This window comes from Pantherophis guttatus, chromosome 12, assembly GCF_059756535.1.
Source record: "Pantherophis guttatus breed Tessera chromosome 12, ASM5975653v1, whole genome shotgun sequence".
Taxonomy (NCBI): domain Eukaryota; kingdom Metazoa; phylum Chordata; class Lepidosauria; order Squamata; family Colubridae; genus Pantherophis; species Pantherophis guttatus.
The window spans coordinates 14,949,575-15,020,269 of record NC_142074.1 but is presented as its reverse complement, the minus strand read 5'-3'; the positions used below and the strand labels follow the sequence as shown (position 1 = coordinate 15,020,269).

The following is a 70,695-nucleotide window of genomic DNA, read 5'->3' as shown; positions in this document are numbered from 1 at the left end:
TGTAGGAAGCTGCACTAAGGCTGATACTAAAGCAGAATTGTTTATAAATATGAACACTTTATTTTATAACCATAGTATTAATATATATATATACACATAATTTCTGACTGCCCCTACAAAGAAAAATAAAACATTTCTATCTCCATTTTTCTTTTTTTGTTTGTTTGTTTAGTTTGCTCAGGAATGCATTCCTATAGTTTGATTTCATCATAGCATTGTTGTGAGTTTATAATCTGCTTTCTGTCTTTTTCAGGTAGTTCTTTCAATGTGGATGCCACAGTTTAACATGGTTGGATACAGCGTTATTTCTGGCAAATGAAAATAATAGGCCCTGTTGGCATTTCTATGCTTGGAATTGAAAAGGATGAAGAGAGGAGTAGCTGCCAAAAAGAAAAAGCAGAATTTACCAGTTGCTTCAAATAAACAAACTGATATATCCACATGGGTAGCAAATGGCATCAAAAGTACCCAGGAACATAAAGACCATAAAATACCTTCCAGTGAAGAGACAGACTGCACCCAGGATCCTCTTGAAGAAGCACTGGTCTTTTTGACAAAAAGTAAGGATAAAAGCAAGGCTAAGTATTTAATGCCTTAAAACAAAGAAAACCCAAGCGTCTAAATAAGATCTGCCAGGTATCACCCTGGATCAAAAAAGGCTACTATAAGTCTGATAACGTATGTGAGTGTCATTACTGCCTTTCAGCAGGGCATTGTTTTCAACAGAACACAATTTTACTGTGCACGTCTTAGCGTAATACTCATCTGTTTTAATTAATGTTAAATAGGATGCTTCATTCAAATACAGTAAAAATGATAAAATATCTAATCTTGGATTAGATTAGCAATATGTTTATGCCTACGTGGCTGTTTCCAAATACTTGATTTGACAGCACATATGAGAATGCAAATGCATTAAAAAAATCCTTACAATAACATGTATTTATACTCTTAATTAGAATAGATGGATAGTTTTAATTCACTCAATAAAGGCCTTGCAAAAAAGGTCAATAGTTGAAATCATTGCGAGAAATCATTACGTTCTTTATTGATCATATTGGTCATAGCATATATTAACACTTTTCCAGGTAAACAACACATTTTTACAAGTGATAAAAGTTAATTTTCCAATGGAGGTTCTTTTTGTAGGAAATATTTTAGTGGGGTTTTTTAAAAACTTGTATTGAGTTAAACGTCCGGTCAATTGTGACCTTTTCTATATGTGTTATTTTTCTATTGTAAAGTGCCCAGAGTCAATAAACACTTGGGTGGCTTCAAAATTGAAAGAAATGAATAAATATGTTTGGAGGGTAAAACTTGATGGTGAAATAAGCAAGTGCGCAGATTCTCCTATGAGATGCTTGCTGCTCACAAGGATTGCACCTACTTTCGTCTCAAGTTTTGATTTTTTTTTTCTTCTAGTTAAAGATCGTACTTCCCTGAAGAATGAAGCTTTGCAGAAACACTTATTAAGTGTGGAAAAGATTGCTCAAGAAAGAGGTTTGACTCCAGAAGAAATTGATGCCTTGCTGAATATAGCACTCAGCGGCAAGTTTGGTAAAAAAAAAAAAAAAAAAAAGACAATTATATTATGTTTCTCTCCTCTTGTGTTTCTACATTTTACTTGCGCGTTTCAGTACTTAAGCCTTATGAAAAATTAATCTCTTGCAGCTGAAGTGATAAACATTCGACTGTTGAAGAACCTGATCCCCATTTCAACAATAACAGAGGATTCAATTGTTTCAGCTGTTTCATGGCTTTGTGTTGGCAAATGTTCTCGCAATACTCAGGTACCTTGGCAAGCATGTCCTGATATTTCAGATCTTAATAATATTTTCACTAGTATGGCGTGTCCTGCTGACGTCTGCAGTTCTTTTACATCTTTCTGCTTTGAACACTAATTACGTATATACTATGATCCACATTCATATCAACTAATCAACTCCTGTTTTCTTCCCATTAGGTTCTTTTCTTAAAATGGTTAATTGCAATGTATGATTTGATTGATCGTAAAGAAAAGGTTAATGCACTCTATGGGTTCTTCTTCAACTTCTTACAGGATGAAAAATTGGTAAGATAAAAATTGATGTGCTTTTTTTTTTTTGAAAAAATTCCTGGATACTGTGTAATAGGGATGTGCAGTATTTCCGCTTTAGACAGTGTCTATGTCACTCATGCCCTTGTCACTTCCCGCCTGGACTACTGCAATGCTCTCTACATGGGGCTCCCCTTGAGGTGCACACGGAGGCTCCAACTGGCGCAGAGTGCGGCTGCGCGGGTGGTTATGGGAGCGACATGGCGTTCCCATGTAACACTTCTCCTGTGCGAGCTGCACTGGCTCCCGGTGGTCTTCCGTGTGCGCTTCAAGGTCTTGGTTACCACCTTTAGAGCGTTCCATGGCTTAGGACCTGGTTACTTACGGGACCGCCTGCTGCCACCAGTAGCTTCCCATTGGCCGGTACGTTCTCATAGAGAGGGGCTCCTCTGGGTGCCGTCGGCCAAACAATGTCGACTGGTGGCCCCCAGTGGGAGAGCCTTCTCTGGGGGCACCTACTATCTGGAATGAGCTCCCCACGGAGATACGGATGATCCTGGATCTACGCACCTTCCGCCACGCTCTCAAGACCTTTTTATTCCATCAGGCTGGCCTGGCCTAATTGGTTTCCCTTTCTTTCCCTTTTTAAAATGTAAATTTTAATTCGTTCTTAATTTATTGGGGTGTTTTACATCTGTCTTTGGCCAAATTGTTTAATTCGATTTTATTCAGTTTTAAATTTTGTATTTATGTTTTTTATCCTGTGGCTGTTCACCGCCCTGAGTCCTTCGGGAGTAGGGTGGTATACAAATCAAATAAAACTAAAACTAAACTAAACTATGTTGATAGGCCAACAAAATTTTTTGCCTTGGGAGCCAAAGAACTATGTAATTCCTAACTCCTTACTTGGGTTGTAATCAAAGATATGGTCCTTAGTTGTTCAAAAAAGGAACATAATTATGTATATTTTTGCTACTGTAATTGTAGATTAGAAATTTTTTTTAAAAAAAAAACCCACAGAGGCTCAAAAATACCACCTGGGGCCACATACCACATGCAGCCATGCTGTTTGTGTCTCGCAGAGTGAGAAGGCTAAAGACATGCGTCCTTTTTCCCATTGGGAGGCTCAGCAAGGAGTGAATGGGCGTTTAAAGCATTGCAGAGGTTTAAGGCTCCCATTTCAGTTCCTGAAACTCCCAAAACCATTCACAGATTGGGCCAGCCCTGTCTGCTTTTAGAGTGCTAGCTCAGTCATGTGATTTAGTGCTTGCGGCAACCCTTAAGCTGATGTTTTTAAGGTACTGAAAGTCAAATGTTCAATATAATGCCATTAATGTATCCTAAGTTTAAAAGAAATGCTAACTCCTTATATTGTTTTGGAAAAGTGTAAAGCATAGACTACTGTGCCCAGTTATGCATTCCTTTGATATATTTTTTTTTGTAGTGCCCCTTCATCTGCCATGTGCTATATTTGCTGACCAGAAGAGAAAATGGTGAGATGAAAGTTGGAATCAGAATATGTAATGTGCTTTCAAAAGAATGTATTTTTTCCTTTTTTTCTTCCTTAAAGACTTTGAGATAATAAAGCTACTTTTAAAATTTTCATTGCTAGCCTATTCTGTTGACTTGAATTAGCCGCAAAAGGGTTGGTTTTTTTTTAGAAGAAACAACGTTCAAATCTTTAATGTCCCAGATTATAAGATTATAACACAGAGAATAAGGGAATGTAGTCAATTTTGCTTGTTTATGCTATTCTAGCCTCAGTCTAGTATTTTCATCACTTAGAACAGGGGTGTCAAACTGGCAGTCCACTGGCCTGATGTGTCAAATGCAGGCCACGCCCACCCCAGCTCCACAAAGGGAAAAAAGTTTTGAAATGTCACATGACGGCAACGTGACACTGCAAGTTTGATACCTGTGTCTTAGAATAAAAGTCTCTTTTTATATATAGTCTCATCAAGGCAGAATATAAAATCTTAAAACTCCAAATAATTAGACACTATTTATCTTTCTTCCTAGTGAAACCTTTCCGTGTGCGACGACTCTTAGATTTAAGAGCCAAGATGGTGAGTCATTTGAAACTAATGTCATGTGAAGTACAATTTATAAAATTTAAATTCACATCTGTGACGGGATAGCTTTTATACAGGGTGAAAGCTAATCAATATCCAGTATTTATTTATTTATTTATTTCTATTTTTATCTCAGTTTTCAGTTCTTAAGATGATGTTATATATATATATATATATATATATATATATATATATATATATATATATATATATATATACATACACACACACACACACACCAATACCAAATACATATACATATTTAAAAATCTAATTAAAACAATTGGTATGTTAAAGTCATTGGCATCCATTGTCTATTATTACTTGACTAGTAAATTACATTTTAAGAAATGTAATATAACACTATAGAAGGTTCTAATGTTCTAACTGCTGATTAAGACTTTGCTTGAGAAGTAATGCAATCTTTGCTTTACAAGCGACAATGTACAGTTTAATCCATAAGAGGGTGCCCACCATTTATGTCAATAGAGACTACTTTATTAGATTCCACTTCTCTTTTCACAACTATTCTTACAGATCTGGATTTAGAATAATCCTCAGATTCCTATACTTGTGAGTTATAATAAGAGGACTTTACTTTCATCCTTTTCCAGCAATTAACTTTGGACTTTGCTTTTGTTCTTATCTTTACTCAGGGATCAGAAGCTCCGTTGCAGGCTCTTCTCTTAATGTATAAAAGCTTTGCTCCAAGCATGGTGTCTTCAAATTTGTTCCAAAGCACAAAGGTGAGAGAAAGGATGACTGAATGGAAGTGGTGTGCATTTGTGTGTAGCTAGAGCCTGTAGACCAGAGAAGAAGAGTGAGCAAACTTTGAAGCAGAAGATGAAAACTCTTCCTGTACAATCCTTTCTGAAATAATCTCATAACCTAATACCAAAGAGTTGGTAAATTGAGTACCATCATATACATTACTTCAATGAAATTAGAAATAATTGAATTGGAATTTAATTCACATTGAATTGAATGGTTTTCTGCCCAGTGAAGTTTTACCCATCTAAATATTTTGGAAAGAAAAGCTTGCATATATTTTTAATTCCACGTGTGAATACACATGCACAGACATATACACAGACACACGCTGTTTAACACACACTGTTTTCATTTTGGTTAACGAGAAACTTTCAATTTCGCCTCTTCTCAGATGCGATTTAAGAATACAGAAAACCTGTGGAAAACTGCAATTGGTAACATAAAGCAACGGATTTATGGCATTTCACCTACATCACAACCAGTTTTAACATTTCAGCCCCCAAAGAAAGTAAGTTACTTTAGATTGTTTATATGCGGTTCCTAGTCTGTGATTGTGTGTCAATTTTTCATTGACATTTTTGGTTGTATTGATATTACCTTCTAGGCTATTCCTTAGATTGTTCCTATTTATAATTCACAATCAATTCTTTTATTATTTTTCAAACCATGTTCCATTACAATAGTAACTGATTTCTTGATGCTTCATCTTTTTTTTCTCTTTCTCATCTTTTAATATCTACACAAATATTTGGGGTGGGGAGGTTTCTTATTGTTTATTTTTTTCTGATTTTACTAATTCAATTTATGCAAAGGCTCTGAAATTTTCTCTCCTCTGTCTTGGTCCTTCCTTGAATTTCCATATTGAATCTAGCTCTCCCTCTCCCTCTCCCTCCCTCTCTTTCTGTAAGGATGGAGATGATCCATTAAAGAAATCATATTTAGAAAAGAGTAATTGAGTTGAGGATGAACACTATTGCATCACAATAGAATTATATGAATTGCTAGGGTTGGATTTCTGCTTTTTGTAGAAATGGAATCCCAAATTGACGATACCTGCGAGTAACAGCAATTCTGATTGCTCAGCTCAGAGTTCAAAGGCCAATTGTATCGATTTCAACAGTCATCCTGAATTCTTCCCAGTGCAGCATCTGCAGACTTTCTCCCAGCTTTTAGAGAACATCCATTGTTTAGAAGTAAGTGTCTGACATCAAAGTGAACAGAAGCTACAAGGGATGGGAGTGCAAGTGTTTGGCTTAGCCCCCTGAAGCTTGTTATTATGCTGCAATAATAAATGCCTGTCTAATCTAATGCAAATCAAATAATTCTAAAATGGATTGCAGTTTTTAAAAGACGTGAAAGTACATGCTGGTTACAATATATTGTAAAAACATGAACCTCCATTAAGGATTATTGTTACATTCCTGATCATTTCGATGTGTATTGTCTTGTTTTAGGCAAGTTTTCTTTTTAATTCAAGCCAGAGTGGGGAAAATGTTTTCTAAACAGAACTGGAAAAGTAAATACCATTAAGTTACTGTAGCAGTTAAAGCAGCTTCTGAGTGTTCATTTAAAAATGATCAAGAAACAAAGTAGCAATAGCTCGACAATGTCTAGGTGCATGTTAGTTGACAATGTCTTCTGATTGCTTTCATAGCTTCCTTCCCAAATAGGCTCAGTGTTAGGAAATCACCTGCTGCTCCACTACATTAATTGTGTCACAGACGATGTCGTTTACCAGAGGATGTACTATTGGCTTGGCCAAACCTTCAGAGAAGGTAGGGGAACTCATTCTTGTGACTGGTGCCGTCTAAGTGAAGTTAAATTACAAGTGGCCCTCAACTTACAACCATTGATTTAGTGACTGTTCGAAGTTATAACAGCAATGAGAAAAGTGACCTATGACCTTTTTTCACCCTTATGACCATGGCAGCATCCCTGTGGTTATGTGATCAGTATTCAGACGCTTGGCAACTGACTCATATTTATGACCGTTTCAGTGTCCCAGAGTCATGCGATTAGCTTTGGCCACCTGACAAGCAAAGTCGATGAGGAAGACCGATTCAACTAACAACCAAGTTACTAACTTAACAACTGTAGTGATTCATTTAACTGGCAAGAAAGATAGTAAAATGGGACAAAACTCACTCAGCAAGTGTTTCGCTTAGCAATGGAAACTTTGGGCCCAATTGTGGTTGTAAATTGAGGACTACCTGTATGCTAAAACATGTGCTGTTGCTTGTACAAATAATGACTTATTATTTCTCGGAGAAAGGATTCTATTCAAACAAATTTTTGTCTCTGTTTCTTATTTATAACGCAGAATGCCCTTGGACTAAGATTGAAAACCAGAAATATGAACTGGAATTCAAAGAATTCTTGGACACAGTTTTGGAAGCCGAATGCTTCTTGCAGGTTAGTTTAAGCCTTTCCCTACCGTCATTATCAAAAGAATATTTTTGTCTTTGGCACCACCAGGGTGTGTATTGGAATGGAAGCATCCCGTTCCAGAGGGCATAGGATGGGGCATGCAGAGACCTCAGTACAATTGAGGGCAGTTGGGAAGGTTATGATGGATATAGGAAGATATAGTGGGAGACTGGGGGTGGGCTACTTGTAGCAAAAGCAGGCCAGGGGTTTTTTATACCAGTTCTGCATTCCAGCCCCCTCTCCTTTCCCCTGATCTGGCAGCCCTTCTGTCTGTAGTAAAGCCTCCTTTATCTGTGATTTAATCAGAAATGAGAGGCTGGGTTCAGAGCAGAGGGTTCCCCTGTTGGAAATATGCCCAGGTAGGTTTTCGGTGTGGCATCAACTGAGCCTTCACAGTACCAATCAGTGTTTGTTGAGAGTGAGAGGTCCCACACTATATCCCTATTATTTAGTTTTTAATTGTTATTAATTGTTTAGTTTTAATCTGTTAATGGGTTTTAATTCGTACTGTTTTAATTCAGGCCAAAGTATATAATTCTTTTAATTAATTTTAAATTTTGTATTGTTATGTATTTTAGTTCTGGCTGTGCACCGTCCTGAGTCCACTAGGAGAAGGGCGGTATATAAATTGAATAAATAATAATAATAATAATTATGTGGGGTCCTGCAGGATTTGATACTCTCTCTCCACCCCTATTTAACATCCCCAGGAAGCCACTGGGTGAGATTATTCATCACCATGGGGTAAGGTATCATCATGAAGATACCTCACCCCATGGTGTTGAATAATCTCCATGTTAGGTATCTCCTTCCCTGGCCAATTAAGTGATGCCGTTGATGTCTTGTCCCAAAGTGGACGATTAAGAACCTGCTACCCAGGAGAAAGGAGGAGAATTTATTTGGAAGAAAATCTGGGTTTCCCTGATAATTTGTGCTTTTCAGGAGGGCTTCTCGTCTTGTGAAGAATTTTTGTACCGAAGCCTGCCCTTCTGGGATGGCTGCTGCTGTAGGTCACAAGTCCTGCAGATGATCAGTTGGATTCCCCTCAGCACCTTCTCAGGTACGTGATGCAGACCCAACCAATCTTTCCCTGTTCTGTGGTCGAGTATGGCTGGCTTCAAAATCGCTCTTTGCTTCTTCACTTTCAGAAATGAAGCCTTATCTCTGCAAGCCGTTGACACAGCTGTTTTTCACCTCATCACTTTATTTTAAGGTAAATGAAGGCCCCCCTGAATAGACGTTTTGACACAACAAACTTGATTTGTGCCATACTAAGGAAATACGCCCTCTGCTGACTATAATTTTTCCAAAACGTTAACAATTTTTAATCCAAACTGCAGGAAACAATATTGGGGTTCACCGACTAACACAGGGCTACTTATGCCAAAAGAAGCATGCAGTTTTCTCTTACATATATTTGTGCAATGAGGAAGAATCAAAGTTTGGGGCAGGGGGCAAGAGATATGGGAACACATTGCCAATAACAACAGCAAAAATATAAATCTAGTATCACTTATCTGAAAAATTCCATTTTTAAAAAAATCTACCTGCTTTTATCTTTTACTTGACCTTGCAAAAATTTCTGTTACTGTCTTTTGATTGCTGTCTGTCTGTCTATCATCTATAAAATTAGTATATCATAGCAAAGTTACTTAAGACTGAATCTACCTACCTACCTATCATCTATCTATAAAATTAGTACATCATAGCATAATTTCTTAAGATTGAATTGCAGCTATTCAATATGTGTTTTTTGTGTCCTTGTTCTTCTTCTGTAGTGTAGTGTTCTTGAAAGCCTAAGGGAACTGCTACTGAACTGGCTGAATTGGCACTTCTTGCAAACAGACATGACATCTGAGTTAACTGCAGATGTCCTGTAAGTATCATCTTTTAAAAACAGGTCCCACCTGTTTTGCACTGTGATTTCCATCTGGAAGCCGGGGGGAAAAACACTCTTATACATAGAAGTCATTTCCAACGTGAATGCTCATGTTTGTGTCTCATTCTGCTGCAGGAACACTTCTATTTCAAGCCTGGTTAATTCTATAACAGAACTCATCCACTTTGTTGGCCGGCTTTCAACCATTGCCCTGCACTTGGAGAACAACTCTGCTTTTTTAATGCACTTCATTCTGGATTTCTATGAAATAGTATGTAAGCTAGTCTTGCTGTAACTTTGTTCCAAGCATTTAGATAACGCACTTCAGTAGTATTAGGGAAGAGATTCTAATATATGTGTTGGGTGTGTTGGCTGCCTTGAGTTATTTGTAAAAATAATAAAGGCAGGAGGTAGGTAGGTAGGTAGGTAGATTAGATGGATGGATGGATGGAAGGAAGGAAGTTAAAGGATTCAATCCCTTTTGTTCATACAGAACCCATTATTTTTCCTCAGGTCAACGCTGCTCCAGTTTTAGAAAATTGCAGTCAAGGGAGCCTCAACAAAAAAAAAATAATCTGTTTAGGATAGCAGTAAAAGCAACTAAGAGATAACAACCAAACTATTACAAACAATAATGATTTGAAGACTTTACTAAATTTCAAGCAAATAAAGTATCTCAAACTTAATATATCTGGTCTAGTGAGGATTTTTTTAAAAAAATTCGCACTATTGAGTAGCACCAACTGGAATGATTTTCTCCAATAAATAGATGAGGGGGAGAAAAAAACTTCTAAAAGTTTCTGTACAGGAGAAAGTCCAAAAATAGCAGCCAATCTCGTAACCCTTATGTTTTTTTTTTTTTAAAAATCTATAGTAAATCTGTATTAAGTTCTGCATCATGACTGGAGCCCAGTGTGAATAGGTGGATGATAAGGACATGACACACTCTCATTTTTTATATGTAAATACTCTACTGAAATCCCTTCCTTATTCTAGGTATGTGACATGTTTCAGAAGTACAAGGTCCCTTTGCTTGTGATCCCTCCTGCAGGAGTTTTCTATCCAGCACTTCTCAGCATGGATTCTGTCACAGTGGACCAGCTGTGCCACATTATGTTCAGGTACTGACAGGGCCTTTCCTTTGTTTTTCTTCCCCATGCTATTTTTATCTTTCAAACCATCTGGGAGGCCATAATCTCTATAGTTCTGGGTAAAGCAATGCAGGTAATCCTCAATTTACGACCACAATTGAGCCCAGAATTTATGTTGCTAAGTGAAAAGATTGTTAAGTGAGTTTGGCCCCATTTTGCGGCTATTCTTGCCACATTTGTTAAGTGAATCACTGCAGAGGTTAAATTAGTAACACAGTTGTTAAGTGAATCTGATTCCCCATTGACTGCTTGTGGGAAAGTAGCAAAAGGGGATCATGTGACTCTGAGACTCTGCAGCCGTCATAAATATGAGTCGGTTGCCAAGTGTTCAAATTTTGATCATGTGACCATGGGGACGCTGCCACGGTCATGTGTGAAAAATGGTCATGTCACTTTTTTCAGTGCCATTGTAACTTTGAACGGTCACTAAGCAAACTGTTTAAAGTTGAGGACTTCAGTTGGGCTGAGGTTGTGGAAGACAGTGAGTTCTGTTCTGATGAAATCCATTTAGTTGTGCGAAGAGAGAATGCCATACATTAATGCGTACAATTTAGCTAATTTAAGCAAAATTCATGAACACGTAGGCTATGAATTATTCTGATTCTTCAGTAGAGGAAGAATATGCACTATCTTTATGGTTGGCTTGTGAGACTACTCTAGACATCTGGCCCTGGTATACAGGCAGTCCTCGACTTACAACTATCTGTTGTGGCATGTCGGCCGCCAGCCCCTCCAGCAACCGAATCAGTTGAGGCGGCGTGGGAGTCAGGGCTAGCATCAAGGCAACCTGAGAGCTCCAAGCGGGAAGAGGGAATGGAGTTGGCAGGGATAGAGACAAGAGGCGGAGCCTGGGCCATCCATCAGCCCTCAGATGGAGAGTCAACAGCCCCCAGGTCTGGAAGTGGCTGATGAGGAAGAGAAGGAACAACTGGGCCCAGTGCCTGACGCACGGATGCACTCAAGGCAGAGGAGAGGAGAGCAGTGGAAATCTATGGGCCAATCCTCAGGGCAGAAGAGCCACCGCTGCTAGTGAAGCCCCACCCTACCTCTGGGGATAAAAGGCAGGGGGAGGAGATGAATAGGTGTGACAGACAACTATCCATCTCCCTGCTGGACAGACTTGTTAGCCTGCTGTGCGAGAGAGAGGGAGAGACTTTTTGCCGTGGCACTCCTAATAAAGGGAACATTTATTTAACTACAGAGGGTTGGTCGTGTTTGGGAGCTGGGTCAGAACAATTGTTCATTTGACCATTCGCCATTACAATCCCACAGGCCAAGAGGTCCGGATATAGTGGGGCAATGAGAAAGACTGGATCTTCTAGGCTGGCGGGGCAGTGAGGTAGTCTGGGCCTCCTGGCCCATGGGAAGTTTCCACTCAACAGTGGGCTGTGTTGCCTCCTGGCCCATGGCAGATTTCCACATGCTTCCCTCTACCCCTGAGGAACATTTGTACAATAATTTAACAATTCCCACATTGCTTAACAACAAGTGGGAGAGCTGGGATTACAGTTGATGACTAAAGTAATGTCGTGAGCATCACACTTAATGGCCACTTCACCCAGCAACAGAGACTTCAGTCCCAATTGTGACCTTAAGTTGAGGGCTACCTATACATGTAAGACTTCTGCCTGTGAGAGAGAAAAGCAGGTTCTGCTTCAGCATTATATGAAAAAGCACTTCAGAGCTTTGAGGCCAAATGCCAATGTGCACAACTTGCATTTTAAATATTGGAGTTTAAAAGAAACTGTTGACTTAACTTGAGAATGATTCTCTGCCTATACACTTGTTATTTTATACCCAGATGTGAAGAAATATCTTCTCATTGCCTCATCTTTTCCTTCCCTAAAACATTGTGCCAAGATCTGCTTTCTTTGGCCAAGAATCCCGGTCTCTCAAATTTGATAAACAGGATGGTTATAAAAATGAATTCCCAGTTGATGGCTTATTTCTCTTAAACCTACTGTTGCCTTGGTTACTCGCTTTCATGCTTTTTCCCCAGGAAGACTGACTGAAAGGGACAGTCGTCTCAGTGATTTCATATGCGCGCGTAAGCGATCTCTGCAGCCACCCTGTGAAATTAAGAGTCAACTTTTTAATATTAAATAGCGCTTCACAAACATCACCCCCCCCCCCAGTCAAATCCGACGTGATTTGATGGACAGATAACTGTCATAAAATTACAAGAATCGTCTTGGTGAAGATTAAATCATTTGAACTCGTTTTAATTGTGTAGAACATCGTGATGTTAATTGGGGACACGACGCCCTGTTCGTTACTGGTCAGCAAAGAACTGAGTTATTGAGGTCAACTGTGAATATGGATTTGTTTTTACAAGGCTCGTGGCTCAACAAGGTTGTTTTTCAGCAGTTTTGTTTCTAGTACTTGGCGTCTGAGAAGTCACCAGTTGCTGACTACTATGTTAGGATTCTTTAGGTTAGTTTCCTCCCCTCAAAAGCTGCAGATAGTTCACCTGGAAAGAAGCATTCTGGGAGTGGTGCTGAAAATTATATTCATTATGTGGAGAAATAGATGGGGCTTAACTACTGGAGGATTTCCAGTTTCTATAGTGACTGAATGATGTACCGTTGTTCCTCCATATGAGAACGTCCTGCCTTCTGCATTAGATGCATAGCCTGTTGGGTTTCATGGTTGTCTTATAGAATCCTCGACTTATTAGTGACTGCCCAAAGTTGCGACGGCACTGAACAAAGGGATTTAGGATTATTTTTCACACTTAAGACCAGGGGTCCCCAAACTTGTCAGCTTTAAGACCTTCTGGACTTCAACTCCCAGAATTCTCCAGCAAGCACTGGCTGGAGAATTCTGGAAGTTGAAGTCCACAAGTCTTAAAGCTGACAAGTTTGGGGACCCCTGCTTAAGACCATTGCAGTATCCCCAGGTCACATGATCAAAATTCAGATGTTTGGCAACTGGTTCATATTTATGACCGGTAGCAGTGTCCTGGAGTTATCGGATCACCTTTTGTGACCTTCTAACAAGCAAAGTCCCTTAACAACCCTATTACTAACTGAACAACTTTCCATAAAGCTGGACAGGAAAGACTTCTTGATGCCTAAAATGTTGATGAATGGGGACCGGCAATGCAAGCAGCCAAGAAATCAGTTATCTTTTTAAGCTATCGTTTATGGGTTGGAATTTTAGTAGTCCTGTTTGGAGTTTTAAAAAAATAGTCAAAAGCCTCTTCTTTGTTTCTATTTTAGGTATCGAACCAATTTGATAGCTGCAAAAAAATATCTACAAGCCAAAAAGGTACAATAAAATAAGGCACAGTGCCTGCTATGTCACTGCCACAATATAGTAATTAGCTTTTCTCTATCTTACCTTTCAAATTTGTTTTCCAAAATTATTGTACCTGTTCAAAGATTTCCTTCTTTTTTTCTGACTTTGCCTGAGAAAGCAGTTTCTGTCTTTTGCCTTTTCATACCATCTGGTATTCTGTAAGTAATGCAAACGGTTGCTTTTAGCAAGGGTGAAAAAGCTATTGCAAACCTTGTCTTCCTTGATCCTTTCAGGCATCGCTGCAGATTAAGTTTAGCAGCCAGATTTGCCAAGAATACAACCAATATATAACAAGTATGGTTGGATGCCTTTGGACCTCAAACGTCTTCCACACAGATTCCCACCCTCAGGGGATTTATATGGAGCCCGGAGTGCTGGAGAAGACCTTGGTGCAGGAATACAGAAAGGCCTTGAACATAGTGTACCATCCGGCCTTGACAGGTTACGCTATACTCTTTGTGCAGCAGGTAAATGGAGGTTTTATCTTTGAGGACCATCCTCCTTATTTTGTCAAATTTTGTTTACTGAATATGCCTAAACCTTTGTTGTGTCCTTCACTAGTCTTCATTGTGTCATATTTTATTCATTGGCATAGTGTGGTTGAGCTGCAACTATGCTATAAAATCTCAAGCTTTCATGTACTTAAGGAGTTTGAGACTCTGTGTATATGTGTGTGTGTGTATATATATATATGTATGTGGATGGATAGATAGATAGACAGACAGACAGACAGACACACACACACACACACACACACATTCATACATACATACATACATACATACATACATACATACATACATACACGGAGTGGTGCGGTGGCCTAGAGGTGGAGTTCTCGCCTCACAATCAGGTGGCTGTAAGTTCGATCTTAGGTAGAGGCAGATATTTCTCTCTCTGGGCACAATGAGAAAAAACTCCACACTGGCGACAGGAAGGGCATCCAGCCATTAAACACTCTGCTAGCTCCATTCAGTTGCCCAGACTCCACCCCACAAGGGATTATGGGGGTCGTTAAAAGATTAGATGGATGGACAAACGGACAGACAGACAGACGTGTGTGTGTTTGTCTTGCCTATATATGTCTCTCTCTCTGTGTATATATATGCCTAGATATATATATATATATATATAGACGTTGCCTATATATGTCTATACACACACTCCTACAGCTGTATATCTATATAGTTATATTACATTTCTAAACTACCCATCTCCTACAAAGAGTTCGATTCAGGGTAGCTGTAGAAACTCGCTGGCAACATATTGGCCAGTTAAGGCACAACGTGTCTATTTAATTCCTTTTGTCCAGTACCCTTTTAATTTTACTTTCTGTCTTTGGGACTTGGACTTTAAAAGGGCTTTTCTTCCTGCTTTGATTACAGTCAAATATTCTATTCACAATTAGAGACTAAGCCCAATATGATACTCTGCATTCCTTTATTTCTTTAAAAAAAAAAAAAGACTTCTAGTTCTTAAGCTTAACTTTTATGACAATGCTTAAAGAAATTTAGAAGCTGTGAAGATTTCTCTGTGGAGGTGCTCTGGTTCCCTCCGAGATCCATGTTTCTTTTTCTTTTGCCTAACTAGTAAGAAACACAATTAGGGGTTAATGAATATTCATAGAAACGGGCATCACTTTTAGGCAAGCCATCAAAATCATGACCTTGTTTTCCTACCTAACAGATTAATTATGCTAATTTGTACATGCTGATCTCTCATCAATCTAGCTGATCTTAATATATATAGGACCAGCCATTAATTTAGGGAGAAAAGATGGTAGGAAAAATGTCACAGTGTTGCTTTACCTCCACTGGGGGAGCCTCACATCTCCAGGAGACAAACCAGCAGCAACGCCTTTCAAAGAGTTCAACCTAGTTCAGGGAGTACAGACCCCAGCACAATTTTTGTTTTGTTTTGCTGAACACCATTATTTTCATTCCTGCCTGTCGAAGTATGTGTTTCTAGCTCCCCATGGTATCTATAAGACATCAGGGCTCTGCAGTGAGATCTCATCTCTTAGGAGCACTATAGAAAACTAACAATTTGATCCTTCTTTCTAAGTGCTTTGGTGAAAGCAGATTTGTCATGAATGAGCATTCCCCTTCAATTGCTAAAGACATAGCAGCCCTTCGGGGGGAATCTTTGGCAATTGCTGGCTTCAATGACTGGTAGGCATGTTCAGTTTTCTGACAAGAGATAGAAACTGCCTTAGGCTGATAATGACCAATAGCGATTTAATAAATCACTATAATATGAAATAGAGATTATCCTGCAAAAGAGGTGGAAGAATAAGGTGAGGAGCACCATTGAAGACAGAAATAGCGAGAAGCTCATTGCAAGAGAGTTAAATGTCCCCAGCAATTAAGTCAATTACAATTCAGTTTATAGTGGAACGGCAATCGCTTAGCGGCAATAAGAGCTATCTGTTCTGTAAGTGGGCCTAGATTTTTTTATTTTGTTTTTTTATTTTTGATTCACTGAGTTTTCTCATGTTGAATTTAAGGAGACCCAGATATTTTCTAAAATCAGTCTAATACAGAGGTGTCAAACTCAAGGCCCAGGGGCCGGATCCGGCCCAGGGGGTGCTTAGATCTGGCCCATGGGGCCACCCTGGAAACAGCAAAGGATCAGCCCACAGCGCCTCTTCCAGTGAAAACGCATCCCTACCGAGCTCTGTTTTCACTGGCAGAGGGTTGCAGGAGGCCATCGCAGCCAAAAACAGAGTTCACAAGGGCCACGGGTAGCACTTCCAAGCTCTGTTTTCGCTGGTGGAGGGTTACAGGTGGCCATTGTAGGTGAAACGGAACTCGGGAATTCATTTTCGCTGGTAGAGCTCTCAGGCCGCCACAGGCACCCCCAACACGAGTGATGTCGAGCTGGTCACGCCCACCTGGCCCTCCAAGGTCAAACATAACCCTGATGCGGCCCTCAATGAAGTCGAGATTCACACCCCTGGTCTAATATAAGCCAACTGATATAGCACCATTATAAAATCCTAGGTTTGCATTAATGTATCCTAATTTAATGACGTGGTTTAGAGATGCCGATATACCTGATTTTATTTTTTAGAACCCCAAAAGCATCCTTATGGTACTTTTTGTCCTTCAGCAGTATCATCTTATTCTCAGAAAGGGCACATTTTTGATGTAGTTTCTAGGCCGTGTTAATAACTTTTTAAAATATCTGTTCAAGGTTCACAAAACATTTTTTTTAATTGTTCCTTTCTTTTTAGATACAGTCAGAACACAAAATTCCAGATATCAAGCTAATTCAGGTAAAAAGTCATAGCATTTTGAAAACAATTAAATTTCTTGGGAAGTTTGCTATATTGTAACCAGTTGGGCATTGGTTCTGAGAATAAGACTGTACAATGATAAATGATTCCACACGGTTAGGTGTGAGTTACAAAATATTAGAACTTCTAGGCTCATGCTTTTGTAAATTGATCTGGGAATTCAGAAGCTGCACAGAAAATGAGTGGATATTGTATGGCAAAGGAGAGGTGGCACGGGGGCCCAGAGGTGGAGGTCTCGCCTCACAATCGGGAGGCTGTGAGTTTGATCCTAGGTAGAGGCAGATTTTTCTCTTTCTGGGTGCAACGAGTTATTGTCTGCTGTGAACTCCACGTCGGTGTCAGGAAGGGCATCCAGCCAGTAAACGCTCGAGCTCCGTTCAGTCGCCCTGACTCCATCCCGATGCAAGGGATTATAGGGTCGTAAAAAAATTGTATGGCAAAGAAGAATTTGTGTACCTGGAGACGTAAACTACTCTAATGCTTTATCTGCAGGGGAGGAGATGGGATTGGTACTTGGAATATTTGTACTCCCAAGAATTACGAGGGTTGAAATTCTTCATTGAAAGTAGCATCAGGCGTGTATTTCGACCTCAAACAAAACCAGGCAACTACCAGTAAATGGGTATTGAAGATTGACTCTTGTGAATGGATTTCTTCCCACCTTCTTCTGTTGAAGCGAACCTTGGATTCTAATGGACTCCTGTTTCTGAAGAGAGAGACCCTTTCAGTGCCTCAGTACTGATATCCGTACAGATAGTTCTGGGTAACAATAATGGCATGCATACAGATTTTTGCCCAGCTGTTCTTTGTGACATTAAACCTTTCCTCTTTGGGTAAAGGGCTCTTTGGCCTTGAGAGTACAAACTTACTCTCACGAAAGAAATAGAGCATGTCTAATTCCTGTTGCTAACTTTTTGCTTTGTTTTGGAATTAAGCAACCCGATTTAATTCATTATTTGGAAACGTTCAAGCAAATTACAGCAGGATTTTCCAGCCTTTGACCATTTTTCGACAGCTAAATTATCATCTTTCACTGATAAACCACAAAGCCCTCACAATGGGTTGAACAATAGTCTAATGCAGGTTTTTCTTGTAACTTGTAGATAAATTGTAAATAATTGTATAGAATGTATTTATGCATAAAATGCTCTGTAATATAAATTAAACAGTGTTTGGCTTTGGTTTGTTACAGTGAAACCTCAATTTTATGGATTTTGGTTTTCTGAATATTGCATGTGGTGGATGAAATTCTATTGCAGTTTGTGGAATGACATCATTTGTATTAAGACTTTCTGAAAAAGATACAAATCAAAGTTTCTCGGTCTGATGTACTCCTATTTTTAATCAAGAGCTTTGTTTTTGGCTTATTTACTTTTAAACCAGCTAATGCAACAAAGTCTTCAATTTCCTCATTAAGTGTTCAATACTATTCTGAGGCTGTGTAAAATCAAAACTACATCATCAGCAAAAGTCCTCGAATTATAAGTCTCTTTAACTTTTCAATCCAATTGTTTTCTCATCCTGTCTAATGTCTGGAACTAACATAAAAAGCAAAGTGACATCCTTGCTTTGACCTCTTCTGTATTTCACATGGTTTCATTAAATCACTATTAATAACATGCACCTTCTAAGGTATGTGTACTGATTTAATCCTTTGAATAAAATTCTCCCAAAAGTCCATGTCCTTCCAAAACTGTAAACATAAAAGACCAATTCACACTGTTAAAAGTTTTTTCTGCATCCAGAAAAATCAGTGCCACTTGCGTCTCGTTATGTTGTTCCAGATACTCTTATAATATTCAATATAATTCTCACATTATCTCTTAATTGTCTTTTTGTAAGAAAAGACAATTGTCTTTTGGTATGGGAGCAGCTCTAGCAGACAAAAAAGCTCTACAGAGAATCATTAAAATTGCCCAGAATATCATCGGACTCCAGCTACCAGCCCTGGACGACATCTTCGAATCTCACTGTTTGAAACTTGCAGATGACTTCCCATCCTGCTTACAATCTTTTTGGACTGTTGCCTTCTGGCAGAAGATACGGAACAATTAGAACTCAGACCACATGGTCTTCTGAATAGTTTTTATCCCAGAGCTATAATTGCACTCAACAATGAACTAAAGGGCCACCATCAGTGAGCTGTTGGACAGCATTACTTGGTCTGTTGTGTGGATGTTTAGGTGGTTTAGGGGTGGGGAATTGTGGTGGGTGGGAGTTTGGGGATTGTTATGTGTGTGGGACCTGGTCTTTGGGTGTTAAGTGAATTTTGTTGTATGGGTATACTGTGTATACACGTACAATGACAATGAAGTTATTATTATTAAGAACTCACATTGACCATCATGAGTAAAATCCTGTAAAATCTTTAATCTATCAGCCAATATTGGTGTAAATACTTTAGTCAAATTAAATTTGGCAATAAAGCAGTATTTATTAGTCTCTTTCCAAGATTCTGGCATAGCGGATCCCTGCAAAATAGAATTCATTGCTCTCTTCAGCGGTTGCAAAGGTTAATCTTCAAAACATTTATAGTGTGAACTTTGTATTCTATCAGGTTTTGTTTTGGTATTTTATGGTGCTTTCTCTTTTTTTTCATGGCTTTTGAGATTTCAAAAGTTGTTATATTTTGTTTCATATTCATAAAATTTGTTTCTAGATTGTGAAAGCTTTGGTAAATTCTGGGTTTTTTTTTCAAATATTCATCAGTTTTTTTCCAGAGGGAAAAATTTGTATCTTTTCTACAAATTTGCATAAAAATTATGGAAGGTTTTCTGAACATTCCCATTATCTGTTAATATAGTGTCACCTTACTGAATCTTTAATATTCTTTTTTCTTTTCCTTTCTCCTGATAGACCAACCGTTGCTTCCTTCCCTCCCTTCCTCTCTGAATGGTAAAATGGCTTGTTGAATATTCCAGCTGTGCTCATTCTCGCCCACTTGTATTTGTGCTCTGCAATCCCTAATGCTATGAATAAATCAGGAATCTCTTGATTTAAGAAAGGTGCAGCTGGATCCATTTGGAGAACTGAGCAGTTTAAAGCAAAGCTTGACAGCGGGTGGTTTCCTAAAGTTTTTAATTTCTCATATCTCGCGTGAGAAGAATGCGGCTTTAAACGAATTGGTTACAGTTTCTTCCTCTCAACTTTTTCTCCAGCCAGCCCCAAATCGGACTTTGATAACAAGTCTAGTCTGACTTGTAGATCTGCCTCGACATACAATATTGTTTCTTTTTATATCTTGTGGTTCGCTTTTATCTTGAGGCAATTTGAGCTCCCTGCTCCGACAGCAATTCTTGTAAGAGCCTGACTTTCACACAGCTTGGTGTTCAAAGCGAAAGGTGGATAGTTCTCACAAATAGCAGATAAGGTAGGCGGCTTAGCTCTGGGATGTGCCTCTTCCTTTGAAGTTCCTCCATGCACAAGTTATCCTGCATATATAACATGTCAAGTTAATGTGCAGCCGTCCAAATGTTGGAGCTCCAATTACGAGAAGTCCTATCTTGGCCAATAGGAAAGGATCAGCTGCTACTATCCAGTAACAGCTGGCAGGCTCATGGTTGCCAACTCATGGGCTAGAAGCCAGCCTTCTCTCCAAGAAATTGGATTTTTCTCCGTGCTTGGAGAAGTCATAATTCTGGGCGGCGGCGAAGGCTTGAGTTGGCATTTCTAAGTTTTAAGAAAAGCTTCAAACAGTAGAGTACAAATGAATGTGTTTTAGTTGTCAAGCCTCAGTGGCTCTCAACGCACAGCTTCCCTCAAGTCATCATTTCTGAATGACAGAAACCTTCGCGGAGATCTGAGAACAAGAGTGCAATTCCAGCCCTCTGCCTGTCTTTATTGGTGCTCACCGTATTGGTTTAAATGTAATTGTGCTTCTCTATGATTGCTGTGGTTCCTCTTCTTCATTACTTACAGGTTGGAGAGGAGAATAGTTGAATGGATCACGTCAGGCAGTGGGATGCCCAAAAGACCATGGGAAAACTTTGAATAAAGAGGATGGGAGCGATTCAACTACCATTCAGGCCGATTCGGAGCAAAGTGCATGGACATGTCCAATTTCACTCCCTGTCTTGTTCAAGGGCTATAATAAAACGATTTCAAACAGGATATAATTGGAAATTTTCAATGATCTACTACCTCCGTCCCAATGAGACAGTTTGAAGAGTTGACAGCCAAGAAAGAGCAAATTCTGATTTACGTTTGAAACTCTGAATTACGTATGAATGGTCATATTTGCCTTGACCAGAGATGAACAAAAATTAAAGAATATTGGGGCTGAAGACATCTCCCCTAATTTTTTTAAAAAAATTCTCCATACTTCTCCAGATTTTTTTTTAATCTGCTTAATTTCTTTTTGATTTTTTTGACAAGTTTGGGAGAAAATCAAGGCAGAGTTGAACAAAGGAACAAAGGACCAAGCTCAAATTATCCAACTTCAGAAGCATCTCTCTGGAAAATGCCCTAATGTTGGGTAAGATGGACTGAAAAAGCAGGAGAGGACAAGGTGAATGGACTCCCATTACAACAACAATGGGTGCTCCTTAGAAGTTCTGAAGATGTTCTGTCAGGGACATCAACAGACAATCTGTTGGGTTGTGAAGAGTTGAGACTGACTTTTGGCACATAATCAATTGGGAGAATCTTCAAGGACATCAAGTTACATGTTTTAACTGCTCTTTGAACTCCAAGCATCTAATTTTGCAACCATCTTTAAATATTCTTCAATCATAAATGGATTATAGGTTGAATTAACCTTTACTTAAATAACAAGTACATTCTCCTAACAGAATTGATAGCACAACCCTTTCTAGCTGCTGGTTTTCCTCTAGGGCTAGGCTATTAATGGGGTACTATTGTTTCTGATTGGGGCTATTCCCATAAATTTCCACCAGCCAAGGACTTAAGTTTTAAATTTGGAGTTCTTTGTTTATGTTCTAGTTTTTAAAGCCTGCAATATGGATCTGCGGTGGGTTTTTTTAAAAAAAAAAAAAGTAATTTTTTTAAAAAAGTGCTTCTCAGTGTCCATATAATTTTCCAGCCAAGTTAGAAATAGAAATAGAATAAACAGAGTTGGAAGGGAACCCTGGAGGTCTTCTAGTCCAACCCCCTGCTTAGGCAGGAAACCCTACACCACTTCACACAAATGGTTATCCAACATCATCTTCAAGTTATGTGTTCAATAAGATGATCTTTGCTCTTATCACAGAATAAAAAGCAGGAGCTGGAAGCAAGTGCATCTTTTGGTGTGCTTATTCCTTTTATGTCCCTAAATGCCAGTCTAACTTAGAAGCCGATTTTTCTAATTCCCCGGGGTGACCCTCAGCTAATTCTTCTGCTATAAACGTCCATTTAATTTACCTGCCACATTTACAATCTGCCACTTTCGGGGAGCAGTAAAACCGATCCATAAATCACACCCCAAGCCAAAAAAAAAAATGAATTTCACCCAACTGATTTGGCTTGGTTAGAAGATGCAAAAAGAGCCATCAATAACCTGGGGGGGGAGGCAGTTCCAAAGCGGTGGGGGCCACCACTGGGATGGCCAGTCGCCTGGCTCACAGCCCACCAGTGGGATGGTCGTGGGGGGGAGGGAATCCACCCTCGAGGATCTTCCTGGAGGGGAAGATCTTCCTCCTCGCTGCCAGAGCCATCCTGGTACCCCAAAAGTTGCCAGGCTCCTATCTCTCCTTTCCTTTCCCCCTCCCCCAGCTAAACTCCTGATCCCTTTGATCCCCTTCCCTTGCTCCAAGCAGGACCCTCCCCATACACGTGGGGGGGGGTTCTCCCTTCCCCTCTCTTCCCTTCCCCTCCCTTCCCCATCCACGCAGCCTTCCTCCAAGCCAGGGAAGGCGGGCGGCGCATGGACTCGCCCGCAAGAGGCGCGCGTGGAACGGCACGCCTCGATTTTGCCCGCTCGGCAACCCCCGATTCCAATCGGTCCCGAGCCTGAGAAGAGGATCACGCAGCGGCAGGGGGCGATCCCCGCCCCCTCCCCTGCCGGATCGGTCCCTCCTCCTCCTCCTCTTCCTCCTCCCGCCGCTTCCTCGCCGACCGGCTCCGGGTGCAGCACGTTGGCTTTCGCGGCAGCAGCCATCGCCGCCAGGGGCCAGCGTCGAGCGATCTGCTTGCTGGATCTCCGCTTCGTCCTTCGGGGGCGGCGATGCGATCGCCTGGCCAGGCTCTGGATGCCGCTGGGGCCCCCCGGAGGAAGCCTCGATCCGGGCTGGCTGAAGAGGAGCAGCAGCTGCTGCTGCCGAGTCTTCCTTCGCCGCCGGGAAACCCCTCCAGGTAGGCCGGCTGGGGTTGGAGAAGGCGAGCATCCTTCCTTTCCCTCCATCCCTCCTCCTCATCTTCATCCCCATCACCTCTTCCCCCATCATCATCATCATCATCATCCAGCCTCTGTGCTTCCCCCCACCATCCTCTTCCTCTTCCTCCTCCTTCTCCTCCTTCCTCTGGGGGTCCTTGCCAGAAAGGGTCTCCTTTCCCTTCTGCTTGTTTCACCTCCCCAATTTCATGGCTGATTTTCCAATGAGATGTTCTACAAGCTGCTTTTTTTTTTTTTTTTACCCCAAGGGAACAGAGCACCCAGCATTTTAGCAGCAGCGGCGGCGGCGTAGGAGGGAGCCCCTTCCCCAAAACGCTGTCCCCGAGCACCCTACACCCTGCAGCCCCATCCCTAAATCTTCCCAGAGGCACCAAAAAAAAATTGATCCCAGTGACATCTCTCTGGAGATAAGAGGGTGTAGGAAAAGGGCCACAACTTTGCTCAGATGTGATGGGAAGACAGCATGAGGCAACACCCTAAAAAAGCTTGGATGCCTGGCTCTAGAGAAAGGGGAGGGGGGCAGATAAGCAGGATAGCCCACGTTTTGGGGGGGAGGAGAAGAGACCCAGATTAGCTGCTACCTTGAAAAGGTGTCCTAAAACCAATGCTGTGATCAGCTGCTCTTGAGCTGGGTGACTTTACAGGCTCCCATGCCCTTGTTCTCTGGATGTGGTCAAGGATCAGAAAATGTGGGAAGAGGAGACATTGCAAATTTCAAGGCAGGCTGGCAAGAGAAAAAAAAAACCGGCAAAGGACACCTTACGTTTTTTTTTTTACCTTTAAAATCACAATCCCGACAAGGTGCTTCCGCCTGGAGGTACTTCCCCATCACGCGGGCCAGGTCCTTAAAATAAAATAAAATAAAATAAAATAAAAACCAAATACAAGACCGTTCGACCCAAGTCGATACTGCAGTCCTAGCGATGAGTTATGAAGAGGGAATCAAGCAATTGGAGCTTGAAATTGGCCACTTTGGGAGACTGGCAAAACCAGGGGATGCGTGAATACGCATTTATTGGGGTTGAATTTCAGGGGCTTCCCGATCATTTCAATGAGGTTGATGCCGGATTTTTAACTAGGGTCTTCTTTTAATTTTGTACAAAACGGGGCATCGTCACCCTGCAGATAGAAATAGTAAGCTGGGCCAAGAAACTGGCTGAAGCCTGGGGTTGCAAACACCTCTCCAAGTTCTGGGTGCAGCTTCCAAGCTTCTCTAGAAGTTTCCTCCAAATCAAAATATTTCACAGGACAGAAGAAGGGAATTATTTAAAAGGATGGGAAACAATGTCAAAGATGTTCAGAGAATGTTATTCAAACATGAACCTTGTTTTTTTTTACTCTGGCACCATATTATTATTATCATTATTATCATTATTATCATTATTATTATTATTATTATTATTTTATTCATTAAACATGAAACTCAGTCAACTGAACATTCAAAAATGCATCACAAATACCATTGACTGGTGCTGATGGTTGATACGGGTTGCTGCCAGCATCCTAGGTATCAACCAAGTACCTTTTTAAAATATATGATGTTCTGAGTAGCGCAGGTTTTTTGCAGTTCCACTGTTGTTATTGTAGGAAGCTGCAATTTCTTGATGTGTTTTGTAAAATTCTTAGACATGGTACCAAGTGCCCTGATGACAATGGGTATCACTGTTACATGTTTCATCCATAATCGTGTAGTTTCAATGGCCAGGTCGCAATATTTCATTATTTTTTTCCAGTTCTTTTTCTTCAACTCTGGCATCTCCTGGAACAACGATGTTAATAAATTGTACACTTCGGCCCTTGACAACCATGATATCTGGCGTGTTGTGTTCCAAATGACAATCCGTCTGTACTCAAAATTTATTATTATTATTATTTGACCCTTTAGCACACCACTCCAGAATCAAGAGATTCTCAGCCTAAAACAATGTTATCCAGCCCAGCCCTGCATTAAACTTTGCTTTTTGTATAAATCCTTCTTGACTTTATTTGCAAAACCAATTTAGATTATTTGCTGAATCTGATCTGCCTTTCATAGCAGGAGAAATCTTTTGACATAGAAGGATATTTCTTTCTGGGGTGGTGACTTCGATATCTTGACACACAAAGAATTAAATGCATTGTTTGATCCATTCCACCAATTAGTATTCAAAATATTACATAGAATCCTCAGGTGCCGTTCACTAGCATCAGCTTTCCAAGCTTTAGAAAAAAAATGGCACTGAACCTCCAAATGCATAGCTGCACAATATTGTGATTGTTTCCTTTTTAATTAAAAAAAATGGACCAGAAATTATAATAACAGAAAGTGCAAAGGCTAAAGACAATTATCTTAGAACAACTGGGAGCATTAGCTAGAAAGTAGAAACATTTTCTAGGTCGTGAAATAGGATAGTAAAAGTTCAAGAGCACTTGAATTGTACACTAGTCCAGAGGTCACCAACTGGTGGTCCGTGAGAAAATTTTGGTGGTCTGCAGAAAAATTATTTGCATTTTTTATATTGCACTAAATCAGGGGTCCTCAAACTATGGCCCCTGGGCCGGATACGTGCAATTAACGTTTGTGTTGCTACAGAGAGTTTCCCACTTCAGGGTCTTTTTGTGCAGGTCAAAAGAGGGCAGAAATTCTGACGTGGGGTCTGCTTCAGCCTCCTGGTGCAGGGCTTTGGGCAAAGGCTGGAGGGAAGCGCCGCTGGTGGCGAAGAACCGGAGGGCCTTGTTCCAATGAGACTACATCACAGCCTGGAACTGGCTGACCATCTCAGCCCGCTGAGCCTCCAAGGGCCGGTACCTGGCCATGCACTCCCGCAGGTCTTCCCTCTGCTTGGAAAACCTATGCTCCTAGTCCTCAATGAGGTGCTTCTGCTGAGCCTCCTTCTCGGTCAGATCCAATTTGAACTGAGATCTTTTGCCAACTCTTTCTCGTGGTGGCTGCTTAGCTCGAACAACTGCTTCCTGTTGGGATCCTAAGGAGCCCGGGAGGGCAGGCAAGGAGTAGTGAGTAGAGGCTGGCAAGGCGCCCCTCAACGTGAGTGACAGAGTTGGCCATGCCCACCCAGTCACATGACCACCTTGCCACGCCCACTCAGCTGGTCATTGGGCAGATCATATTAGTGGTCCCCGGGATTTAAAATTATGAATTTAGTGGTCCCTGAGGTTCGAAAGGTTGGGGACCCCTGCATTAATCTACATCTTACTTTAAAGAATCCAATAAAAATAGTGTAGATGTATTAGGGCAAAAGCCCAGAATATTTCTTTAGCTAACAAAAGGCTGCCCACACAGACTAGTGTTGGAATTTCTGGATGGCATGGTATTATTCTCACCACAAACTAAATTAGCCAACTGTATTTCAGCCTGGTGTGTTATTCACGTGTAGTAAGTTGCATGGTCTAAGGTGGTTGAGCGAAAGGAGGAAATTCGGGTTATTACAGGTGGTCTAGTTGAGTGAACTCAAGGTATGATAGGTAGATGGAGTCCTTCCATTTTTCTGGTCTCCTGAGTTGTTAGCTACAGATTCAACTGAATCTCTTATTTATAAATCAATCAGACCTGCTTTGTCATCTCTCTTTAAACTTTCCTTTTTAAAACATCACTCTTCTATCCTTTGGGATAAAATTATGTTTTAATTATGGTGCAGGTTGGAATCAATTACAATAACTAGTCTCATATAGCACTTTCTGTCACTAATGTGACTTCAAAGAATCCGATAGTTCTTTAACTCATATGATTTGGTCTTGCTCTGTTATAACTTTGTTCTATTTTTTTTTACATTTATATATTAAGATAATCTTGGAGAAAATATGTTTAGGATCTCACTATAACATTTAATTACGTTCTGGATAAAATGTTGGATTTATTATCTTATGGGTTGCTTCAACTTTATCGAGTTTGTGGTACAGCAAAGACACTAATTTTATTTAAGTGGAAAGACATTTTATGTCTTCTGATTTTAAGGAATGGGTCCAAGGCAGTGGGTGGATTGCTTCCAGTTCGCCTCAGATCGGGCCAACCGGCAGTGGCAGGACGCTCCGCCCACCCACCTCTGTGCATGTGCAGAGTGTAGTGCGCACACGCAAGCATGCGCACGCCCACGAGTGAACCGGTAGCGACGGGTTTTGAAACCTGCCCCTGTTCCAAGGTTTAAGCGTGTTATGTTTTAAAAGTTTTTTAAAAGATCTTTTAAAAGTTTTTTTAAAGCCTTTATGATTAAAAAATAAAAAGATGACTTAATGTGTAGCTGTATAGTTCAGATTTAATGTTTAAGAATTAAATATATTTCACCTAGCTATTAATATTTTTATATATTTTTAGTTTTTGTTGTGTTTAGTTCCTTTAATCGCCATGTTAAGCTAAATATTTAGTTCTTTTTCTTTTCCATGTTACCATGATTTGATCTAAACTTTTTACATCTTGTGATTGTAGTACGAAAAGCCATGTTTCAAAAACAACAGTTTGAACAATCTCCCTAAACAAATTCTATTGAAGTCTTTTACTGCAAAAAGCTTCAGTGGGATTTTTTTTTAGCCGGAACTCACAGAAGTCCTGACGGTGCCTAGAAAATGCCTTGTATTTTATCTTTGTCTGTGGCACTGACAATTGGAAAAGTACAGTGCTGAAAGTGAAAAGAGATCTATTATATACAAATGCCTCTCAGATCATGCTGTGGTACCCGGAAAAGAGATGCTCCCAGCCTGAGTAGAATAATAGTAGTAATACTAGCAATTGGAACCCTGGTTTTACAAGCAGAGCCATCAAAGTTGCAAAATGCAGTGAAATTCATTCTTTTGTTCCGTGAGGCTGTTAGTTGCTCATTTAATCACCTTTTATGCTGTCTTGATCACAAAGCAGACTCTAGCCAGCATACTGCACATAGTTGGATTAATAATCATGATAATAACACCCCAGACTTAACAACTATTGATAAAAAAGATTTAAAAGATATGGATAGTGGATGTGGCAGTAAATGGAGACAGCAGAAGAGAAAGAACTGAGAAAGAGAAAAACAATACAAAGACCTGCAAATAAGAGTAGAATGTGACAAAAGATTTCTAAAATCTTGCCCAGAAAACTACAGGAAGTAGTCTCAGTTGCCACGAGTCAACACTGACTCAAGCGTGTACCTACAGCCCACATTCACACATAGACACACACACAAATGCACAATGTTGCTCTACATCCGATCACCAGGGAGAGGCACTCAAAGGTTTGCTCTGCTTGATTTGATGTTGCTTCCTAGAATCTTTCAGAATTTCAAAACTTTTCCATTCGTTTCTCCTTCTTCATCCAGTGGCTTTCTAGTCTTTGGTCTCCCACGAGCCGTCGGTTTCATCTGGTTCGAAAAAGTGGGGTGGAGAGGGGGGACCCCAGAGAGATTCTTCTCCCAGGATGTGCCCGTTCTAAGCAATTCCCTTCCCAAGGGCGAGCAAGCGATTTGGCCTTTGTAGTATCTGAGGGGAAGTTTCCCAACAGCAAGCACACGAGATAGCTTTCTTACCAAAAAATAATAAAGGGACATAATAATGATAATAGAATAGGTAGAATTAGTGGGACATAATAGTAGAGTCAGTAGAATTGGCTTGACTTGCCATTTTGCTTCTATAAGAATTGCTTTGCTAAGAATTGGAATTGCCTCTGCCATTTGCTTCTACCAGTGATCTAACTTCTGATATCTTGTTTTTTTGTACAACTCCGTGCCTGGTGGAAATCTCAAGAAGCAGGGTATGTCATGGCTTGGGAGGGTTACATCGGGCAAATACCTGTGTTGCTAAGCACCCAGCCCCTCTGTTACTAAGCACTCAACCCCCCTGTTCCTTGCTGCGTTGCCAAAGGAAGGCATGGGCCAGGGAGACCAGAATTGGGTACTAAAATGATGTCTCTGAAGGTATAAAAGGATGCCATACCTTCCCCAAGGTGTGGCCTTTCACTGCATGCTCTTTATATATAGTGGTATGGTCAACCCAGCTCTTTTTTGTACAAATAAAAGCTGATATTTTTTTTCCAAGCCTCTTCTTGGGTCTCTCTCTTTGGCATTCTGGTGACCCAAGTACATTTTGGGACCTTACAATATGCTTTGGAAGTCTAGCTCAGAGGGGTTCAGGTTTTGCCAAGTTGAGGAAACGTTTTCATGAACTAAGTCAATAATATATAGAAAAATAAATAAACTCAATAAAGTTTGCCCACAGAAGTTGTGGGAGCTTCATCACTGGAAGCTTTCAAGGAGAGACTGGACTGCCATTTGTCTCCTGCTTGGGTAGGGGGTTGGACTAGATGACCTCCAAGGTCCCTTCCATCTCTGTTAATCTGTATCTATCTGTAAGTAAAACCTGGCTCTGCCAATTGGCTTCGGGCCCTATAGGGATGTCCCATTCTGGAGGTGGCTAATAGATGAGAAGATCCCACCTCTACCGCATCTACGCACTGGCCCTTAATCTCCACATTCTCCTTTTCCAGGAGAAGTAAATTTACTGTCAGTGAGAAAAATTAACCAGTGGGACGGCTTGCCTCCAGAAGTTGAGGGTGCTCCATCACTGGAGTCCCAAAGGTGCTTTTTTTCAAGGGGCAACTGGACTTTTCTGCTTTTTTTTTGAAGACATTTTGCTTCTCATCCAAGATGCTTCTTCAGCTCTGACTGGATGGTGGGGGAATGGAAGGATTTATACTCCTTGCAGACAGCTGAAGAAGCTTCTTGGGTGAGAAGCAAAATGTCTTCAAAGAAAAACTAGAAAGTCCAGTTGCCTCTTAAAAAAGCACGTTCGGGACAACCATGATCTGGATGACTGAGGATCTCCATCGACATCCATCCCTGGACAGAGACTGGACAGCCATTTGTCTGGAAAGGTCTAGGGTCTCCTGCTTGAAGCAGGGGCTTCAACTGGAAGACCTCTAAAGTCCCTTCCAACTTTGTTATTCTACATTCTTTGCAATGTGAATTTTATTGTTTTTAACTTTTAATCCCTAAATGTTTTTTTTAGCCTTTGCTACTTTTGATATTGGAAGCTTGATTGTGAGGTGGGTGGCCTATAAATTGAACAAATAAATAAATGCATTTTGGGAATTCTGACTGGGGGCTGGGGAATTCTGGGAGTTGGAAGTCCATATACATCTTAAAACGGCCAAAGGTTGAGATGCTGCTGTAAATCCTATGGAAAGATGGAATAACACTTCTGTCCTCCATCTTCCTTCCAGTTGCCACTGCTCAGCCCGGGCTTGGTCCTCATGAGCATCTGTTCTAATGCAGCCCATGGTCATGCAGGGATGCTCATTCACCCTCCCCAGATGTCGTGAATGGCACAACGCCGGGGCGTCCCGTCGCAACAGCACCTCCTACCCTCAGTCTCAGGTAAGACCTTTAGGTAAAGGTAAAGGTTCCCCTCGCATTAATCGTTCCCGACTCTAGGGGGCGGTGCTCATCTCTGTTTCAAAGCTGAAGAGCCAGCTTTGTCCGAAGACGTCTCTGTGGCTGGCATGACTCAACGCCAAAGGCGCACGGAACGCTGTTACCTTCCCACCAAAGGTGGTTCCTATTTTTCTACTTGCATTTTTTTTTACGTGCTTTCGAACTGCTAGGTTGGCAGAAGCTGGGACAAGTAACGGGAGCTCACCCCGTTATGTGGCACTAGGGATTCGAACTGCTGAACTGCCGACCTTTCGATCGACAAACTCAGCGTCTTACCCACTGAGCCATCATGTCCCTACTGAGACACCACGTCATTTAGGTGGACCTTTATGCTCCACCTAACGGCTATCTTCTTGGCCTTACCTGTGTAAGGGATTACTCTGTGGTTTAGCACTTCACCTTCATGGATTTCATAAAGAAAATGATCCCTAACTTGCAGTCATGGAACAAGGCTCGTAATATGGGCACCACCCTGGAATTTCATTTCCTTTTTTTTTGTTGTTTCGAGTCCCTGCACATCGCACAACGACTTCTAAATAGCATTATATTCTTGTGGGGTTTTTTTTCCCTCCCCTAAGTCTCTCTCCTCATTTCTTTATCCACCTAAACGAAATCAGAGGGAAAAGGAAAAAGGATTCTGATTCAAGGTGGCATTTCCCTACAATAACATTTTAAGGACGATTCTGCCTCCGTTTCCATCTATCTCATTTTGAGAACCACAAACGGCCCAGTTTGTTTATTTGTACTCTGCCTTTATTATTTTTACAAATAATCGTGCAGCACACCTTCCTCCTCCTATTTTTCCACACAACAACCACCTCCTGTCAGGTAGGTTGGGCTGAAAGAGACGGGCAGGCCCAAACTCATCCAGCTGGCTTTCATGGCTAAGGTGGGTGTTAGATTCGATGATGGAAGAGACGGACACAGCTCTTTAGTGACCTCAGCTCTTTATTAGTAGAACAGTGCAACCCAACAACCTGCTTGTCTGGCAGTGTCCTCTTTTATAGAGGGCTGCCAGACAGCTGAACCAATGAGCTTCAGGTATTTTCCCGCCGTTTTGGCGGACCTGAGTGAAGCCTCACTCACTCCTTATATGGTCATAAAACTTCTTATAATACATAACAGTGGGACTAGAACTCACAGTCACCTGGTGATTAGTCCAAAGTCACCCTTCATGCCTAAAGCGGGATTAGAACTCACTATATCCTGGTAATTGGCCTAAGGGTCACCCAGATGACTTTCATGGCTATGGCGAGACTTGAACTCATAGTCTCTGCTTTCTAGTTCGGTGCCTTAACCACTACGTCAAAGTGGCGCCTTTCCTGCTCTAACTGGTCTTCTCTTTTCTACTCCAGCCTTACTCCATGACCAGGGTGGCTGGCAAATACTTCCTGAGATATTTGAAAAATGCAAGACTTGGAGAAGTTTCTCAATACCATTCATGATGGTTTTGTAGAAGATCATCAACAGAGAGAGGTTTAGCCCTCAGAATGGAGCAAAAGCGAGCAAAACTACATCCAGTTTTGGTCGTCACAATGTAAAAAAGATGTTGAGATTCTAGAAAGAGTGCAGAGAAGAGCAACGAAGATGATTAGGGGACCGGAGGCTAAAACATATAGAGAACAGTTGCAGGAACTGGACATGTTTAGTTTGGTGAAAAGAAGGAGTAGGGGTGACATGATAGCAGTGTTGCAATATCTCAGGGGCTCCCACAAAGAAGAGGGAGTCAAGCTATTTTCCAAAGCACCTGAAGGCAGGACAAGAAGCAATAGGTGGAAACTAATCAAGGAGAGAAGCACCTTAGAACTAAGGAGAAGTTTCCTGAAAGTTAGAACAATTAATCAGTGGAACAACTTGCCTCCAGAAATTGTGAATGCTCCAACGCTGGAAGTTTTAAAGAAGAAGTTGGATAACCATTTGTCTGAAGTGGTGTAGGGTTTCCTGCCTTAGCAGGGGGTTGGACTAGAAGACCTCCAAGGTCCCTTCCAACTCTGTTATTCTATTCTATTCCATAAAACAGAGGTGTTGAGTAGCACATCAGGCTGGTTGAGGGAAGAAGAAAGAGGCAGAGCTGGAGCAGAAGTGAGCAGGGATTTTTAATCCCGTGCTTGTAGGCGAGTTGGAGCAAGGAAATGCCCTTTGAAGCAAAAATCTGTGGGAGATCCTTGTTGATGGGAATGGAATCCTCTGGGTGAAAACAATGCATGTTTTCCTTCTTCGGTGCTAAGGATTGGGTGCCAGCCACAAATTCCTGCTCTCCCAAGAGAAAACAGAGACTTCTTAAGAATTCCAGATGCAAGTGTCAAAAGGAAAATTTGGGGTTCCAACTTGAGCCAAGGCTGCGCAAGAATAAATAAAAACGAGATTCTATTTATTCCTAAAAACAAAACAGTTTGCCTTTAAGGGCAGGCTGCAGAGAAATCGGGGTACAGCAGGCGAGTTTTATAGGGGGAGTTTGTTCAGGGTGAAGTGTCTCCATGCTGATTCTAGGGGTGTGAGTGAGTGTGAGTGTGTGTGTGTGTTTGTAGGTATGTTTATTCTTGGGAACAAGCAGTTCCTCTGGGAGGCCTAGTTTAATTAACTCTGTGTTTGCAGACCGTATGCTTTGATATGTGGATTAGATATGGGTAACTGGTTTGGGGTTTGAGGAAGTTTGCTAATTTTACTCGATTAACTTCGTTTCAGCTTGACTGTCAATTATCTAGTGGAGACACTCATTCTCATATTTTTGGTCATTATCTTCATTTTATCTTTATTAATTTTCAAGCCGGCTACTTTCCCAAACTCACTAATGTTTTTCTATCAATTTATTTATTGTTGTTAATGGTTCTTCAGTAATAAAGAGCAGGTCATCTGCAAAAGCAAAAAGGTACTAGACAAGGATGCCCGTTGTCTCCACTATATTGACTCTAGAAGTTTTAAATAGAAATATTAGAGAAGAAAAAGAGATAAAATTTTCGATGAAAATTCGAAAAGAGACACTCATTCTCAGACCATTGCGGTTTCTGGGTTTCTGGTTTAAGGGACAATGGAAATACAGAAGTGCAATTTTCAGGAGCCCCAGACGGGATAGTCCATGTAAGTTAGCAAAGTGTGGAGACAGCCCCCCACCCCCCCAAGCAATGGTGAAATCCAAATTTGTTTATTACCGGTTCTGTGGGCGTGGCTTGGTGGGCGTGGCAGGGGAAGGATACTGCAAAATCTCCATTCCCACCCCACTGCTAGGGGAAGGATATTGCAAAATCTCCATTCTCACCCCACTCTGGGACCAGCCAGAGGTAATATTTGCCGGTTTTCCGAACTGCTCAAAATTTCCGCTACCAGTTCTCCAGAACCTGTCAGAACCTGCTGGATTTCACCCCCTCTTGCCTCTTGCCTGTATGATGGGTTTCAAGAGCATGGGAATTGGAGTCTTGTTCTAGGACAGCAATCCGGTCAAAGGGAGGGGGGGTCGCGTGCCTTTAAGAGCAGGCTGGGAAAGTAGTTTTGCAGTACAAGAGGCAGTGGGCAGTGGTCCTGGGTTTGCGTAGCTACTAAAGATGGACGAATCCCATCCTTTTGCTCCTGCCTTCAATAATTCAGTCCCTGATTTCATCCCATCGCTCCCTTGAATATTGGGGGAACTACAAGGAAGGCTGAGAATAGATCAGAGGTGGGTTTCAGCAGGTTCTGACCAGTTCTGGAGAACCGGTAGCGGAAATTTTGAGTAGTTCGGAGAACCGGTAAATACCACCTCTGACTGGCCCCGCCCCCATCTCTTCTCTGCCTGCTGATCAGGAGGAAATGGAGATTTTACAGGATCCTTCCCCTGCCACGCTCACCAAGCCCCGCCCGCCATGCCATGCCCACAGAACCGGTAGTAAAAAAAAATTGAATCCCACCACTGGAATAGACGGTGGCTCTTCTACTGTGCCATTGAAAGCTTTCGCTGCATGGGCTCCACGACCAGGTGGCTGAACGTTTCTTCCAGCAGACTTTGAGACCCCTCATGTCAAGCCTGAATTTGATTGGGGCGTGGGATTGTTTGTATCTTTGGACATTCTGAGTTGCATTCAGCTTGACAGAGTTTTCACAGTTCATCATTACTTGGAGCCTGACACTCTCAACCCTTGTTGTCGAAGAGGACATCTTTCTACCGCGAACTTACCGAAGGACCTTTCCCAATTCTGTAGGGCTGCGCAAAATGTGATGTGGGCTTTTCATTCCAAGCCCATTTCTAGCAGAGACCCTGCCCCATCTACCCTCTCCCTCCCTCCCCGTGCCTGGAAGACCTCATCCCAAAGGCCATTCCAACCCCGGTTGACCGAGCTTCCTTTTGCCTGAGTAATGAAAAGTCAAGCGTGACTGTCACACGTCCATGCTTGGGGGAGTTGAAAGAGCCTCACCCGTAACATTTAAGCCTTCCTCGCCCGTAAGCAGTTCTACGTTCTCTCTTGTTGTCCCCCTCCCCCGCCCCTCCAGAGTCAAAATGGCTTGGAAGTTGCTGGAATTCCACCTAGACAAAGCCCTGATTCACGGAGAGAACGGTTGGCTGTCACTCTGCCACCACCTCCTGCAGATTCCAAGGGGGTCACAGCCTGAAGGCAGCGAGCTTAACGTCTTTGGGCCCTCCCTGCCCTGCCCTTTCTGTCACTTCTCCCTTCCCCGTTTCTTCTTCACTTTCTGGGGTGGTTTGGAGACATAGGGAGCTGGCAGCCAGGTATGGGCTTCCCCATGGAGCTCAACTTCCCCAACTTCTGAATAGGTAAGCCATGGTCCCCGAAGGATGAATGCCTGCCTTGATCTCAAAAGAAAGCCCATCATGCAGAGATCTGGTGTGCCGATGGGGCAGAGGGGGATTTATTTATTTATTTATTTATTTATTTATTTATTTGTTTGTTTGTTTGTTTGTTTGTTTGATATATATGCCGCCCTTTTTCGGAGACTCAGGGCGTCTTACAATGCATTAAGCAATAGCCTTCATACTTTTGTATATTTATACAAAGTCAGCTTATTGCCCCCACAAACTGGGTTCTCAGTTTACCTACCTTAGAAAGGATGGCAGGCTGAGTCAACCTTGAGCCTGGTGAGATTCGAACTTAAGTAATTGCAGACAGCTGGTGTTAATCACAATGCTATCAGTCTGCTGAGCCACCAGGCTCTTTCTTTCTTTCTTTCTTTCTTTCTTTCTTTCTTTCTTTCTTTCTTTCTTTCTTTCTTTCTTTCTTTCTTTCTTTCTTTCTTTGTCAAACATGTACAAGATAGCAGGTATGAATATGAACATAGACATGGAAATGAAGGAAGGAAATGAATACAAATAAATGGGGACAGCAGGACAGGGAAGGAAGGCACGCTGGTGCGCTTATGCACGCCCCCCTTTACGGACCTCTTAGGAATGGGGTGAGGTCCACGGTGGGCAGTTTAAGGTTAAAGTTTGGGGGGTTTGGGGAAGTAACAACAGAGTCAGGTAGAGCATTCCAGGCGTTGGCCACTCTGTTGCTGAAGTCGTATTTTCTGCAATCGAGTTTGGAGCGGTTTACCTTGAGTTTGCATTGATTGTTTGCCCCATGTATTATTGAGGTTGAAGCTGAAGAAGTCGTTGACAGGTAGGACGTTGTAGCAGACAATTTTGTGTACTATGCTTAGATCAGACCGCAGGCGGTACAGTTCCAGATTGTCCAATTGAGAGAGGGGTGAGTGGATTGAGAATTGAGAGAGGGGTGAGTGGATCAGCCAGATGGACTTCTCTTGTGGCAAACGACTGATACGTTGAAACTGAAGCTGGAAAACGGCATACACATAATTCTGAAGACTATTTGATTTCAAATATGGATGAATGGTTGCAGAAGTTGATGGAGTTGGCTGAAATGGCAAAATCGACTACTTTAATTAAAGAAAAGAACATAAGTGCTTTTGTTTCTGCATACTATTATGGCAAAACAAAAAGTTGTGATTTGTTGTTAATGCCTTATTCTACTGTAACAGAGAGAGTCAAAAGTCAAGTTTCTTTTTCTTTCTTTCCTCATTTTACTTTGCCCTTTCCCCTTCCCTCTCACTGTCCTCTTATTTAGTTTTGTATTTTGTATATTATAATACTTTATCATCATCATCATCTTTTAACGATCCCATAATCCCTTGCGGGATGGAGTCTGGGCAGCCGAATGGAACTAGCAGAGCGTTTACTGGCCGGATGCCCTTCCTGTCACCAATGCGGAGTTTTGTTCTGCAGATATATATTCTCAGTGTGCCCGGAGAGAGAAATATCTGCCTCTACCTAGGATCGAACTCACAGCCTCCTGATTGTGAGGCGAGAACTCCACCTCTAGGCCACCGCACCGCTCCATTTTATAATAATTTATAACCCAATAAAAATGTTTTTTTTTAAAAAAAAGAATATTTGATTTGAAGGGAAGAAGTAATGAATGTCCCATTTCCCATGGAGCCATGGCACTGGGATCTCGTCTGGCGTTGCTGCACGAATGGTGGATATCTTTTGTGGGTCTCCTATCCATGTCAGGTTCTAATCCAGCCTGGCCCATAAGATTGCTTCTGCCGTCCTTCTTCTTTAAAGAATTTGGATTCCGATAAAAGTTTCCCCCTTGGGCTTTGGGTAACTACAATGGTTACAGAGCAGGTCGTTAGTCTGCTTGGGCACGTGGAAAATCCCAGGTGACCCCAGCAAGATGCACCATAGCTTTGATGTGAATGATTTATAAAGGGCATCTTTTTAAGCTGGAGCTGGCAGTATTTTCTCTCTCTCTCTCTCTCTTTCTCTTTTCATAAATCCGTATTGCTTTTGATGTTGCGGCGTATTAGGAGAGAGGAGCCTGTCAAATCAAGCCTGGCTTGAAATGGGCACAGCCGGGCAAACTCTGACAAGGCGAGGCTGTTTGGGCTATATTCAGGATATATCTCAATGGAAGAAGAAGGAAGCTTTTTATCTGTTACAATATGGGGCGATGCTCCCCAAAATTAGAATAGAGACTCTGTTAGCATGGGAAGATTTTTGGAATGTGGAGAAACTCTTTGGAACAGCCCTTTTGCCATCTCTCTCTCCATGTCTGTCTGTCTGTCTGTCTGTCTGTCTCTCTCTCTCTCTCTCATCTATCTATCTATCTATCTATCTATCTATCTATCTATCTATCTTCTATCTATCTATCTATCCATCCATCCATCCATCCATCCATCCATCCATCCATCCATCTATTATCTATCTATCATCTATCTATCTATCTATCTATCTATCTATCTATCTATCTATCAACCTTCCATCTATCATCTACCTATCTACTCTACTCTATCATTTATCTATCCTTCTATCTATCTATATCTAGTATCTATATCTTTCTATCATTTTTCTATCTATCTATCTATCTATCTATCTATCTATCTATCTATCTATCTATCTAATCTATCTACCTACCTACCAACCAACCTATTATCTATCTAGCTATCTAGCTATCTAGCTATCTATCTTTATCTTCATTCTCTCTCTAATCTTGTTTCTTTAATCTGTTATATCTATTTATCATCTCTCTCTCTCCCTCCCTCCCTCCCTCCCTCCCTCCCTCCCTCCCTTTCTCTCTCTCTCTCTCTCTCCCTTTCTCGTGCTCTCTTGCTCTCTGTCTTTGCATAAAACTATTTCAGGTCTCCAATTAGTAACCATTAATTTGCTGAGTGCAATTGTTCATCCTCCCTCTTTTCCCTGTAAATTTCCTTCCCTGATAAAATAATTCCTTAATGGCCTGTGATAGAGGCATAATGTAAAATGTTACGAGGTCTAATTTGAACAAGATTTTTTTTTTTTTTAAATCAGTCTGTGGTAGGAGACTGTATTGGAGAAATTCTCCCATTCATCTACCTACCAGATTTCTAACTGGGTTTGTGCTTCATAAGAGCCCAGTTCCTGCAGACTGTGGAATATCAGGACAGATAAGGCTGCTCTCAAAAGTAAACCTTCCATGAAGAAGTTGATGATGCTTAAATGTAGCCGTGCTGAAACACTTGGGACAAAAGAACTGCAGATGGAAGCAGCACTAAAGTATTCCATTTTCTGTGTCACTGGTATTTGCTCTGCAGTAATAATTTCTTTGTAGTGAAATCTCTCTTTAATTACCAAGGGAAGAAAAAAAAGATCCATTGCAACCCTCATTGGGAATCAAATCAGGGTCTTCTTTGAAGCCAACATCAGGTTGTCTGAAGAATACACGTTGCCATCTACCATTTTTGAGCCCCGTTTTTCTCTTTGACATCTTTGATTTTTTCCCCCCAGCAGATTAAAAAAAAAAATACAAGCAGGTAACAGGGGATGATTATAGTTTCTCATCCAATCAGCCAGAAATTCAGACTGGATTTGACATTTTTATTCACCTATTGAGTCCTTCCCAAGAACATTGTGGGCAAATGTTGTCTGGTGGTATTAAAAGTACCGTTGCAGGATGTGAGCCGTTCCCAGTGAAGCTGCCTTTTGCAATTGACTGATGGTGATTTTGTCAGTGCCGATGGTATTCAAGTGATGCTCCAGCTGTTTTGGGATTTACCAAAGGCACCAATGGCTATGGCTGCTATTATTATCATTATTATTGTTGTTGTTGTCATCAAATTTATTGTCTGCCCATCTCATGGTTCAAGGCAACTCTGAGCCTGGGAATGGCTAACCAACAGCGGAAACAACAGTAGCCTGATGGTAGCTTTTGTAAAAAAGATAATTGAAATAAAATGTTTGGGAAAAGCAGCTTCTTAGAACAAAATGACAAACGTGTTGTGTCTCTTTCGGTGTCTCTTTGCTTGTAAACCTCTTTAGTTAGAGAAGAAATTGGCTGCTCTGCTTAAGGAAAAAATGATTTGGTCTGCAATGATTTGATTTCTGTTTGCAATTGCTGAAACGTACGGAAATTGAAAAGGGGCATCTTAGTAAAAAAAAATGTTAGCGTAAAATTAAAAATTGGCTGGAGGAAATTACCAAATTAAAAAAGGGAATTTAAACCAGAACTCTATTTATTAGGAATAATTAACCCAAAAATAGACAAATCTTTACAATATCTAATCCTTCATATATTAACGGCAGCAAGGATTACTGTCGCACAGGGATGGAAACAAAGTAATGTATCAGGAGAAGAAATGTAATTTGAAAAATTCTACAATGTGCAGAAATGGATAAGATGACACTGGAAATTAAGGAGAGGGAAGAGTCGGAATATTATAGTATGGAATAAACTATATGATTGGTCAGAAAAAAGAAATCAAAATAACAATTCGGAATGTTAATTTAACCGGGTTAAAACTAGGAAGTGTAAATCGCTAAACAGTGTCAACTAGATAATGATGGTTTTGTAAATAGATACTAATGTAAATATAAGTATGTAGATGAAAGATTGAATAAGAATCGAGAATACATATCCATGTAGATACAGTAAGCTGTAAAATAATATATGATGTAATGTTATGTTTGTTAATGTATTTTTGCTATTTGTTGTATTTTTCTTTACTTTGTTTTTAAAACTTAAAAACTCAATACAAATTATTTTAAAAAAAAGAAAAAGAAAGTGGGCATCTTAGGGCATGCATGCCCCTGAAATAACGTGGTGCTGAAAAATTACACCACACTGAAACTGGGAAATGCTGCTGTTTGATGTTTACGTTGCCAGACTCGCTCCGTGTTAATCTGGCACATGGGAGCCTGCCGAGGGAGAAGCCAACTACGAATTTGACAAAAGGCAGTGCCAGAAGCTAACACAGGGGCAGCATATAAATTGAATAAATAAATAAATAAATAAACGACAATGACAATGTTGACATTGATGTTGATATTGACAATGTTGACATTGATGTTGACATTGACATTGACAATGTTGATGTTGACATTGATGTGGATGTTGACAATGTTGACATTGATGATGTTGATGTTGATGTTGACAATGACAGTGTTGACATTGATGTTGACATTGAAATGTTGAAGTTGACATTGAGAATGTTGATGTTGACGTTGACAATGTTGATATTGATGATGTTGATGATGACAATGTTGATGTTGATGCTGATGATGACAGTGATGATGAGTAGAGCTTGTTCTGAGGCATGATACCATTCGTTGTGTGGAAAGGAATCTACATTTTGAAAACTACCATGGTCTGGGTAGCATAGTCATCTCCTGCTGGGTGCAATTCTTTCCTACGTTTTTGTGAACGAGCTTTTATTCCAAGCAAATGTTTGCCTTGAGCTGCTGACTCCATCACTCCATGAAGTGTACTCCCCTCCCCTTCAAGCACAATTTTGGTTACTAATAATATTCTGCCTTTCTGCCCATGGGATGCCCAAAGTAACAAGTAACTAAAACTCAAAGATCTAAATAATCATCCACCGCAGGGGGGGGAGCCCGCAAGGTGGTTGTATTATAGGAGTTGATTGGTATTCTCTCGCAATCTTGGTTTTTCAATTGTTTTCCCCATTTTAATTTGTACTTCAGTGTTTTAATATTTGTCCTACTGTTTAATTGTCCCTGAGGTTCTAGGACAACCAGTGTCACGTTCTATGAGAGAGCTGGCTACATAAATCTGCTAAATAAATAAACAGCAACGTATTTATGGGGGGGCGGGATGCCTGAATCAAATTGATTCTGTCCCTTTTGTGCTTCCCTTCTTTCATCAGGTTCTCTGTTTTTCCACTTAGGTTAAAACAGCTCGTGATGGCACCATACCAGCCAGTCTGAACAAGAAGCCTCCAAACGGTGCTGTTGGGCCCCCGATGACCCTGGAAATGAATCTATGCTGGAATGAGATTAAGAAGAAATCACACAGCCTCCGGTAAGCAGCCCCAAGAGTCCTAAGTGTAACTTTGCTTCCACACCTCCTCTTTTCTGTCCTCCCAGGTTTTGACGTCTTCTTTGTCTCCTCAGGGCTCGCCTAGAGGCCTTCTCGGATCACAGTGGCAAGCTGCAGATTCCTTTGCAGGAGATCATTGACTGGCTTAGCCAAAAAGATGAGGAAATTTCTGCCCAGCTACCGCTCCGTGGGGACGTTCTCCTGGTACAGCAGGAGAAAGAGAGGCATACGGTAGGCACCAAGAGTCCACACCAATCCTAGCATCTTACAGAACATCTGAGAAAGCCAACAGAATCCACAAGGAGTTTCCAAACACGTATCTCCCTGGGCCCAGTGGTGGGATTCAAATAAATTAACAGTTCTCTGCATTAATGACCAGCTGAGTGGGTGTGGCCATGGTGGGCATGGCCAGGGGGTGTGACAGGCAGCATTCGGCCTTCTGCACCCCAGGGATGAAATCTACTGTTCTGTCCCCATCTCACACATGCACACAAACAGACAGCCGGGGGTTAAATAAACTGGCAGACAACCAATTCTTCCAATAAGAAGCTTGGCAGCAACCCAGTAGCTGCTTGCCAAGAACTTTACTCATAAACAAAATGCACACAGTAAAAAATTGTCCAGTTCGTAAAATAAATCCAAGGCCGAAAATGTTGTTTCCAAAGATGCAGTGTGACTTGATAGTAGTTAGTTTTGTCCGTCACAGAGTCTGAATGGCCACCTCACCCCCTTTTATACCCTGTGGGGTGTGGTCCAGTGACTCAGCTTAATCTCTGGCACGCCTTTTCTTCTGTTGCGCGTGCTTATCTCTGCGACGCTGCCAAGGATCCAGCCAAGACTCATTTCCCTCATCACTGTCCACCTGTGGCTGCGTGGACGTGCTTGGCCCCGGCCCTATCTCTTGCCCTTTGGCAGACACCGAAGGCATTGCCAGAGAGGTGGGTCCTGGAGAGGGAGGCCTTGCCAACTCCTCTCCTTCACTCTCGGAGTCCTCTCCTGCCGATGACACAGGCTCAGGTAACAGAGCCACAACATCTACTTACTTTCCTTACCGGTTCAGAAGCACACGTGCCATGTACGTGCACACATCACATGCGTGCACAGACCTTCTGCGCATGTGTAAAACCTTCTCTGCATGCACAGAAGGTAAAAAACACATTACTTCCTGGTTAAAATCAGGAAGTAATGACACTCAGGTGGGTGGGCGGAGCTTCGCTCTGCCATCGCTACCGGATCGCTGAACCAACAGCCACGGTCGCTACTGGACCAGGCTATCCGGCCCAATCCAGGAGCATTTCACCCCTGCTGCACCCCCCTGGGAGCAAAAACGGGCCACGGGGGGGAGGGGTGCCACTTAAAACAAACGTTTTTAGGACTTTTGCACTTGTGTATGCATGAGTTGTAATTCCTTCGGGGATCTTAAAGAAGAGCAAACGAAGGCAGAATTGGTTTGTTTTTTTCTCTAGCAGACAGAGATGAATTAAAAGGAGAGACTGCAAGTCTTCTCACTTCAGGTTCTCCTGGTCTTCTCTCCCTGATGTAGGCCTTCATGGAAGAAGTGAAGTCTCGGGGACCATACATTTATTCCGTTTTGGAATCGGCACAAGTTTTCCTTACTCAGCACCCGTTTGAAGAAGTGGAAGATGTAAATCTTGACAGCAAAGGTTGGCAAATCTGCTCGTTTTCTCCATCCCTCTGGTCTTGCACTTTCCAAACATTCTCTCTTATTCTTGACTCCTTCAGAACTTCAAAAGGTTGCCAGCTCAGCTGGTGGAGTGTATCGGCTGGTGGATTGGTCTTTCAACCTCATCTTGAAAAATAATCTCTCCAGAACTGTGTTAGTGGACACAGAGATGCCCTCCTGCTTTTCAAAGGAGTATCTTAGGGAGAACTTTATTAATAGCTTGTGGCTTAAAAGCCCAGCCCAGGAAAAGTCCTTTGATAGGAAAAGGTTACCCAGAATGAGTAAGAACCTTTCTGAAGTAACTGGGGAAATCAAATATTCAGAATCAGGAAGCCTAATGGACCCAAATAATTGATAGCCAGTTATTCCAGCAACAGTACATCAAGTGTTGTCTCTTGTGTTAAATATTTTTTTTTGTTTTATATCACATATTTCATTTCTATGTTGAACAGTGTGTTTTCTAGGTGTCCAAAGTGTTAACGTATAAACATCATAATCATACATATATATAAACATATATGCGATAATATCAATCGTTATTGAAAAGTATACTATTGTTGTGGTCTGCCGGCAGCCTGCGGAGCTGGCAGCAGACTCGGACAGTGAGGAGGCTGGGGAGGAACATGGGCCAGTCGTGGAGTCTGGGGAAAGCTCGGACGAGGGCTCTGCGTCGGAGGCAGAGAGGGGACCAGGGCCATCTGGTAGTTATGTGCTGCCTCCAGAGCCTCCGGAATCTGACATTAGCAAGGCAGAAGAACAGTGTGAGCCTGTTCCCAGTGCGCGCATGCGCAGAGCTGCCAGAGGGTAAGAACAATTAAGAAAAAAAGGGGGCGACTCAGGAGTAAGGCTTGGAGATGATTGGCCCCTCCCATAAGACACAAAAGAGGAGCAAACGGATGTGACCCTTTGCAGGAAGCAATTAGTTCATATGATCAATTCAAGCTCTGAGAAGTCTGTTTGACTCTGTGCTCCGTTTGGCCTTGCAAAACTAATCTGGCAGAGTTTCAAGGGAGATAAAGGTGGGTGCTTATCAACATTACCCTGAAAGACTGTGTCAACTCGAGCAGACATCTATCGGAATCTTCACAGACTGTTTGTGAATCATTATGAGCTGTGAATGACCATAATTCACAGCCGTCTCAATAAAAGAGTTTTTTTGGGACTAAAATTGTGATTTATGCTTTCTCAGGAAGCCTAAGTCAGAACAACTATCTTCCATTTTAGTATCAATTATATAACCATCAAAATATTTACTCATCAGTTTTTCTTTCTCATATCCATATTTCACTTAAATCCACTCCTCTAACCTCAGTATCTGTCAATTATCCATTTGTCGAATAGTTCCCATGTTATAAAATATAAAATAGTGTTGTCTCTTGACTGGGATGCCAGCCAGCTAGCCATGATCTTCCCATGGATATCATTCCATTTCATTCCTCTTCTCCAAACCATCATCTCTCAATTGACACTCGCCGAGTATGTTCTGTCTTCATTGAATGTTCTTTTTTTTCTTTTTTGGGGGGGGGGGTTCTTTTTTCTTCTCTGTCCACAGATTTTTTTCCCCTTTCCCTTAAATCAGTGGTGGGTTGCTCCCGGTTCGCCCCAGTTCGAGTGTTCCGGTAGTGACAGCAGTGGGAAGCTCCACCCACCCGCCCAGATGTCATCAAAAATGATTCACGCTACCAATAGCGAACTGGTAGCGCCGGGGTTTGAAACCCACTACTGCCTTAAATGCATTTTTATATTTATTCACATTTGAACCTGAGATTATTTGCATGAAACATTTCTTCTGTATCCATGATATAGACTGCCCGTAAAGTCATAAACACTATCCCTGCAGAGGAAATGTGTACATGGAACCACGGTGAAGACAATACTATCCAACCATCCTTCCCTCCCATCTCCTCCTTCTTCCTTTTCTTCCCAAAACCTGGTTGCCTTCTATTTTTATCTACTGCTAATTTATTTGTCACCGAAATATGTACAACCTCCTGAATTGTAAGCAGCATAAAATAAATGCCAGCTGTCGGTTATCACAAGTGGAACAGAGTCATCATCACCCTCCTTTCTGTACTAGGGAGTTTCTGACTACAGTTGTGTAATTTGGAATGCTGAACTACGTAGATGACGATTGGTCTGATCCTGCAAGGCTTTTCTAATGTTCTGCTCTCCACTCTGACTTTTGAAAGTCCATCAGATCTGCTGATGACACAGTTGCATTACTGGAAATTCAACACCAGGTCTTCTCCCTCCTCGATGTTCTCTTTTTAGATGTCTCCCCAAGACACCGGATCCAGAATATCAGCCGTTTTGTGTGGAAACAGGCGACGGTGGCCAGCGAACTGTGGGAAAAGCTGACCGCCCGCTGTGTCGACCAGCACCGTCACATTGAGAGGACCCTAGAGCAGCTGCTGGAGATCAAAGCGACCATGGAAGAACTCAGCACCACCCTCAACCAAGCTGAAAGTGTGCAAGAGACATGGGAACCCATTGGAGACCTCTTCATCGATTCTTTGCCGGAGCATATCCAAGCCACCAAGGTAATCTTTGGTCACTCATTCTGTACTTGTTTAAGAGATCTGGAGGGAAGATTAGACCAGGGGTTGGCAACCCGCAGCTCTGGAGCCGCATGTGGCTCTTTCATCCCTGTGCTGCGGCTCCCTGTCACCGGTCGGTAAAAGGAAAAAGGACGCCGCACTAGGAGGAGACTCTATAGTGGGGGAACCGGACTTCAGGTCAGCTCCAGAATTGAATGGGGGGCTTCCAGTTAGGACCTTTGTGGCTCTTTGAGTGTTTAAGGTTGCCGACCCTGAATTAGACAGATGAAGGTCCTGTAGACTCAGCATCTCACTGTGCAACAGAGCACTAACTCTAGAAGTATGCAAAGTGACTAGGGTCCAATGTTGTGTTGAGTCAGGGCTGTAGAGCATTTATCACCTCGAAGACACTACAATATTTTGTGTGAGGTATTGCTCTATCAGTAGAGCAAGGAGCGGTTTGGGGAGAAGAACACATGAGTTTTAAGGAGTGAAGTAATTGCTTTCAACCTCTACAAGGCTTATGGAAGTGGTGAAATCTGAACTGGTTTGCCACCAGTTCACTGGCTGCGTATGTGCGATGCGTGCCAAACACACACTGTGTGCACACATGTGTGGTGTGTGCCAAACACACGCTTCATGCAGAAAAAGGAGGGGAGGAACAGCTATGCCACACGATTTAGATTCAGTAGTAATTTTAAATCACGCAGAACAGCTGATCATTGGAAATACCGGTTCAGAGGAACCGGTAGCTTTTTTTTTTACTACCGGTTCATCCGAACCGGTAGTTTTTATCACTATCGGTTCTCCCAAACCGGTGCGAACCAGTAGCATTTCCCCACTGGCTTATAGCATCCATTTGATTCCTTACCTCTTGCCAAATGTAAAAAAGTCGGAGGACAGAAAAGGTTTGTTAGCATGCTTCATGCAATCACCGTTCCATATTTTGTGCATTCCCCCTGGTAAGTGATGGTTTGTTGAACACATCACAATGACTGGATTCGCCCAACGTATCAATTCTTAAATCATGTTCTGCAATCACAGAATTACTAGCTGGAGGTCAGAAGCTTGGCATTCTTACTCTCTGCCCTTTCTTTCCAACCCCTGGTAAAATAACTTCCATGTTTGATAATACTCTGTGTCTTCTTTCTGTTTGGTTTTTGATGTCAGTCTATCCATTTCTGCGCAATCTAGCATCTTCTTAATTATCTCTTCGTCTTGCGGTGTTTCTTCGTTTTTCCAATATTGTGCGAAGATAATCCTGGCTGCTCTTAAGACATGTTAATGTTCTGTAATCACAGAATTACTAGGTTTTTTCCATTTTATTTATTTACTTACTTACTTACTTACTTACTTACTTACTTACTTACTTACTTACTTATTTATTTATTGGTTCGATTTATATGCCGCCCTTCTCCGGAGACTCAGGGCGGCTTACAATGCGTTAAGCAATAGCCTTCATACTTTTTGTATATACCTGCTTTTAGTAGGGCTTTTGCTCCCCCCACCCCCAAGCAGTGTTCTTTTTTTATACAAAGTCAGCTTATTGCCCCCACAATCCAGGTCCTCATTTTATCTACCTCGGAAGGATGGAAGGATGAGTCAACCTTGAGCCTGGTGAGATTTGAACTTGCAGTAATTGCAGGCAGCTGGCAGCTAAGTGCTACTTAACAACACTTTAATCTGCTGCACCACCAAGGCTGTTTCATCAAACAGTGTGCGTTCTGGGTACAATTATGTTCATCACCATCCTATTAATAATATAACAATATTGTACTATAATAACATTAATATATAACATTTAACATCCTCATCTAGCAACTCTCCTCTATCCCATTTCCTCCATTATTATCTCCTCCTTTCTGACTTCTGTTTCCGTTATCTAGCCATTGATAGAATACGTCCCACATCAAAAAATATTCAGTTTCTTCTTTATCCTTAATAGCAAGTGTTAATCTATCCATTTCTGCAAAATCTAATATTTTTTTAAATTACATTCCCCTCAGACGGAATCTCATCATTTCTCCATTGTTGCGCAAATACTATTCTGATTGCAGTTAATATATGCAGGATCAAATATGCAGTCTTTTTTATCATATTTTTCTGGTAGAATGCCCAATAAAAATATCTCTGGTTCACAGAATTATTAGTTGGCGGTCAGAAGCTTGACGGAGACCAAGACCAATCTACGACTCATCGATCTGGGTTACTGATTATTTGCTTTCTTTCTGTCTCTGTCTCTTCCCCCCCCCCTCGATCTCTCCTGCTTTTACTTGGACTGATGTGGCTCCCCAGTTGTTCCAAGAGGAGCTTTCCCCCATGAAAGACGGAGTGAAACTTGTGAATGACCTTGCACACCAGCTGGCGATCTCTGATGTTCACCTGTCCATGGAAAACTCCCGTGCTCTAGAACAGATCAACACACGTTGGAAACAGCTACAGGTGAGACATCTTGCAAAAGAGTTGGAGCAGTGGTCACCAACTGGTGGTCCGTGGACCACTGATGGTCTGCAAGAAAATTTTGGTAGTCCACAGAAAAATCTTTGTGTTTTTGCAATTTTTTTTTAATATTACACTAAATCAGGGATCCTCAAACTACAGCCCCTGGGCCAGATATGGCCCGCCGAAGCAATTAATCCCGCTCGCTGAGGGGATGGGGTCCTTCAGGCACTTAGCTTGGCCACCTGTTTAGTAGCTCCAGCTGGGAGTCTAGGCGCTTCCGCGAACGGCGCGTGAAACTTCGGCCGGGCTCCTTGAGAGATGGAGTTTGCAAGGGGCTGATCTAACGCCCAGGCTGGCTACAAGACAAACATTCATTCTTGGCTGTATTTGAGATTCCTAGCTGCAATGGACAGCAAAGCTAGGGTTGACCCCGGGCGCTTCTCTCCGCTAACAGGCAGCCAAGCTAAGTGCCTGAAGGACCCCATCCCGTCACTAATTCATATTAGCGGGATTTAAAATTATGAATTTAGTGTGCCCTGAGGTCCAAAAGGTTGGTGACCCCTGGCTTGGAGCAACCTGGTGCCTAGTCTGGTCTGCTTTCAACCCAGGTCCTCCTACCCCTCCCACCTTCCCAAAATATAGACAAGCGGAGTTGGAAGCTACCTGCTGCGTATGTTTTTATGTGTAAGTTGGTACCCAACTTTAGCTTTCCCTGCAAGAGCCTTGATAGTACAGTGGTCTACGCACCCTGCCTTAACACAGCTGCCTGCAATTTCTGCTGGTTCGAATCTCTCCAAGGCTCAAGGTTGACTCAGCCTTCCATCCTTTCTAAGGTAGGTGAAATGAGGACCCAGTTTGTGGGGGCAATAAGCTGACTTTGTATAAAATATACAAAAGTATGAAGGCTATTGCTTAACGCATTGTAAGCCGTCCTGAGTCTCCGGAGAAGGGCGGCATATAAATCAAATTTAAAAAAAAAAAAAAAAAAAACTGGGCACATTTCGGTTGTGCTGAACTATAACCAGTGGTGGGATTCAGCCAGTTCGTACCACTTCGGGAGAACCGGTTGTTAACTTTCTGAGAAGTTTGGTGAACTGGTTGTTAGAAGAAATCATTAGGGCAGAGAACCGGTTGTTAAATTATTTGAATTCCACCACTTATAACTGCCATGTTCCCTACTCTGTGGGGAGGATTCGGTGGTAGAACAGCTGGCTTTCAAAAGTCTCTAGACGTGCTGAGCCACGGAACATCTTCCTCAGACCGAAAGGCTGAACTTTTCACACAACTTAGTTTGACGGGTCCATCTTCCGCACAGGTCTCCATCAATGACCGTCTGAAGCACCTTCAAGATGCCCACCGGGACTTTGGGCCAGGATCTCAACACTTCCTGTCGAGTAGGTGCACTGGGTTTTTGTTTTTTTCTCTAAATGGGGAATTGCTCTCCTTTTATATACTCGTGAGATTTTATATACCGGTGGCATAAAATGAGAGCAAACCCCATTTCCCTCTACCTCTGATGATGTTACCTACAGTTGGGTAATGAAACATCTGCAAGAAAACAAGCAAACTCAAAGAGCACCAAGGACCCCACAGTACTTTTCCTCCTCCCCCTCCCCCTCCCCCTCCTCCTCCTCCTCTTCCTCTTCCTCCTCCCTCCTCCTCTCCCTTCTAGCTTTGATGATCTTACCTTGTTGGGTAATGAAACATCTGCAAGAAAACAAGCAAGCTCAAAGAGCACCAAGGACCCCACAGTCCTCCTCCTCCTCCTCCTCCTCCTCCTCCTCCTCCTTCCTCCTCCTTCCTCCTCCCTCCTCCTCTCCCTTCTAGCTTTGATGATGTTACCTAGTTGGGTAATGAAACATCTGCAAGAAAACAAGCAAGCTCAGAGAGCACCAAGGACCCCACAGTCCTTTTCCTCCTCCTCCTCCTCTTCCTCCTCCTCCTCCTCCTCTCCCTTCTAGCTTTGATGATGTTACCTAGTAAGGTAAGGAAACATTTGCAAGAAAACCAGCAAGCTCAGAGAGCACCAAGAACCCCGCAGTTCAACCCTGAGCTAACAAACCTCCTCTTGTTTTTCCTTTGCAGCCTCAGTCCAGGTCCCCTGGGAACGAGCCATTTCTCCCAATAAAGTTCCTTATTACATCAAGTGAGTATCAAGCTATGTCTTACAAAGCTTCCTCCGGTGTCTCGACCTTCGTTATTCTTAGCAACCTTCAGTCCTCTTGCCATATCCTTTTCTTTAAACCTTCATTTGCACCTTGTAGAAATCAATATCATTGATTTTTTTTTTCCCCCTGTACTAATCCGTTATGTTCTCAATGCAGGAGCCCAAGTGTATTTTTGTATTATTTATATGAGCCTTTGGACTCGTGTTATTTGTTTCCATCCAAGCGTCCAATTTAAGTATTATTATTATTACCAAAATTCAGGAAGCGTGGAAGCGTGAAAAACAGGAATTTTTCCTGGACATTCTTTTCTTCCCATCCTAGATCCATGAAGTACCTGACTTTGTGTCTTTGCAACTGTGTGACAAACATAATTAAAGTAGCCTTATGACTTAATTTATTAATTTTAATCAATTTAATTTTAATTTAAAAATTAAATTGAATTTTTTTCTAGCCACCAAGCCCAGACAACCTGTTGGGACCATCCAAAGATGACTGAATTATACCAAACGCTGGGTAAGAAAAACCGTACGGGTAATCCTCGACTTACGACCACAACTGAGCCCGACATTTCTGTTGCGAAGTGAAACATTTGTTAAGTGGGTTTTGTCCCATTTTATGACCTTCCTTGCCACAGTTGTTAAGTGAATCGCTGCACAATTGTTAAGTTAGTTCAACTGAATCTGGCTTCCCTGTGGACTTGGTTTTGGTCAAAAGGTCGCAAAAGGGGATCTCGTGACCTGGAGACACTGCAGCCGTCATAAATACGAGTCAGTTGCCAAACATTTGAATTGTGACCACGTGACCACGGGACCGATTGCAATGGTCGTTAAGTGTCATAAATCACTTTTTCCAGCGCTGTTGTAACTTTGAATGGTCAGTAAATGAACTTTTGCGAATTGAGAGCTACCCGTAATACCATCTCATGGACAGTGGGAACTGACAGTCAATAAACTCTAGAACAGGGGTGTCAAACTCAAAGCCCGGGGGCCGGATCAGGCCCGGGAGGGTGCTTAGATCTGGCCCCGCGGGGCTACCCTGGAAACATCGAAGTATCGGCCCATGGTGTCTCAGCCTGGCCCTCAGGGCCGGCGCAATGTGTAACATGTTCACACTGCTGCAATAGGACTGGGTGTTTTTTAAATATGATTTATTGGTTAGGGATTTTCTGTCTTCACTGTGAGTTGTATTGTGTCGGGGATGGGAGGTGCACTGAGGGAGCTCCACCAATCTCATTGTACAGATGTTGTGCGCTGACAATAAAGGTTTGAATTTGAATTTGACACCCTTGCTCTAGAACAAGCTCTGGGAGTTGCAGTTCCAACGTGTTTTGGGTGGTCCTAAAAAGGAGAAGGGATTATTCTGGGGAGCCAAGGGTCTCCAATTGTCAAGGGAAAGGATATGAAATCGACGGCTTCCTTTCTTTCTCTCCTTTTTTCTTTTCTCAGCCGACTTAAACAACATCAAGTATTCCGCTTACCGTACGGCCATGAAGCTACGCCGGGTGCAGAAGGCTTTGAGACGTAAGCCCTTGCCCTTCCTCCTTCCTCCGTCCACTCAAGTTGCATTTGCCTCCGATAGAATTCAGAATCGGTCTGCACCATGAGCTTCATATGTGTCCTTGAAGGAAGATGTGTGCATGGGCTGACTTGCCTGCACATCCAGCTCCTCCTTGATGATGTTGTGTGAGGACCCAGAGTGTTGGGGGCAATAGGCTGACTCTGTAAAACCGCTTAGCGAGGGCTGTAAAGCACTGTGAAGCGATATATAAGTCTAAGTGATAGTGCTATTGCCCTTCCTTCCTTCCCTCCCTCCCTCCCTCCCTCCCTCCCTCCCTCCCTCCTTCCTTCCTTCTTTCCCTTCCTTCCCTCCCTCCCTCCCTCCCTCCCTTCCTTCCTTCCCAGTGGTTAGAATGCAGTGTTGCAGACTAATTCTGCCCATTCCCAGCAGTTCAATCTTGACTGGCTCAAGGTTGACTCAGCCTTCCAGCCTTCCGAGGTGGGTAAAATGAGGATCCAGATTGTTGGGTGCAATAGGCTGACTCTGTAAACTGCTTAGAGAGGGATGTCAAGCACTGTGAAGCGATATATAAGTGCTATTGCTATCGAGATGTGTTGTGGCTGCTTTGTTTTTCATTTGTCTCCCACAATCATCTCCTGGTTTTGACCCTCCTTTTTTCTACCCCACAGTGGATATGGTGACGCTGTCCACAGCCTTGGAGGTCTTTAATGAACATGAGCTCCAGCCCAGTGACCACGTGATGGACGTGGTCGAAGTGATCCATTGCTTGACCGCTCTGTATGAGCGGCTGGAGGAGGAAAGAGGCATTCTGGTCAATGTCCCTCTCTGTGTGGACATGAGCTTGAATTGGCTGCTGAACGTTTTTGACAGGTATTGGGGACCGATATCCATGCAAAGAACAAAAGCTTACTAAAATGTGTGTGTGTGTCTCTCTCTCTCTGGGACTGTTACTTCAGAGAAAAGCAGTCATTTCCTCACTCATCCCTGGGGCAAAAATGAGATGATTACTGTAAGTCAGGGACAGGGGTGGGCTGCTGGGGGTTCACAGGGGTTTGGGCAAACCTCTAGCTATGATTGAGTGGAGAACCCCCACATCCCACTGGTGGCTGGCCATGTAAGTTTTCCAAATACATCAATAAAATTAATCATTTTGCATTGTCTGTAAAACAAATCTTCCCCCATGCTCCTCCTTCCAAGACTGGAAGGAGATAATCCAAGGGGTGAGAACCTAGGATTTATATTAAATCAATGTTATTTATTAGAGGAAAATTAAAAGTCACGGCCCAAGAATTCCAGCCAGGTTCTTCACCTTGAACGGGACATCTTTAAAATATTGCGTTTTATGGCAGCAAAATTCTCATCCATTCCTAAGCTGGGCCCTTTCAGGACCTGTTCATTGTTTGGGTTGCCGCTGCTATTTTCTTTTTATCAATGTGGGAAATCTCCAGCAAAATTCAGACTTGTAGGGGGGGGACACAGGAATTTGAACTGAACTGGAATTCGTTAGCTTCTCCAGGCCTCTCCTCTCTTTCGCTCCGGAGGGGAGGCTTAGAACTACGCATGGAAACGACGAGGAAGCAGATGGCGAAGAAATTAAAAGAAGCTTTGTAAAGAAGGGTTCCCATTCATCTGACAAGCTGGCAAAAAGATGGAGCTTTTTATCAGGGGAACAGAGGACAAAACGTTTTCACCCCGCTCCTTTTCTTTTCAGTGGGCGCAGCGGGAAGATGCGGGCGCTCTCCTTCAAGACGGGCATCGCGTGTCTCTGCGGCACGGAGGTGAAGGAGAAATTCCAGTGTGAGTCACTCTGCAGAAGACGGCTGGTGGAATCCGAGGGGGAGGCTTCCAGATTTAGCAAGGATGGAGAGAGAGTCACGGGCAGCTGCATCCAAGAAACGGTTCTTGGTCTGGATGGAAGCCATGTTCCATCGTTCTCCGGCTCTTAATTTTGGCAGTGGAGGAAAGCTTCTGCCCCAATAGACAAGAGCTATAGGGAATGACAAAAGGGACGCAGTGGCTCAGTGGTTAAAACACTGAGCTTGTTGATCGAAAGGTCAGCAGTTCAGCGGTTCGAATCCCTAGTGCCGCGTAACAGGGTGAGCTCCTGTGAATTGTCCCAGCTTCTGCCAACCTAGCAGTTCGAAAGCACGTAAAAAAATGCAAATAGAAAAATAGGGACCACCTTTGGTGGGAAGGTAACAGGGTTCCATGTGCCTTTGGCATTTAGTCATGCCAGCCACATGAACACGGAGACGTCTTCGGACAGCTTTGGCTTTGAAACGGAGATGAGCACCATCCCCTAGAGTCGGGAACAACTAGCACATATGTGCGAGGGGAATCTTTACCTATAGGGAATGACACGAGATGGGCCATCCTGCCAGAGAGAGATTGTCTCCCAAATTTCGAGTCGTCTTCTGTTTTGAAGAAGAGAATGTCTTCCTCAAAGCCATTGTTTTCTCCCAGATACTGTACTCCTTATTGAGGAATATCTGGGGAAGAGAATCTTGAGGGGCGCAATGGCTCGGTGGTTAAAGATGTCTTTTTCCAAAGAACACGGGGGACTATAGTTCAGTGAGAATATAAAGAATTGGAGCCTTCGCGGAACTAAAATTTCTCCTCTGCATTTTTAACAGTTGAGATATAGGTTTGAATCGAGCTTATTTTCTTCCTATGAGACTGGGAAGATGGCATGAGGAAGGCCGCTCTTCCTGTTTTCTCTCCTCCCTGTAATCTATGCATGCTCTTCCTTCCTTCCTTTCTGCTTTCAGATCTCTTCAGCCAGGTGGCCAATTCCAGCGGGCTCTGCGACCAGAGGCATCTCGGCATCTTGCTCCACGAAGCCATCCAAGTCCCGCGGCAGCTGGGGGAAGTGGCGGCCTTCGGCGGGAGCAATGTGGAGCCCAGTGTGCGCAGCTGTTTCCGCTTTGTAAGTGAGGCTGTTTCCGCTTTTCCCAGGGGCATTTGTGTGGAGGGGGAGTTTAGAAAAATAAAAATGGCAGGTGGAGGCGTGTGATTGGAGCCCTGTTACCTTTTGACGTGCGGCACGCATGCAACACACATGTAAAAAAGGAGTAAGACTTTGATCAGATAACTGCAGCCGTCATCTTTACTGTTTTTTGACAAACATGTAATCCCAGGATACCCTTGATTTTACCCCGTTGATATTCTTGATAGGAACCCTTATCAAGAAGAGGGGTGGAAGATAGTCATAGAATGCAATTACAATTACCAGTTCCTTTTGTGATTTATTATTTCCAAGTTGTAGCAAATGCAGTTATGGTGACCCTATGGGGCTTTAAACTAAAAAATTACTTGCTAGACTAAAACATTACTTTGTAAAACTATAAACAAACGAAAACCTTAAATATCCTGACTAGCATGCATATCTAATCATATTCTGTCAAAGGTTGTTTTAATCCAATTTGTTGTCATGTTAAATTCACCAAATCCAATAATTTTAACCCTGTTCATTCTCAAGCCCAAGGAACTGAATGTAGCATATCATAGATTCGGAGGAAAAAATATCTGCTGTGAACTCCACCTAGGCGTCAGGAAGGGTATCTGGCCAGTAAACGCTCAGTTCCATCCAGTCGCCCTGACTCTACCCTGAATTAAGGGATTACAGGGTCCTAAAAAGGGGAGTTTTATCTTACAGATTCAGAGAGAAAAAGTGTAAGTTGTGGGATTTGATTATCTCCTTTCCTTCTTCTAGGGAAATGGCAAAGCATCCATTGAGGCAACTCAGTTCCTGGAATGGGCAAACTTAGAGCCACAGTCAATGGTGTGGCTGGCCGTCCTTCACCGAGTAGCCATTGCTGAGCAAGTAAAACACCAGACTAAGTGCTCCATCTGCAGGCAATGTCCCATCAAAGGTTTCAGGTATGGAAAGTAACACAGAGGGTCATTCTGCTGGAAGGCTGGTGGATACGGACTGATCCTTTCAACATTTTCAAAAATCACCGCTGCAACTGTACATAAAAGCAAAATTCCAGACAAAAGACCAATCCACTGTTTATGTGATAAACTGTACATTTACTTTAAGCACACCTCAAACGCCGCACACAAAGCAGGGGTGAAATGCTACTGGTTCGGACCGGTTCAGTCGAACCAGTAGCAGTCGGAGAACTGGTAGCGACGGCAGCGCGAGGCTCCGCCCACCCGCCCAGTTGTCGTCACTTCCTTGTTTTAACCTGTTTTTTACCCTCTGTGCATGCACAGAAGGGTTTGCGTATGCTCAGAGGGTCTGTGCGCGTGCATGACAAATGCACACGAGCGCAGAATGAGCGCGCGCGCACGGCGAACTGGTAGGAAAGGTAATTAAGATTTCACCCCTGACACAAAGTGATTGGGAGCTTGCATGCCAAATGAATTCATTATACCTCAGGAGTCCAACTCTGATTTATGAACTGATAGTATCTCAGCTCACGTCAAAGTGTAGCCATCATAAGCCATTAGCCGTGTGAAAGAGTGCGCTCTTTTTATTCAAATACCCCTGGCTGAATCAATCATTATGATATATCTAAATTGTTCATCAGCTAAGAAATTTATAGCCCTAAGTAGCCAGTCTGGATTTAGTGCCTCTGATGTCATTTTTCAGGGAGCCAGATTAAAAAGGATTCGGTTTGAGCCTGACTTGGCAGTAGACCAGGGGTGAAATCTACTTACCTTACCAACCGGTTCAGAAGAGCACGCGCCTCCCGCGCGTGGATCCTCTGTGTATGCGCAAACCCTTCTGCACATGCGCAGAGGGTAAAAAACTGGTTACTTCCTGGTTAAAAGCAGGAAGTAACGACCGGGCAGGTGGGCGGAGCCTCACACTGCCATCGCTACCGGTTCTCCAAACCACTGGCTGCCATCGCTACCGCTTTGGCCGAACCGGGCCGAACCGGGAGCATTTCACCCCTGCAGTAGACGGACAAACAAACAGTTTGAAAAAGGCATTGGGCCACCCTCAAGATGGCTGCAACGTTTTTAAGCGAAAGGATGAAGTTAAAAAAAAAGGGATGAGACACAAAAGCTTTATTTTTAAGAACTTTTTAAGATTGGAGACTCAACAAGGCCCTACAATATAAATAGCCCTGTTGGGGTTTTTTTTAGCTAAAGGGAAAAAAGACCGAGGAACCTTATGAATCATTCAGTAAGAGCAGGGGTGTCAAATTTAAGGCCCGTGGGCCAGATCCGGCCCACGGAGATGCTTAGATCTGGCCTGCAGGGCTGCCTTTGAAACAGCAAAAGAGTGGCCCGCGAAGCCTCTGCCAGCAAAAACAGAGCTCGGGAGGGCTGTGCGCAGCCCTCCCAGCAGGGGTGAAATGCTACAGGTTCACTCCAGTTCGGGTGAACCGGTATTGATAAAAACTACCGGTTCGGCAGACCGGTGGTAAAAAAATGCTTTAAAAAGTAAAAAAAGTTTCGATGATCACAGCTGTGCCAAGCGATTGTCGGAACCTATTTTTTTACTTTTTTAAAGCATTTTTTTTACTACCAGTTCGCCCGAACCGGTAGTAAAAAATACTTTAAAAAAAAAGTTGGCCACGCCTACCTAGTCACATGACTCCCCCTCGCCACCAAACCATGCCCATCAAGCCATGCCCACAGAACCGGTAGCAAAAAAATTTGCCTTTCACCACTGCCTTCCAGGCTCCGTTTTCAGCTGCAATGGCCTCTGCCGCCCTCTGAGCTCTCTTCTCACTCGCAGTGGGCAGCAGGAGGCTGTTGCAGTCAAAAACGGAGCCCTGGAGGACCGTGCATGCCCCCCCTCCCCGAGCTCTGTTTTCACTGGCAGAGGGCAGCAGGAGGCCATTGCGGCCGAAAAGAGCCCGTGAACCCGTTTTCGCTGGCAGAGCGCTCGGGCCACCACAGATGCCCCCAACACGAGTGATATCAAGCTGGCCACGCCCATCCTGCCCCCCTCCCCTGAGGTCAAACACAACCCTGATGTGGCCGTCAAGGAAATTGAGTTTGACACCTCTGAATAAGAGAGAAATATTTTCATTGCCATAATCAAAATCCTTGGATACATCTTCATAGACTTAGAGCTGTTAGGAATGGGTCATCAGGGGTGCACTCAGTTTTCTCCAGTCGCCAAGTGTCAATACACAAGAACTCTGTTTTCAGTTTTGATCAGCCTCAGGGCAAGAACAAAGCACCCCCACCCCATCACCTTGCTTCTTATTTCTCCATGTCACAAACTTCAGCTGAGTTGGATCTTTTCCCATACTTCTGGCCATACGCGGGGTTTTCAGAAGATCAAGAAAGGAAGCTTGCCAGTGCCATGCAAGGTGACAAAATCCAGCTATGCCGCATTCAGCTGCCAAATCTGATTCAGAAAACCAATACTTCAGGGTGCAATTTAAAAACATACAAAACAATATATCCGAAGGAAAAATCTATAGTAGTTTTAACAGGTTTGGATTTTATTTATTTTTTTAGATGAAAGTTTGTTTTAAGTTGGATTGCATCCCATCATGCAGAGTCTGTCTGTATCCTGGTTTGGTGCAATTGAAATGAGTTTTGGTTGTGTGCTGGCATTTGATTGACATCAATATTTGAGTTGGCCGGTAACGATGAACAATTTTTCGGTTACTCCAGATACCGCAGCCTCAAGCAGTTCAATGTGGACATCTGCCAGGCTTGTTTCTTGACGGGACGAGCCAGCAAAGGGAACAAGCTGCATTATCCCATCATGGAATATTATACGATGGTAAGAGAAGAGAAGAGCATGGTCTTCAACGAACTATGCACAATGGTTGGGTGCTGCTTAAGGGAGGCTCTGCTTAGCATCCTTATGGGGCAGCAGATTGTGCAGTCCTGCATCGGCCTTAGGGTAGAATTTGCTACTTATTACTAATGTGGTGGCTCAGTGTCTCAGTGGCTGAGCTTATCGATCGAAAGGTCAGCAGTTCAGCAGTTCGAATCCCTAGTGCCGCGTAATGGGGTGAGCTCCCGTTACTTGTCTCAGCTTCTGCCAACCTAGCAGTTCGAAAGCACGTATAAAATGCAGGTAGAAAAATAGGGACCACCTTTGGTGGGAAGGTAACAGCATTCCGTGCGCCTTTGGCATTGAGTCATGCCGGCCACATGACCACGGAGACGTCTTCGGACAGCGCTGGCTCTTTGGCTTTGAAGCAGAGATGAGCACCGCCCCCTAGAGTCGGGAACGACTAGGACATATGTGCAAGGGGAACCTTTACATTTACGTTTACTGATCTCTCTCTTTTTTTTTTTTAATGAAAAAAAAATAAGGCAAGAATAATGATTGGAGTATCCAGGGAAGTATACTTCAGATGAAGTGTTTTTCCGGTGAAACTGGTCTATCAGAGCAACCTGGTCTACCCAACTATGGGATGGAGCATACTGCTTCCGCTTTTGCCGTTCAGCCCCAATCCAGGGGACTTCGCAGGCAGTCGCTTTCGCGACAAACTATTTTTAGTGTGTTGGGTTTATATTTTTATTTTACCAACAAAGAAATAAAGGGAGACTAAAGGTAAAGTTAAAAGTTTCCCTCGCACATACTGTACATGCTAGTTGTTCCCGACTCTAAGAGGCAGTGCTCATCTCCGTTTCAAAGCCAAAGAGCCAGCGCTGTCTGAAGACATCTCCGTGGTCATGTGGCCGGCATGACTAAATGAAACAGAAGTTTCAGAGGCTGAAAAAAGCCTCTTAAAGGGAGGTTTCAGAAGCTAAAAAAAGCCTCTTAAAGGAGGTTTCAGAGGCTGAAAAAAAAGCAAGGCACAGAGCTCACAACCAAGGAACCTGTTGCTAAAATTCACCTCTGGGAACAGCTGATTGGGGGTATTCCAGGAGGCTGATCCACCTGCCAATCAGCTTTTTTCTTATTTTCCTCCCCAAAAGCTAAGGTGCGTCTTATACTCCGGTGTGTCTTATACTCCGAAAAATATGGTACTTCTTGTCTGGGCTACCTTGCAAGGCTGGTGCTATTTGTCAGGATTCAGAATAGCTCAACAACTTCTTGCTTTCCATGTCCTGATTATAATCTTCTAAAAGATCTGTCCTGCTCCTGTTAGAATCAGTCAAGTGCTAGGCTGAAGGTGTCCCTGGCTCTTAATCCTGGTTCTTTGCAGACCACTTCCAGCGAGAACATGAGGGATTTTGCTACCACCTTGAAAAACAAATTCCGTTCCAAGCAGTACTTCAGCAAGCATCCCCAGAGAGGGTACCTACCAGTCCAATCCGTGCTGGAGGCAGATGTCATTGAAACGTGAGTTGAAAGTGGAGAGACAGCTGTGGAATCCTGTTGCCTTCCACTTCACAGCTCCTCTGAGCAACCCAGAGCTAGGTTTGGGCATTTGGGGCACTATTCCTCTTTTATAAAAGACTGGAAACCTTTTATGGGCTTTTTGTTGAAAATGGATAAGAATGAACGGGTGATTTCTGGGTTTACCGATTAATAAGGGGTGGATATGAGGGGAGGGGCCTAGAGGTGGAGCTCTCGCCTCACAATCAGGAGGCTGTGAGTTCGATCCTAGATAGTGGCAGATATTTTTCTCTCTGGACACAATGGGTAAATATCTGCTGAAGAAAACTCCATATTGGTGACAGGAAGGGCATCCGGCCAGTAAACACTCAGCTCCATTCAGTTGCCCTGACTCCACCCCGCAAGGAATTACGGGGTCATTAAAAGATTAAAAAAAAGAAAAAAAGGGAGGATAGATATGAGGGGGAAGGAAGCCTATTATGTCTATTCACTCTTTTTTTCTTTATCATTTTTATTCTATATCGTTTTGTGTTTATCCTTCAACTGGGTAAAATCTTTCTTTAATAAAAATTATGTATATAAAGAAGTTGGGCACATATCTTTTATTTTATGTACCCTGAGAGAGTATGCACCAAGACAAATTCCTTGTGTGCCCAATCACATTTGGCCAATAAAAATTCAATTCTATTCTATTCTATTGTTCTCAGAGACCTTTTCCTTGTCCAACTGAAAGCTCCCACTAATGTAGCAGATGTTTTCATTGATCCGCTAGTTGGCTTTTTAAAATTTTATGCTTCTTTTCTTTTTTCTTCCAGGCCAGCCTCTTCTCCGATGTTACCACATGCTGACACCCATTCTCGGATTGAGCATTTTGCTAGCAGGTGAGATTTGGAAGCTCTCAAGGAAGGAACCAGGATTGGGCAAGGAAAGTCTAAGGCACCTTGCTGCCCAAGGCCAACCATCTGATAGCTCTAGAAAGAGTGCAGAGAAGAGCCACAAAGATGATTAGGGGACTGGAGGCTAAAACATATGAAGAACAGTTGCAGGAACTGGGTATGTCTAGTTTAATGAAAAGAAGAACTAGGAGTGACAGGATAGCAGTGTTCCAATGTCTCAGGGGCTGCCCCAAAGAAGAGAAGAGTCATAGGGTACAAATAAGCAATTGAATCATACTAGGAAACAATCAATTTAAATTGTAAGGATACAGCAACAAGTTCAGTCATACAGTCATAAGTGGGAGGAGATGGGTGACAGGAACGATGAGAAGATTAATAATAATGTAGATTTAGTGAATAGTTTGACTGTTGAGGGAATTATCTGTTTAGCAGAGTGATGGCGTTTGGGGAAAAAATGTTCTTGTGTCTAGTTGTTCTGGTGTGCAGTGCCCTATAGCGTCGTTTTGAGGGTAGAAGTTGAAACAGTTTATGTCCAGGATGTGAAGGGTCTGTAAATATTTTCACAGCCCTTTTTTTGACTGGTGCAGTATAGAGGTCCTCAATGGAAGGCAGGTTGGTAGCCATCGTTTTTTCTGCAGTTCTAATTATCCTCTGAAGCCTGTGTCTGTCTTAAAATCCATATTAATAAACATCACAAAAACGTCAGGATGCAAACCTTAGATGACAAAGGGGAAATCATCATTTATTGACTCTGCTTTCCTTCTCTTGTAGGCTTGCAGAGATGGAAAGCCAGACTTCTTCCTTTTACAACGACAACCTTTCGCCAGATGATAGCTTGTGAGTTGCAACTTCTCACCTTCCCCCCCCCCCCGGACCTGGACCCCTCTCAGCCCGCAGATCTAATCTAGCCCATCAAGCCAACTCATCTTGCAATGATGGAAAATGAGGAGGCCAGAAGATACCGGGCAGAGGAACCTAGTTCCTATGGATCTGGTTAGACTTGATCTGGCTGGTCTAATGTGGGGGTCAAAAATAAACCATCACTATTTATAGGGTCACTTCTGAGTTAGAGAGGACTTTAGGCTGAACATCCTCTGGTGGGCCACCTCCCTCTGCCAGGTGTCCAGTTGGTCATGGAGAGCATCAGATTGCCCTGTCCACTTCCCAAAATTGCCCCCAGGACAATGTATCCTGCTGGTGCTACTTCTTCCTGAAATGGCTGATCAGTGGAGGAAACCCTTTAAAGGGAAACATGGGGCAGATATGGTCCTTCTATAGGGACACTATAGTGGCTGAGATGCTGAGCTTGTCGATCAAAAGGTTGGCAGTTCAGCAGTTCCCTAGCACCGCTTAACGGGGTGAGCTCCCGTTACTTGTCTCAGCTTCTGCCAACCTAGCAGTTCGAAAGCATGTAAAAAAATGCAAGTAGAAAAATAGGGACCACTTTAGTGGGAAGGTAACAACTTTCCGTGCGCCTTTGGCGTTGAGTCATGCCGGCCACATGACCACGGACATGTCTTCGGACAGCGCTGGCTCTTCGGCTTTGAAGCGGAGAGGAGCACCGCCCCCTAGAGTCAGGAACAACTAGCACATATGTGCGAGGGGAACCTTTACCTTTTTATGGTCCTTCTGGGGTTGATAGGTAAAGATAAAGGTTCCCCGCAGATGCGTGCTAGTCGTTTCCGGGTCTAGGGGGCGCTGCTCATCTCCATTTCTAAGCCGAAGAGCCAGCGCTGTCTGAAGACGTCTCCGTGGTCATGTGGCCGGCATGACTCAATGCCAAAGGCGCACGGAAAGTTGTTACCTTCCCACTAAAGTGGTTCCTATTTTTCTACTTGCATTTTTTTACGTGCTTTCGAACTGCTAGGTTGGCAGTTGGGGTTGATAGACCCTGGCAAACGCATGAGAATTTAGACGTTCCCACCTGTCTCTTCTCTTGGAAGCTTTGGTCCCTTTCGCATCTCCATCTCTTCTCCATCGATTCACATCCTTCCTTTCTCACAACCCGGTTGCTCTTCTCTCCACTACCTCAACCTCATCATAGCTCTATTCACAACAGGGATGAAGATCAATATCTTTTGCGCCATTCCAGCCCTGTCCCCGACGGAGAACCTATCTCCAGCCAAGAGGCCCAGAATGGCACCAGGACAGATGATAAAGGAGAACTGGAAAGAATTTTGGCCCACCTGGAGGATGAAAACAGGTAAGATGGTGCTGATCCCTTGAGGGGTGGCTTCTGCACGGGAAGCACGTATTCTACTGCAGAGCTCCTGACGTCCTTCCTTAGGTCCATCAGATCTGGTCTTCTAAAATCCAGGCAAATTGCAGGGGAAGGATACTGCAGAACCTCCATTCCCACCCCATTCTAGGGGAAGGATACTGCAAAATCTCCACTCCCTCCCCACTCCAGGGGAAGGATACTGCAAAATCTCCCTTTCCATCCCACTCCAGGGGAAGGATACTGTAAAATCCCCATTCCCTCCCCACTCCTGAGGGAAGGATATTGCACAATCTCCATTCCCACCCCACTCTGGGGCCAGCCAGAGGTGGTATTTGCCGGTTCTCCGAACTACTCAAAATTTCCAGACCGCAAATATTCAGACAACCACTAGATGGCAACAAAGAGATAGAGCGCACTGATGATGTTGCCTAGTTGGGTAATGAAACGTCTGCAAGAAAACAACCAAGCTCAGCTAGTACCAATGACCCCACAGTTCAATCCTGAGTTATAAATGTTCTCGTCCATGGAAACCTTCATTCTCTTCTGCCGTCTAGCAATTGAGAGCTGGTTGCTTTAACAGGTTTCCTTTCCACAGGGTCCTTCAGGGAGAGCTGAGACGTCTGAAGTGGAAGCACGAAGAGGCAGCCGAGTCCGCCCAAGGAGCTCCCGAAACGGCCCAGGATCCACCCAGTGAAGAGCTCTTGGCCGAAGCCCGCATTCTTCGACAGCACAAGAGCCGCCTGGAGACCCGGATGCAAATCTTGGAGGACCACAACAAGCAGCTGGAATCTCAGCTGCAGCGCCTGAGGGAGCTGCTTCTTCAGGTAACTGCACACCAGTAATTTACTCTGTCGAAGGGGACGGGTTTGTGGGTAGGAAGAAATGGAAAATAGCCAAATGATCTGCTCTGAGTTACCTTGAATCTCATTTAGACCAGAGGTGGTATTCAGCCAGTTTGGACCGGTTCACATGAACCGGTAGTGGAAATCACAGGTGGGCCCACCCTGGCTCTATGCCAACCTATTTAGGCTCGTTTTTGAGGCTGGGCACATGTGCGGAAGGCGTGCATGTGAGCAAAGCGCATGCATGGACCAGGGTGGGTTCTAAAATTTTTTACTACCGGTTCTGTGGGCGTGGCTTATTTTGTGGGCGTGGTTTGATGGTCATGTGACAAACAATTCTTTAGGATTTAGCAGAGGTACTGGTCTACCAGGCTTTTAACTGCTTGCAGAGCTATACCGGCCTACCCATTTGTTTTTGGAGCATTCCGGTCTATCCATTTGTTTTTGGAGCACACCGATCTACCACCACACTGCCTTTTACCGCTGATCAGCTGTAGGGTGGCCCTTTGAAGCGCCACAGCAAGAGTTTAAACAATTTTTTGCCGCTCTACCACCACCGAGAGCATCAGAAACCGCTTTCAGGCAGCTTGGCCTCAATTGCCAATCTACCACCACCGAGCGGTTTACAAGGAGCGCATCGGTTCTAGCTGGTCAGTTGGGAGGCTTCTTGGCTTCTCAATTTAAAGCTACAGTGTCTTGTTTTTTTCTCTCTCTTCTTTGTCAAGTGAACCCTGATTTTTTCTTTCTAGCCGATCAGCTGGGACTCGGGAGGCAGCGAATAGATTGGGGGCGGGGCCAGGCAGAGGTGGTATTTACCGGTTCTCCGAACTACTCAAAATTTCCACGACCGGTTCGTAAGAACCGGGGAGAACCAGTAACAACCCACCACTGGTGTGGACGGCGCGCGGGAGGAACCAGTAGTAAGAAAATGTGAAGCCTACCGCTGATTTAGACTGACATTCAATCCATATGAAGACCTTCATTTCGACTGCAGCTTTATTGTCATTGGCCAAAACTTTCCACTCATTGCTTATGTATTGCCAGGAAAACAGAATCCACAACTTCTCACTCAGCCTGATCCACCGTCTTACTGCTGAGACGTTGGGACTGTTGTTTACCTGAAACATGCATTCCTGCATCTTTATCCATTAATTCAGAACCTGCCTAGATAAGATCAAGGCCCAATTCAACCTTCTCCAGCCCAGTTTTCGGAACGCCATGGCTGAGTATTTTGAAGTCGATGCAGTTGGATGGTCTCCACTAGGGGTGAAATGTTCCCGGTTCGGACCGGATCGCCCAATCCGGTAGCAATGACGGTGGGTGGTTCAGAGAACCGGTAGCAAAAATCCCTGCCCACCCCCCATGCCCAGCTGAGCCTTACAATCATCATTTTTTATACTTTTAAAAGCAACTTTTCTTCGACTGAAAAAATGCTTTTAAAAATTAAAATTAAAAAAAAAGTTGGCCACGCCCATCCAGTCACATTACCCCCACCCACCCACCAAGCCACGCCCACAGAACCGGTAGTAACATATTTTACATTTCACCACTGGTCTCCACCTTGAGCGAACCTCAGCAAATTGTTCCCATTCTGCTTGTTCCCATTTCCTCCAGCAAATCCGGATACTTCACAAGCAGAAAAAGCGAACAAAATCACTTTTTTTTTTACAGTCCTATCTTCACTTCATCTTAATTTCTGTCTCCCCCTGAATTAACAGGTCTTGACATGTTACAGCAATCATTTCTATCTATGTGCTGTTTCTCTTTTATAGAACATTTCTTGTGCTGAGATTCGCGCGCACAATTCGCAACCCGAGAGCTCACAGAGACCTCGTAGCTTAATTTCAAAAAGCTGCTGCAGGCCTTTGTTAATTTTCTTTGCCATCTTCCCCAGCCACCAGCCAATTCCAAAGAAGAAGGCTCGGCCACTTCTTCCACCGTGGCTTCTTCTCCTCAACCATCAGAAGAGAGTCAGCCTAGGGAAAAAGATGCGAGCACTCCAAACACAGAAATGGCAGGTGGGTTCTGTTATGCTGTGAAGCTCCTCCTTCTTCTCAGTAAAGTATTTTCCCTCAGAGTTCCTCATTTTGATGCTTGGTGACTCACTAAAAATGGGCCTCTTGGAGCACCTGTTGAAGTCCACACCTCTTCAAGTTGCCGTGGTTGAGGAACACTGACTCGATGTTTTAAAGTCACCTTTCTCAATTAGTGTCTGGGCAGAGAACAAGAGCAAGGGGAAAAAATTACATGATAAATTTACCAAAGCACCGGTAAATGCAAAACTTAAAAAACTTAAAGTAGCAGCCAAGAAAACAATACAGTTGTTGATAAGAGGTAGGACCGGGGTCTTTGCAATGCTAGGTGGAGTAAAGTAAAGGTAAAAGTTCCCCTCGCACATATGTGCTAGTTGTTCCCGACTTCAGGGGGCGGTGCTCATCTCCGCTCTGCTCTTCAAAGCCGAAGAGCCAGCGCTGTCCGAAGACGTCTCTGTGGTCATGTGGCCGGCATGACTAAATGCTGAAGGTGCACGGAACGCTGTTACCTTCCCACCAAATGTGGTCCCTATTTTTCTACTTGCATTTTTTACGTGCTTTCGAACTGCTAGGTTGGCAGAAGCTGGGACAAGTAACGGGAGCTCACCCTGTTATACGCGGCACTAGGGATTCGAACCTCTGAACTGCCGACCTTTCAATCGACAAGCTCAGCGTTTTAGCTGCTGAGCCACTGCATCCCTTTTGCTAAGTGGAGTAGGCTGACTTATATTGCCCCAGGAGTATTCGGGAGGTATATAGAGACGTCTTGGATGTTTTCCTGGTCTCTTCTGCAGTGTTGGCATGACCACTTTTCTTCTCCTTTCTCCCAGATGAAGTAGACGCAAAGTCCCAAGATGTCAGCCTGTGTCTAGAAGATATCATGGAGAAATTACGGAATGCTTTCCCCAATAACGGAGGTAGAGTGCCATGAACAGTCTCAGAGTATGTTAAGGTGGAGGAATTTTCTGATGACCCATATTATCTCAGTTGAACTTCCCTGGGACGTCTGCCTCCCAGATGCATCATCATAAAAAATAGATCATGCTGGCAGGTCATGCGGAAAGGCATAAAACAACTTTCACACGCTTATTTTGTGTGGATGTATTCCCCAGTCAGTTGTCCCTAAGAAAGATTAGACTTCTGGCTGGAAATCCCAGCTGCAGTGCCACTTTGTTGGATGATATTGGTTTAGAGCAGGGGTCTCCAACCTTGGCAACTTTAAGACTTGGGGACTTCAACTCCCAGAATACCTCAGCCAGCATAGCTGCCAAGATTGGAGACCCCTGGTTTAGAGAAAGCTGAGCTATCATAGGCTTTTGGTTGGGACAAAAATCTATGAAGGAGAATGGAAGAAGGTACAAAGGGCTTCGCCATTGCCTGGACTCTGAACAGAAGTACCTCAAAACAATAGTACTTAGACTTCTATACCTCTCCATAATGCTTTACAGCACTCTCTGAGAGGTTTACAGAGTCAGCATATTGCCCCCAATAATCTGGATCCTTATTTTACCAACCTCAGAAGGATGGAATGCTGGGTCAACCTTGAGCCGGTTAGGATCGAACTGCTGATAGTCAGCAGAGTTAGCCTGCAATCCTGCATTCTAACCACTGCACCACTACGGCTCCTTGGTGAGACCCCCTCCAGACCCTCACATCAGTGGTGGGTTTCAATTTTTTTTAATACCGGTTCTATGGGTGTGGCTTGGTGGACGTGGCAGGGGAAGGATACTGTAAAATCTCCATTCCCACCCCACTGGAGTGGAAGGATACTGCAAAATCCCCATTTCCTTCCAATCAGCTGGGACTCGGGAGGCAGAGAATAGATGGGCCAGTCAGAATTTTTACTATCGGTTCTCTGAACTACTCAAAATTTCCGCTACCGGTTCTCCAGAATTGGTCAGAACCTTCTGAAAGCCACGTCTGCCTTGCATGTCAACATTTTAGCAAGAGAAGAATAATTTATGGCTGGGGACAGAAGTTGTGCAAAATTGCTAGGTATGTCCCATTCCATCAGCAATGGACTTTTGATTCCCTGCAGGAATCCAAAGCAAATAAGCCAAACTTCAGCCTTTAGATGTGCCCTAAGTTACAATCCTCTTTTCTCCTAACAGGACAAAGATCTAAGCCCTTGGCCTTGTTGAAGAAGTCCCTCAAGTTCTCCTAGAGACTTAGAATTGGCAGCTGCTGGTATAAGCCACTATCTTAGCAATTGCTTCCGGCTCATGGGCTTCTGATTGGCGCCTGCAATTCCCAGTCTCTAACTATTTGCTAATTGCTTTGCCAAGCTTGTGAATATTAAACCTGCTTTTGCTCAGCGGTGATGTCTTGCACCGAGATGTATCCGTCCTCCTTGTGAAGCTGCTCATTCCTTTCTAAAAAACCAGCGTAGGGTGTAGATACATCCATCCCTATATAAGATGTAAAAAAAATCTTTGAACGCCATTTTGTTGCAGACATTCCATAAATTCCTGACAAAGGACATGACCCTCATCAAAATGATTGGCCCCAAACACTTTGGATCTCCCGCCAACATAGTATCTCTGCCCTTCGTGAAACCAGCCTGCTCTTTTTCAAGCTTCTGTGGGAGTTGAAAACAAGCTGTGGCTGCTTGAAAAGACACAATCGGTCCCTAGAAATTGAACATTGCTGCTTCCCAAACGGTATTTTTAATAATAAACCAGTGGGCACTATCATGAACATTATTGGATAGGACTTGATTTCGTTTCTCTTCCAGGTCCAACCTCCCTAATCTAACACCTCCTGAAGGCTAGAGGTTTTATCTAACCAGTTCTTTTTATTTATATATATATAATAAATATATATATATCAAAGCAAAAACCACTCATGCATTAATCACGAAATCTCCAGAACCGTAAAGCCTACAAACGTGAACTTTGCCATGTATGTTCCTCTTGGTTTCTAGGTGCTTATTAAGAAAGGATTTTTCGAAATGACCATCAGAGCATTAGTATTTCCTATATTATTATTAACACGCTCTGATGCTAAGGAGTTCTACTCCCCCTCCCCACCTGAAAAGAAATCTGTTCCAACTGCAAAACACAAGCAGAGGAGTTTCAGTTTCAGTTTTACTTTCACAGCAGGAAGCAGCTTTAATACAGACAAAACAAAGACTTTATAACAAAAACACTTGAGCTAAGCCACGCCCAGCCTCCTTCCTGTCTCCTTCTTGCTCACACAGCAAATACTGTTTGAGTTTCCAAACACAGCGTACTGTCTGGGACAGTTCGTTTACACAGTGATATTTCTTAAGTTTCTAATTTCTACCCCTGTTGTCCAACCATTGATAAAACAGATCCCAAGTTCGAAAATATTCCGTGTCTTCTTTTTCTTTTATCCTCTGTGTTAATCTGTCTATTTCTGCACAGTCCAATATTTTTTTAAATTATGCTTTCTCCCGTAGGTGTTTCCTTGCTTTTCCAATGCTGTGCAAATACAATTCTTGCTGTTTAAAACGTGCAATATCAATTATACATTGCCTTTTATCGTATTTTTCTGGTATTACGCCTAACAAAAATAGCCCTGGCCTAAAAGCTATATGAACATCATTGGATATGACTCTGTTTCATTTTCTCTTCCAGGTCCAACCTCCCTAATCTAACACCTCCCGAAGGCTAGAGGCTTTTTCTAACCAGTTCTTGTCAACTGCTATTCTCCTTTCTCTTCACTTCTGTCTTTCCCTCATGTGGTGGGTTTCACCCGCATCCTCAAAGGAGAGTTATTCAGGATCTGTGCAAGACCTCTGCTTAGAGACTTCAGGGGACTTGCCGGAGGAGTGATCTAGGATCAGCGACACAGAGTCAAAAAACCTGGTGCCCAAAAGAGGACCCGGGTTCGAGGAACTGTGAAAGGGCCCATGTGAAAGCGAGGGGACAAATCTTTCCCAGCAAAACAAAACTCCCAACAAAAAAAAAACCGGCGTGTTCTCTTTTACAGTCTGTGAATTGTTGCCCTTTGTGAGGTCAACTTTGGAGTTGAGATGACCCACTGAGGATTTGGCTTAAGCCAATGGTCAAGTAGTGGTTTAAGCTAGCAAAGCCTTGAAGCTACTTTCGTAAGAACTGATTGACAGATATTTCAAACCAAGAGACGATTCAAGAACACGAGAAGAAAATTACGTTTCTCGTCGAGATTAGGATATTTGTGAAATGACTGCGTTGTTTCCATGCCTGACACGCTCAGTGGAAATGATGGAAGAAATCGGGAGAAATCTCACAGAATTCGAAGAGAAAGAACAGATTTCGGAAAGGCATAATTTTAGCATCAGCAACAGCAGCCTTATGACTGATAAGCTTTATAACAAAAAAGCCTTATAGTTTTATTGGTGTGTGTACCACACAAGCATAAATACAATGTTGTCTATATTGTATTTAAGTGCTGTTATGGACTCCCATCACGCATTAAATTCTAATACCTGGTTGTATGTTTATTTTGGCTGGGCTCTTTCGCTCTGTTTCAATTGCTGCTGTTGCTGAATTTTGGTTTGGTTGTCTTTTGGCACTGGATTGATCTCCGCCGGAATGACTTTGGAGCAGGGAGGGTTGGTTTGCCTGGTTTTCTTTCATCCATCTGATTGTCCTAACGATGCTTTTTTTTCCAAGAGGCAACTGGACTTTCTGGTTTTTCTTGGAAGACATTTCGCTTCTCCTCCAAGAAGTTTCTTC

At 43.0% G+C, this 70,695-nt stretch overlaps 2 protein-coding genes across 6 annotated transcripts in view; both read left to right on the top strand.

Annotated features, from left to right (window-relative positions):
- Nucleotides 1-18,552, top strand: part of CENPI (centromere protein I) — a 19,068-nt gene extending 516 nt beyond the window's left edge. For both annotated transcript variants that reach the window (XM_034416656.3, XM_034416658.3), the window contains exons 2-21: nt 254-560; nt 1,423-1,557; nt 1,672-1,790; nt 1,964-2,071; nt 3,480-3,528; nt 4,055-4,101; nt 4,764-4,853; nt 5,270-5,386; nt 5,907-6,071; nt 6,533-6,653; nt 7,199-7,290; nt 8,248-8,365; nt 8,454-8,518; nt 9,084-9,181; nt 9,320-9,455; nt 10,181-10,305; nt 13,557-13,605; nt 13,869-14,102; nt 16,871-16,912; nt 17,426-18,552. In XM_034416656.3, coding sequence (XP_034272547.1) covers nt 365-560; nt 1,423-1,557; nt 1,672-1,790; nt 1,964-2,071; nt 3,480-3,528; nt 4,055-4,101; nt 4,764-4,853; nt 5,270-5,386; nt 5,907-6,071; nt 6,533-6,653; nt 7,199-7,290; nt 8,248-8,365; nt 8,454-8,518; nt 9,084-9,181; nt 9,320-9,455; nt 10,181-10,305; nt 13,557-13,605; nt 13,869-14,102; nt 16,871-16,912; nt 17,426-17,551 — 2,232 coding nt within the window. In that variant the 5' untranslated portion in view covers nt 254-364 and the 3' untranslated portion in view covers nt 17,552-18,552. The remainder of the gene's footprint in view (nt 1-253; nt 561-1,422; nt 1,558-1,671; nt 1,791-1,963; nt 2,072-3,479; nt 3,529-4,054; nt 4,102-4,763; nt 4,854-5,269; nt 5,387-5,906; nt 6,072-6,532; nt 6,654-7,198; nt 7,291-8,247; nt 8,366-8,453; nt 8,519-9,083; nt 9,182-9,319; nt 9,456-10,180; nt 10,306-13,556; nt 13,606-13,868; nt 14,103-16,870; nt 16,913-17,425) is intronic.
- Nucleotides 18,553-22,703: 4,151 nt separating this feature from the next.
- On the top strand, nt 22,704-70,460 carry DRP2 (dystrophin related protein 2). 4 transcript variants are annotated; one of them, XM_034416653.3, is made up of 25 exons: nt 22,755-23,224; nt 30,448-30,601; nt 41,306-41,439; nt 41,532-41,688; nt 43,001-43,121; nt 45,413-45,681; nt 47,974-48,120; nt 49,436-49,514; nt 50,206-50,266; nt 50,740-50,801; nt 51,734-51,808; nt 52,475-52,676; nt 53,518-53,603; nt 54,575-54,732; nt 55,519-55,685; nt 58,395-58,506; nt 59,888-60,024; nt 60,837-60,902; nt 61,689-61,754; nt 62,977-63,120; nt 63,734-63,962; nt 65,875-65,998; nt 66,844-66,930; nt 68,125-68,200; nt 69,613-70,460. In XM_034416653.3, the coding sequence occupies exons 2-24, from the start codon at nt 30,494-30,496 to the stop codon at nt 68,175-68,177; spliced, it is 2,844 nt and encodes a 947-aa protein (XP_034272544.1). In that variant the 5' UTR covers nt 22,755-23,224; nt 30,448-30,493; the 3' UTR covers nt 68,178-68,200; nt 69,613-70,460. The 4 variants fall into 4 exon arrangements, with proteins under 4 accessions (XP_034272545.1, XP_034272544.1, XP_060548111.1 ...); XM_060692128.2 differs by lacking the exon at nt 69,613-70,460 and adding an exon at nt 68,748-68,782; XM_034416654.3 differs by lacking the exon at nt 68,125-68,200 and having other exon boundaries at nt 22,704-23,224.
- Nucleotides 70,461-70,695: the final 235 nt, after the last annotated feature.

Bases quoted from the DNA above. Each gene is read 5' to 3' on its own strand.
- DRP2 (XM_034416653.3), top strand. From the start codon at position 30,494: ATGCAGCCCATGGTCATGCAGGGATGCTCATTCACCCTCCCCAGATGT. The intron at 30,602-41,305 runs GTAAGACCTTTA...TTTTCCACTTAG, and splicing joins CCTCCTACCCTCAGTCTCAG to GTTAAAACAGCTCGTGATGG. The intron at 60,903-61,688 runs GTGAGATTTGGA...CTTCTCTTGTAG, and splicing joins ATTGAGCATTTTGCTAGCAG to GCTTGCAGAGATGGAAAGCC.